At 34.5% G+C, this 72,089-nt stretch overlaps 2 protein-coding genes across 6 annotated transcripts; both read right to left on the bottom strand.

The window, feature by feature from the left end:
• Positions 1–8,474: 8,474 nt before the first annotated feature.
• On the bottom strand, positions 8,475–13,826 carry LOC104094529 (protein NRT1/ PTR FAMILY 6.3-like). Its single transcript, XM_009600485.4, has 5 exons — positions 13,607–13,826; positions 12,864–13,041; positions 12,652–12,691; positions 11,274–11,845; positions 8,475–9,734 (listed from the first exon to the last, which is right to left on the bottom strand). The coding sequence occupies exons 1-5, from the start codon at positions 13,722–13,724 to the stop codon at positions 8,858–8,860; spliced, it is 1,785 nt and encodes a 594-aa protein (XP_009598780.1). The 5' UTR covers positions 13,725–13,826; the 3' UTR covers positions 8,475–8,857.
• Positions 13,827–39,547: 25,721 nt separating this feature from the next.
• On the bottom strand, positions 39,548–65,198 carry LOC104099823 (uncharacterized). 5 transcript variants are annotated; one of them, XR_011412852.1, is made up of 7 exons: positions 64,785–65,198; positions 62,205–62,282; positions 62,028–62,112; positions 60,611–60,699; positions 60,317–60,480; positions 60,046–60,121; positions 39,548–39,777 (listed from the first exon to the last, which is right to left on the bottom strand). XR_011412852.1 is itself a non-coding variant. In XM_070191942.1 (6 exons), exons 1-5 carry the CDS (start codon positions 65,115–65,117, stop codon positions 60,337–60,339), a joined length of 729 nt encoding a protein of 242 aa, XP_070048043.1. In that variant the 5' UTR covers positions 65,118–65,198; the 3' UTR covers positions 59,838–60,121; positions 60,317–60,336. The 5 variants fall into 5 exon arrangements, 3 of the variants coding, with proteins under 3 accessions (XP_070048043.1, XP_009605231.1, XP_009605230.1); XR_011412851.1 differs by having other exon boundaries at positions 60,046–60,118; XM_070191942.1 differs by lacking the exon at positions 39,548–39,777 and having other exon boundaries at positions 59,838–60,121.
• Positions 65,199–72,089: the final 6,891 nt, after the last annotated feature.

Here is a 72,089-nt window from a genome sequence, read left to right as displayed (position 1 = left end):
TCTCTGAAATTGAAAGTCGAAAGTGAAATGCCACAAAGAAAAAATAAAGTTGAAAAGGTTAAGTCCTACGCGGCCAACCATCATGTAAAAGTTTAAAAAGTCAAAGGCTCTCCGGGGCCAGAAATGTAAGTGGTATTCAGGAAACATCTAGTGGGAGGTTGAAATCATTATCAAAAGAATATGGGCACGAAGCCAAGTTTCCAAAGACATCAAGGCCACAAACCGATCACCACTTTTAAAACTCATAATTTTTCTTTGTTTTGAAGCAGGAACAAAGCAGTGCAAAATGGCGATTCTTAAAGGACAAATGTCACTATAGGTAAATTTCGCAAAATCTCCATTTTCTTTTATTTTCAGCATGCATCACTCATAGCATATTTTTATACATAGCTTAACTCAGGTAGAACCATTTTGCCTATGGGGATCCAGCTCATATTTCCAGGTCGAAGTACTCTTCGTTCAGGCTGTTTTTCGTAGCTTAACCCAGGTAGAACCTTTTTGCTTAGGGGTATTCAGCTCATATTTCCGGGTAGAAGTACTCTTCCTCCAAGCTTGCTTTTCGTAGCTTAACCTAGGTAGAACATTTTTGCTTAGGGAGATCCAGCTCATATTTCCGGGTAGAAGTACTCTTCGCCGAGGCTTGATTTTCGTAGCTTAACCCAGGTAGAACCTCTTCGCCTAGGGGTGTTCAAAACCGAACCGAAACCGAAGCTTAATGGCCTATTGGTATCGGGTTAACGATTTAACAGACGGGGAACAGATTGAAATTTTTTTATTAATGGCTTATCGGTTTGGGGGCGGATTATTCAATTTTCTTAACGGATAATCCGTTAACCCGTTAAGAATATATATAATTTTTATTTTTATCCATATATATATATATTAAATAATCAAAAGCCCTTCTTCCACTTCCAGTACCCTATCTCTATTCTCTATTACTAATTTACTATTAGACATTTAGAAAACCTAACGCCTAAATTTCAACCAGTAGCCACCAACACTCTATCTCATCGACTTCCAGTACTCTAGCTAACGCCAAAAATATATATAATAGTTTAGCCACACAAATTGGTTTTAATTAAAATTTGAATCCAAAGTGACTAATTTTGCAATTGTTTCAAGTCCATCCCTTTAGAAGCCCAATTTCCATGACCCGCCTGGGCCAACCGAATCTCCCCTCTCTTTAAAACACTTATTTTCCCAAACCCTAAGAAAAAGACATACGGATCCCCCTTTGAAAACCCTAGCCGCCTGGTCTCCTTCCTCACTCACCCTTTCCCTTTCACGCAAAAGGAAGCCGAGAATTCGCCATCATGCACACACATCTCACCTATGAAAAATGTTAAAACAAAATCCCTGAATTCCCATTTTTCTACATCCGGGTCTGAAGAAGAAAAACGAAAAAAAAGATTAAAAAGGTTTTCTGATTTCTGTTGTGTTACTTGGAGAATTTATGGGTTTCTCATTTGTTTATGGATTGAAGTTGAGGTCGACATTGTTGTTCTTCTGCTGTTTGCTATCAAAATCGTAGCCAAACTTCCTTCATCTCCATTTCTGCCCTTTATCAGCTGTTTCAAGCTCTATTTTGTCAAGTATTTTAGGTACACATTCCTGAATTTGTACTATTTCTCCATAAAAATGGCTGAAATCATGAATGAATTTGTTTCTGATGTTCCATCTCCATTTATGTGACTGTTTTTCTTAATAAATTGCTCATTAGACTTATATATGATTTTGTTAACGAACCAAAGGGATGGCTGCCCATTTCAATTAAGTTTAGACCGTTGGAGTCTTGTTAAATATTAGTTAATTGAGATTAGTTTTTTTTATTTTCCGGAGTTGTTAATGGGCTTTAGGTGTATGCATACTAGTTAACAGTAGTATTTATCACAGTCTCTACTTCGTTGCCTAATGCTGAAATTTGGTGTATGCATATTTTTTACAGGGATCTACTCACTTATGGATTAACCTGTTGTTTGAACTTTGAAGCTGCAGAAATTCAAGCATTATTAGGCGTTAGCTGCATGACAAACATTTTTGTTTAGTCTGCTCACTTATGGATTAATTATTTTGAAGTATGTATTCTAGACTCACTTTGAATATAGACTGGAATTTTATCATTTCAGAATTAATCAGGGAGCATTGACTTGTCCTTTGCAGTTGTGGGCGGAGGAAAAAACATATGTATTCTGGACTCATCTGTAATGTAGTTTGCTTTGGGATGTAATGGACTCATCTATTGTATTCTATAGACTGGAATGTAGTCTGCTGAGCATAAGAATTTTAGTTTGAGTCACAATGGTCAGCAAACAATTAATGCACGCAATGTAGATTGAATTAGGCCAATAAACCGCCCGATAACCGCTCGATAAGAGCTAAACCGATACCAATCCTCCCGATATCTTATCGGGTGGCTAACAGATTAATACATTTCAAAGCCGATAACTGATAAGCCAAACCGTTAAGAGTAAATAACCGCCCAATCCGCCCGATAAGCAGTCCTATTTTTGCCTAGGGGGATTCAGCTCATAGTTCGGGGTAGAAGTACTCTTCGCCCAGGCTGTTTTTTATAGCTTAACCTAGGTAGAACTTTTTCGCCTAGGGGAATCCAGCTCATAGTTCCGTGTAGAAGTACTCTTCGCTCAAGCTGGTTTTCGTAGCTTAACCCAGGTAGAACACTTTCGCCTGGGGGGATCCAGCTCATATTTTCGGTTAGAAGTACTCTTCGCTCAAGCTATTTTTCGTAGCTTGACCCATGTAGAATATTTTCGCCTAGGGGCACCAAACCATGATTACATTTCCTTTTCAGTAATACAGTGCCCCAACCCCTGGTTATATTTCCTTTTTAGTAATACAGGGTACCAACCCCTGGTCACATTTCCTTTTCAGTAATACAGGGCGCCAACCCCTAGTTACATTTTTTTTTCAGTAATGCAGGGCACCAACCTCTGGTTACATCCCTTTTCAGTAATACAGGACGCCAACCCCTAGTTACTTTTCCTTTTTCAGTAATACAGGGCACCAACCTCTGGTTACATCTCTTTTCAATAATACAGGGCATCAACCCCTGGTTACATTTCTTTTTTAGTAATACAGGGCACCAACTCTTAGTTACATCATTTTCAGTAATACAGGGCACCAACCCCTGGTTACATTTCTTTTTCAGTAATACATGACTCCAATCCCTGATTACATTCTTTTTCCGTAATACAGGTACCAACCCCTGGTTGCATTTCCTTACCAACATAGGGTCTACACTCCCTAGTTGATTTTATTTTAGACATAGAGGGTCCACTCCCTAGTCGATTTTCAACATAGGGTCTCCACCCCCTAGTTGCTTTCATTTTAGACATAGGGTCTCCACTCCCTAATCTCTGTTTTCTCATGGTACACCAATCGTGACCTTTTATTGCTTTCAATAATAAAAAAGTATAGAGTTTTGTTACAAATAACTCATGAAATTTTCCTAGTCCAAAATCAGGGCAGAAAAATTCCGTTTGCTTGTTTCGTTTTGGTGTCTGAGCAGGTTTTACCTCGAGGCACAGGGTTCGAGATGACCAAAAAAAGAATTCTCAATCCAGAATAGAAAACAAAAAACAAGAGAAGTGAATCCAAAATGCGAAAGCGGATGAAAAGATATGGATTGCTCAAGACATGACCGAAGTCACGAGCATTGCATGTCCCGTTTTGATCAGAAGAAGCTATAGAACAATGAACTAGCACCTACAACTAGAGAGCATCAAGGTTTAGATCAGAGTCTACATGAAGAACCAATCAAGACTCAAGATCAAGTTTCAGAAGACTCATAGATAGGAATCTTGTAACTCATAGCTCATAGGCTTGTATAGTTTCTTTTTTATTTTGATATAATAGCAGGACCGCAGACCGGAGCCTCGACGTAACCTCACTCGACTCCTCAACTCATCATTCCACCATTCTCCTTAAACTACACGCGACCTGATTCCCCTATAACTCAGGATTTGTAGGCTGTCCAAAACCAGGACTCGGTTGCACCCTATCTTTTATTTATTTTCCTTTTGAATAACGGTTTGGACAAATATTAGTCACTTGGCTCACCTAGTCTTTGCCTGAAAACTCTTCATGTTTCCAAGCAAAGAGGGGCAACTGTGAACACCCAATTTTTTACTATATTTGAATTTTTATCACCTTCTACAATGTAAATATTTTTAGAAATTTAATATATATTTGTTTAGCTTTGTTAGACTTTTTTTATATATAGGGTAAAAAGTTAAAATATTTTAAATAGTCAATTATTACTATTAATATTTTTTTTTTTTTACTTATTTTAAAATAAAATAAATTAAAAACCCGAAAAAAATTAAATATTTTTAAAATTTTCGGAGGAGAATAAAAAATCGAAAAAAGTAAAAGTAGGTGGAAATTATTTTAAAAAAAAGTAAAAGTTAGTGGAAAATTAAAAAATAAAAAGTAAAAGAAGGTGAAAATTTTAAAAATGAAAAGTAAAATAAAGTTGGAATTAAAAATTAACAATAAAGGTAGGTAAAAAATTTTAAAAATAAGTAAAAGAAAGTAAAAAATTTTAAAAAAAAATGTAAAATAAGTGGAAAATAAAAAATAAAAAAAACGTGAAAAAAATGGGAAAGTAAGACTATAAAAGTAAAGAAAAGTGGGGAATTTATTTTAATTTTTAAAAAATAAACAAAAGAAAAATGGGAAATGGAAATAAATTTTACTTAAAAAAATAATAAAATAATTAAAAACAAATCTGAAAAATTTCAAAATATTTGCTATAAATAGAAGTGAAAATGAGAGAAAGGGAGGAGAAAAAAGAGAGGAGGGAATTGAGAGAATTATTTTTTCTTCTTCTACGCTAAGGGAATTTCTACTCGTGTCATTCTTTCTTCCTCTTTCTTTCAAAAAATCCAACAAAAAAGGAGCAGCAAAACCAGATGTGAAATAGCTCGAAAAGAACTTCAAAATCAGTTCTGAAACCATCGTTAAAGTGAGGTGATGTTCGAGTTCGCCGGTTCGAGGTTCTGGCGATATCGCGCCTTCGATCTTGGTTCAGATCTCTAGCAGAAGTATTAAGTCGAATCTCTTTATTGTACTTGAATTTGAGAGCTCCCATTTTAAATAAAAATTGCGGCTGATTGAGGTCCGTTCTTGCCTCTTTCGATTTATATTTTTTGGTCGATAATTTCATTATGTTTGTTCATGAATCTCTGTTTATGTGTTTGCTTGTGGTATTTGTTGAAGAATTTTCATTGGTTCATATCCTGATTTGGCATTAATTTTGTTTTGTTTTGCTAATTAAATTTTAGAGTTTATATTTGGTTAATTAGTTAATAAATTAGGTCATGTGATTTATTTGTAAATGTGTCTTGGGCCGTGAAGATTTGGAAATTAGTTGGGATTGGTTGACATATGATAGTTTAGTTTTGGACTATAATGAAAGAGAAGAATTTGGGCCTCAAAAAGTTAAACTTCATCCGACCAGTATAACAATTCTAGCATTTTTCCTTAAATAATTGAATAAGCTATCCCGCATTTCCTTAAATAATTTACTACATTTTCTATCAACAATTCCATACTTCTTGAACTTTCCCAATAATCTAAAATCGTAGGAAAATAATCAACTCGTGAAACATTCATAGAATACTTAGGCGGGTTTTTAATTTACTATCGTGATTGTGTACACGTTCACGTGACATAATTATAATTCCCAAAATAAATCAAGGTACGCATTCACGCGACTTTGGCCAAACAATCCTTAAGTATAACAAAACGTGATTAATTGTGTACACGTACGCGTGATATGAATTTAGTGCCCCAAATAAAATGGATTCACGCACATGTGATATGTTTCAAAGATAAATCCATAACGCCATAATTTAAAAGCTGTAAAAGAGAAAACACACATAGGTTCTTAAACACATAATTAGCAATTAAGCCAGGTATGATTGAAGCGACTGTGCTAAAATCACGGAATCCGGGAATGCCTAACACCTTCTCCCGAATTAACAGAATTTCTTACCCGATCTTCTGTGTTCGCACACCATAAATAAGAGTCAATTTTCTCGATTTGGAATTTTAAAATAAATTGGTGACTTGGGATACCATAAAAAATATTCCTAGTGGCGACTCTAATCAAATAAAACTCTCATTTCGAATAATGTCACTTAAATTGGAAAAACTCTCTATCCCTCGGGAAAAAGGAGGTGTGACATATATGAAGGGGAGCCTTGGCGTAACTGGTAAAATTGGTGTCATGTGACCTGGAAGTCATGGGTTCAAGCCGTGGAACAACCTCTTGTAGAAATGCAGGGTAAGGCTGCGTATAATAGACCCTTGTGATCTGACCCCTCCCTGAACCCCGCGCATAACGGGAGTTTAGTGCACCTGGCTATAAATTTAAATAGCTACTTCTATAGTTGGTTTGGTTCAGTTTTTTTCGGTTATTTTTTTATTAAAACTAAAACCAAACCAAATTTGATCAGATTTTAAAATTCAAAACCAAAACCAAACCAAACCTAAAAAGTATCGGTTTTTTGATCGATTTGATTCGCTTTTCGATTTGGATCGATTTTTCGGGTTTTCACGAACACTCCTAATTTTAGCATAATCTCTTTATTGACTCGTATTAGTGTTAATACAAATTCGATCGAAGGAACAAAAACACAAACAAAACATGCATAACCCGGTCTTAGACGTGCCCATAGGTTCCATTTCATTTCATACTTCTTTATTTCGTTTTATTTTATTTATTTGAACCAAACCCAATTCTAAACATGCAAACAAAATTCAAATGCTAATGAACTAGGCCTTTCCACTTGTAAAGGCCCAATTCAAGCATAAGAGACATATGCTCAACAATAAACAGGCTGCATCCAAACACACAAAACCGAACAAAACAAACAAATAAAAACAATAATCTAATAAACCAAAATAAAATGGATAAAAGTTGATAAAAACATGATTAGAGCCAAATTAGGTTCAAAATGAACGTGATCTTATTCTATACATATATTTTAATTTTTTGTGCATCCAGTATACATAGGTATATTCGATAGCAATAAGTTCAGTTAAAACCTACAATACTCATCCTAGATTTGTTGGTTTGTTTCCGGTCTACTGTATGCGTGTCTGTAGAAGTTGAAATGGGCAAAATATTCTCTTCCATGTTTATTCTTTTTTCAACTGAATGAAACAACAAAGGGTGGTGTTTATTATAAGAAATCTCAGATGGAAATGAGATCCTTAAACTAGTTATTATCAAATTCATAAAATCAAACCAATCTTTTATTCCAAAGCACCCGTAATATTTGTATGATCATGGAACATAAGAAAAAGAAAAAGAAAATTCAATACTAGGTATATATTTTGATTGACATCATAAAAATTCAATTCTTTGACAGCTACATTGGTCAATTTGAGGGGCACAACTTGATTTTTAACGCACTATCTGGGTTCGATTCAGACTCCAACATTTGCTTGATTTTTTATTGGATAACGATGTCCCACAACTTTCAAATCCTCGATCCGCCTTTGCTTATATCACTTCCATTTTCACACATCAAATATGATAAACGTTGTCAAATGATAACAGGTTTTAAGTTTTCAAATCTATCATTACGAAATCTCTGATGAGGATGTAGCAAAATCGGCTGATCATAAGCTTATATGGACAGCAATAAAGGGGGATTTCTATTGCCATCTGGTAATTCAATTCATCACATTTAATGAGAAAATAAAAGCTGCCCATCTCATTTTTGGCCCATAACAAGGACTTGTCAATCAACCAAATTTATAGTGATTCAAACAACTAAGAGAAGGGATCTCTTTGCTGGATTTTTTGCAAGGATTTGCTAAAAGCTTCAATTAGAATTTAGTGGTGCTTGTTGATGATACAGTTATATAGCCATGCTTCTACATACTACAGAAAATCGCGAAAACGTTTTAACTTTTAGATGAGATGATCACATACTTTAACAAATAAATAACATGTTCCGACGTTATTGCATCTACCTAGTTACAATAATATATTGCATGTGCATGTGCATGTTGGCATATTTATGTAATACCCAGGGGCAAAATTAGCACACCGCTATAAGTTCGGACGAACTCAGTAATTTTTGTTCAAACAGTATATTTGTGTTTAAATATTCATTAAATATGTATAAATATTAAATTTAAAACTCAGTTATTAACACTTAAAATCATCGTTCTAAAATTCAGAACCCATAAAATTAAAATTCTAGCTCCGTCTCTGGTGATACCCTTACCTTAATAACATTCTCTTATAGGAATGATATGACATATTTAAAGCCAATATATAAACATGTAATCGCTCACATCTAGGGTTTTAACAAGTAAAAGAAAATTCAATCGTTTTTTTTCCTATTCTGTTGAATGGATAATCGAAGGATAAAAAAGGTTTGTGGACATGGAACTAATTAAATTTAAGGGGAAAAGAGAAATGAGTCAGATAGATATTAAAGCAAAATAAAAAAGTTTCAGAAGTATGAAACCCTTGTGTTGCATTGCATTGCATTACATTATTTATGATATACAGTAAAATAGAGGAAAGGAAGAATTAAAAGATCTCTAGACCTTTTCATTACCTTAGCTCTTTCCCATTCTTTGTACATATAATTAAAAACAAGGTTATGTTACATAACTCTTCCAATAAAGAGTTTTTACAAGCTCAACCAAAGAAGCCAAAAGTTAAAGCCAAAAATATAGAAAAAAAGAAGAGAAAACTCTTCTTTTTTTTAATTTTTTGTTGATGATGGAGTAACAATAGCATTTCCAGTGTTGTCGAAGATAGACAGACTATTTTCAATAGACTTGTTGATGATGGAGTGGTTTATGTATTTCAATGACAAACCGGTCCATCATCTTCCAATTCAATCCCCATTTCAGCAAGTCTCTTTTCCTTGTACACATATTTTCTTGAAGAATACAAGAAAAACATCAAATTAAACACACTCAATATTGCCAAAAGCCAATAGAAATCATATAACCTCCCTTGGTTCAAGTTATCAGCTAGCCATGGATTTGTTGTCCCAGTCACAACATGCACAATTGTAACCAAAATTGAACTAAAGAAAAATCCAAGTGCAAGTGTACTCAAAAATAGCCCTGTGCTCATTGTCTTCATCCCTTTTGGACATTCCCTTAAGAAAAAATCAAGTTGGCCAATATATGTAAATGCTTCACCTGCGCCCACTAGCAAGAATTGCGGAACTAACCAAAATACAGTCAATGGAATCGTGGCATTTGCATCATTGGTCAACCCATGCAAATGTGCAACTTTTAGCCTCTTAACCTCTGTTAGGGCAGCAGCAATCATGGCCAAAATTGAAAGAACTAGGCCTGTGAAAATTCTTTGTAATGGAGTAAGTCCATGAGGTTTATTCATGAAACGACGACAAATCGGAACTATAATCCTATCGTAGAAAATTACGGTCAAGAGTATACTTCCGACGAAAAATACGGTGAGTGTAGCAGGTGGAATTTCAAAGGTTCCAATGTGACGATCCATTGTTGTAGCTTGTGACACAGAAAATGTGGTCATTTGTGCATAGACAGTCCAGAACATAATAGTTGTGGCCCAAGTTGGCAACATTCTGATTAATAATTTTACTTCTTCAACATCGGTTAAGGTTGCTAATTTCCACTTGTTGATTACAACGTTAGTGCCATTAGATTCAAGGTCATCATCTTCCTTAATGGCTGCCTTGTCCAAGAATCTGCAAAACAATAAGACAAAAGCAGGGTCAAAAACTGTAACCTACATGCAATATATTCCTTCATTGCTATTTTGGTACAAGAAACCTTTTCTAAATTAGTTGTATTTTAGGAATGTGGAAAGTTCATTCTTGCGCACAAAAAGAAAGTCCATATCTTTCTATTTTCCTCTATTTACGACTAGAAAAGAATGCACATGCAAACTTTGATGTCTCACTAGTTTAGATATGACAAGATAATCATCAAAGTTCGGGAATTTAACTGCAATGCCCAAAATATCGATCAAAGTAATGAGTTGCTCTTTTTTCATACTGAGTTGTCGATCGTGTAAAGAATATTTACACATGTTGACGTGTGGTTTGTCTTATTTTCTTGGTAACTAGTTTCATGTAATTATAATACGCAGTTACATATAGTTATCTTTAAATTTGACTCTATGATGAGCTGAAGTAAGATATTAGTTTTCTTTTGTAGGATAAGCTGTAAAAATATTGTACAAATTGAAGAGGGTCTACTCCAATTTTAGGGATCAGGCCCCCCAAACTTAGGCTAGTTATACTAAGTATTAGTAGTATATAACTATACATTCAATAGTGAGTCAAATAACAAGGTATCTTATATAATACTTTATAGGCTGTCCATGTCAAAATGGAAATAAGTTAGGCATCTGATTGAAGGATGTTCTTGAATTGGTTGAGCCATCAAAGATTGGCCAACTATATATGGCCGGGATAAGTTCACAGCTTGGCACCAACTTTTCTTTTGCTTTTTTTAAATAACTATCACCTACTTAGCATAGACACCTACTTTGAATTATTATAAAAAAATTGTAAACAATATAAGTGATCAAGTCAATACTTCAAGCAATATTAGTCGCACGTAGAAAATCCTTTTTCTCATTAGTGGCTTATATTAGTCTCCTGGAAACCTATCAATGCTTTTCCTTCGTCCAAATTTTTCATAATTCAAAAGGGAATCTTCTTTTTGTAAAAAGAAGATAAAAAGAGAGAATCTTTACTGTACAAAGATTCAACTGGGGTAATATCTATTTGTCTAACATCTAGAATTAGGACTCAATTTCATGACTCTAACAAAATACAAAATATAGTAACTAACCTTTTAACAAAAGTTAACTTATATTAATATTACGAAAAAAATTATACTATCAGTTAGTCTTGTATTTTCTTACTCTTAGGTTTCTATTACTGCATGTTATTTTATTTGTTTCGATTTTATTTATTATCTTGTTGTTGTTACTGTTTGTTGTTATTATTGATTCTTTTTATTTTTATTTGAGCCGAGAGTCTATCGGAAACATCTCTACCTTCTCAAGGTATGGATAAGCTTAAGGCTGTGTTCTACCCTCCCCATAACCCCACTTATAGGATTATACTGGGTTTGTTGTTGTTAATGTGCACTATCAATATCTATAATTTAAATTCTTATATATTTAGTGATCTGCTAGTGTAAAAATTAAAATTATTTACGCTTAAAGTCAAACATATATAAGCTAAACTAGAAAAAGTAGATGGAAAACTCACCGGTACTCCTTGCTATGGGGCAACTTTTGTTTGCTTTTTTTATTTCCTTCACCAAAAATATCATCAATTTCAAAGAGAAGTGAAGAATCTGAGGGTAATTCCAAATGCCTTTTCTTCCAAGCAGCCACAATAACTGAAGCAATTTGTGTCAATGGACTCCCCCCAAGTTTCTTGAACCTATATTTCCTTGTCCCAAATAAGAACACAACAAGTGCAATAACAATAGCACATGCACATATTCCATAACCCCACTCTCTTCCCAAATTATCTTGAATATAAACCAATACCGTAACTGCACCGAGCGAGCCAACATTAATAAAGAAAAAGAACCAATCGAAGAATTTTATCATTTGACCCTTTTCTTTCTTGTCAGAATCGTCGAATTGGTCGGTGCCAAAGCCGGAGACGCTCGATTTTAGGCCGCCGGTGCCGAGGGCCGTCATGTATAGGGCAATATATAGGACCATGAGTTGTTTGCTATTTGCGGGGATGCATGATGAGCTACCAACTTGTTCACATTTTGGTGGTCGTAGGCTTGGGATTATAGTTGAGATGGTCAAGATTGTAACACCCTATTCATCATAACAAATGACAATTTTGGTTAGAGTTGCAAAAAAACAAAACAAAAAAATTCTATACTATCTCGCGATAATTATTAATAACTGTTCATAATACGTGAAATCAGTAACTTAGGTTATAAGATAGGTAACCTACGAGCAGAAGCGGAGCACTGAACCTCCTTCGTCCGAAAATTATGATGTATATATATATAAGGTTAATTTTTTTATGTACATATATTAGATATTGAATCCCCTTAACTTCTTCACGTATATACTTTTTATTTTATTTTTTGAATGCCTTAGTGAAATCCTGCTTCACCACTTCCTATGACAAGATGTTAGAATCAATTTTTCTTGATATTAAAGTTAAATCTTTTTAATTAATATTATTATTTCTTGAAACTGAATTATATATGTTGACAATGTAAAGTTTAATTTTTTTTTTATGTGTGAGAACTGCAACTAGTGTAATGAATAAATGTTTCTTCCTCCTCTTTCCTGTTTGTAGAATCATCATTAGTCTTCTTCTTCCTTGTTCGATTTTCCTCTTCGCAACAAATTAATTAGACCAAGTGTCATTAGTTTTAATTTTTTCTCATTTTCCCTTTCTCGAATTTCCTCTTCACAACAATTATAATATGACTGATTTTTGAATGTGATTAGATCAACTTCATCTCCCTCTTGACTCTTACATTTAATTTATGCCAGTCTTTCTTGAATATTTCGAGTCTCCTCATCACAGATTCTTTAAAAAAGTGCATGCATCAATTTCAATCTCACATATATAAGGAAAAAAATTAACAAAAATTGACACTTACCATTGCTTGAACAGTGGCAAAGATACCAATTGTAAGATACCTGCAAAAATTAAGATAAATAGAAAAGATGTTAACAAAAAAAAAACTTTTCAAATGAAGTTCCAACATTTAAAGTATGCATGTACGAACTGTCGGTCAAAATTAACAAATTTGACTCTCGAAATCTGAACTGCATCATATAAATGGAGACGAAGAGAGTATAATACACGAACCTTCCGAGGAAAGTGTCGGCGACAAAACCACCAAGTAAAGTGAGCATGAAAGAAGTTCCAAGAAAATTGGTAACATTGTTGGCTGAAGAAGCATTCCCTAAATGCATAGTTCCAGTCAAATATGTCACTAAGTTTACAGCAATCCCTAGTGTTGTTAGCCTCTCCACAGCTTCAACACCTATAATAAAAAACCAAGAACATTATTGGAAAAACAAGGAAAAAAAGATCAAAGAATAGAAAGTTTAAAAAAGAAGAGAAGGCAAAGTTTTGTGAACAAATAAAAACCCTATACACACTTAGAGCATTTCTTTCAATATATCCATACTAAGACTCGAGTAGGCGGGTCGAGGTCTAACAAAGGTACACATTTAACCGTAAGGTAAAGATGCAAATCAACTCCTTATATAGAATGCGCATCATCACATTCAACGAAGCATCCAGTATGGCAGACAAACTACTTTCTTATTTTCAGGGCATGAAAATCCTCGATCTATTAGCATATCCACATACGGGCAGTTAGACTAGCACTCCCTCCTCAATCAATATAGCAATATTGGGTTGTTCTGATTCGACCATAAACGATATACTTACTCACAACATTATTTCTTCCGGTCTAATCTCACCATTTTTTCTTATTAAAGCCACTTTGAGATGGCGGGGTTTGACATGGACCCCTACCTTGTCTTATGCCATTTAATTTGACCGGAAAAAAAGAGAGAAGAGAAGGAAAATTAAAGACGCACCTAAAATCATTGCACCACTAGCCCAACCACCAGAGGAGGATCTAAGGGCTGGTCTGCCTTTGTAATCCCAAGCGTCTGGTAAAGCTTTTGAATCTTGTTGTGTCTCAGGAAGTGCCATTTTAGCAACTTTTCTTGCACTTTTGCCCACAAAATTAGACCCAATGAGCAATGAGAAAAAAAAAAGGTTAATATGGAAAAACTAGAAGAAGATTGCAGATTCAATTGATTCCATTACCCTTTTATAGCCATGGCCTAGAGGCAACTCAATTGCATTTTTAGCCATTTTTTAATACACCAAAATATTTTATTCCACATGGTCCACTATCAATGGCAGTAGCAACTCCCCAGGATTGTCTTTCCTTTTTTTCTTTTTTTTGTTGGATGAGAAGTTGTCCACAGCATCAAATGCTACAGAAAATGATTGATTGTAATTTGACTAACTTCTATCCTTATATATGCACATGAACTCTTACTCTATTTACCTTGTAAAAGTGAATTTGGCATACCCTAAGTATAGTTTTACCATTTTAATCACTTTTAATAATCGTTGGAAAGTACCCTCTCTCTTTTTGTATAATATTGGTCCATGAGAGAGACATGATGGGTGTGAATTCATATAGTCCATTAATCAAATTTACTTGGATTGAGGTGCTGATTGTTATTATTGATGCGATATTCTGGCTGATGATAAAAGTTATACCTAAATAAAAATTAATCGTAAACAAAATTCACAAGGGTATCTACTAGGGGTGTCAATGGATATTTAAAAATCGACTAAACCGACCGAACCGTACCGTACCGAACCGAACCGATTTTTAGGTTTCTTTTAATAAAACCGTAGGTTTTTATATAAATCTATAACCGTACCGATAATTAGGATAGGTTTTTTATTCTATGAAAATAAACCTAAAAAATACTGAACCGTATCAAATAAATTTACATGGAATAAATATATTTATATATTAAGTTTTAAAATAATAAAGTATTAAATTTTTTCTTGGGTTTGGAATTATGAAAACGGTTGCAAGCCAATAGGTAATTGAACTCAAAAGCCTAATTCCCAAACCTATTATACTACTTCTATTGAAACTAAATTATTTTCAGCATATTCTCTAGTAAGACACAAGGTATTCTAGCGATTATGAGTAGCAAACCACAATATATGGAATATGTTCCTTTCGTATGATTTAAATTTATATTTTCAAATATTTAATCTTCTATAGACTTTATTCTTATCTTTCCACTCATGTGATTTATATTTACTTTTTCTTTGCTTAGTTTCTTTTGCACTGCTATAGAATAGTTGATGGGTATATACTCTGGCCATCTTTTATATTTTCTTAATTCATCACCCTTTAAATAAAAAAAATATTTAGAGAGTTTTGCTAAGTCCTATAAAAGTACGTATGTTATTGCATTATGCTTCTATTAGTGACTTTTAAATGACACTTAAAAAAATACCGAAAATTAACCGAACCGATACCGAAGAGAAACCGACATGATTGGTACGGTTTTTAAAAGTCTAATTTTGGTTATACATAATAGAATAGCCGAAAAATTGGTACGATATAAATTTTATAAAATAACCGGCCGAACTGAACCATTGACACCCCTAGTATCTAATACATCAACCGAGCTAGTGAAAAAAATATTTATTTTTTTTTTCACTTCAGCACCGATCACATGTTCGTAATCGGTGTCAACTATTTGTTGGCTCATATCTTACTTGCATGTACTTTCACGCATCAACTCGTCGAACATCCACCTGTCGTTTATCAATTTTATCCCATACAGACAGTTCCCCTACTTTCCGGTCACAAAACTTTGGGTTATATACCAGGAAATAGATAAGACCTCCTCTCTTGGCGGGAAAGTTCATGAACGGTTTTCGACGATATTTGTTTTGGAGCATCGACTAATCTGGATTCACGCCAATAAGACGCATTTCATATCAGGAATTTTCTATTCCCGAGCTCGAGCCTAAGGCCTCTAATTAAGATGACTCATTGTTGCATCCATGCATATCACAAGATTTTGTAGACTTATCGGAATCTTGAGAGTAAATGTAGCCATCAAGAATGGGTGATGGGTATCAACATCAGAACATGCAATATAATTTCCATTACATTTGTATACAGAATAGTAACTTTTCTGACCCCAGGAAATTTGCAACTATTTGATCATTTGTTGCTTAGCCATTAAATGGCCTAAAGGCTAAAGTTGTTGCGTAGAATTAATTGCATAGCCAAAAAAATTAAAAAATAAACGTTCTAAGCATGATCTGTGGTGAGATTCAACACAAGTGAAACGGAGATAGAATGAAATCCTCTCTCTAGCTCTCAAATATTAGTTCGTTGTTTCTTATTGGTTTATTTAATGAAATATTAATTAAGTGAGCCATTTAAAAAGAAATAACTAATAGTTTAGATAACTCTTATGATCAAGACTATTAAATAATGTCTTTCCTATAATTTTTCATTCGTCAGAAATGACAATAGTTTGTCATTTTTAAATATTAATTTTTCGACCAAATTTATCGGACATTTTTTCTGATTAGCTGTTTTCCGATGGACAGAAATCCTTCTGGACGGCGTCGAGGATTAGTAAATCGCACTAACAAGAATTATGGTGAAGTGACAAGTACTCATTTATCCTTAACTAGAGGTCTCGGGTTTGAGTCTTGAGTATAGTCGCCTTTATTAGGGAACGCTTTATCCCCTGTATAAGACTTTGCCGCATGATTTCAAATTTAATCGGGTCCTAATGCGAGTATCAGACACCGAATAGAAAACAAAAAAGAGAATCAATAAATGGCGATTTTCTGATAGTGCTAAGGGGTGTGCAAAAATCTTACAACACAGTTAAGAGTAGTACTCTACTTTTTCGTGGAAAGTTCCATTGGTGATTAATCATTCATACTATGTAATACAGCCATGTATAGAGAATGAGAGTAGCTTCAGAGTAGCTTCAACTGGTGAAATTCATATCTCTAGCTACTTTTTCATAGAAAGTAATCATTTAAACTAAATTTAATCTAATACACTGAACCTTGTTTTTCTTAATTTCTGTAGAATTTTCAAACTCCCAACAAATCCAACTTTTCCTCTTTTTTCCCAACAAATGGCGCTTCGACATTTATAAAGGGCTAAATTAACCTACCACAGGAATAATTAGCACGTTATACATGCTGCATTCTTTTCGGTATTTACAAATTTCATGAATTTTTGAAGTATTAGATTATCTTATCAGAAATTTAAGTTGTTCGAGATAACTTATTTTTAATTACTTAATTAATTATGTCTTTAATATATGTGCGAGCATGATTTCGTTCTTGCATGAGCTAAGCAGTTGAAGTTTTTTTTAATAATGGATGATGGCAAGACTCGAATCTAAGACCTTTACCTGAATGCTCTAATACAGTGTTAAAATGTGTGTCTATCTAATCTGAAAGTTTAAGCGATTAAAAAAAATATATTTTTAATTACTTTATTATATTATTAAGCGTTTTTTACTAGAAATACTATCATTTTTAACCACTAATTATTTGCACTATGTGGAGGGGAATGAAAGAGTAATATACTTAATTGTCTTCTTTATCTCCTTTTCTTTCTTCATGTCTGCCTGCAGTTGACAGCAGAAAAAAAACCTGAGGTTACATTTCTTCTACGTATCATTATTGTTGCTTTAACTTATTCAAGGTTTTAACAATATTCTGCCAAAAAGCTTCTTAATTTGCATTTATTGTTATGTGAACAGACCTCAGATTCAAGAAGCAGCCAAGAATATTATTTTTATCTGGATTTGTCTTCTAATTTATTTGCTTGTTTTCGTTGGCTAAACCAGTCCAAAGATATCTTAATATACCGTGATATTATTTATTTTGGGCAAAGTCCGTATAGTTTTCTCCAAAAGGAATCATACCGTTAAGAGATCCATATACCTTACATGTACGCTACCACTCTTAATTTTCAACTACCAATGCAGGACTTTATTCGTATACCCAACAATCTAGCTCCCCCTTGAACTAAGTTACGTTTCATGTGGTCCATCACCACGATCCACGGATCTCCCCCTTGCACCAAATTCTATGTGGCTAATTATCACGATCCACGAGTTAATTTTCGAGACTCATCGTGTACCGCCCACATTATCAGAATATTTATGGTAACCGAAGCTCGTAGCTAGCTTCTTCCTGTGTGCATATATCCAAGCTTGTAAGGGTAAGCAAATCGAGCCATGCACCAACACTAAGCTATCAATATACTCGCCTCGTTGAACCTGGGCTCTAATACTAGTTGTTGGGCTCAACCAGCACAAAGATACCCTTAACATGATGTGATATTATTCGTTTTGGACCAAGTCCGCATGATCTTCCCTAAAAGACCTCTCAATCTGTTCAACTACCATTATAAGACTTTGTTCGCACTCCTAACAATTTATTTATTTTCTCCCTTCAATTTTATTCAATTGTAATTGCTGTTTTCTTAATGACTAAGGTTTGATCAAGAACATCACGGACCCTAGCTTGAAAAATAAGGGTACACTTTTATTTACTAAAATTATATCTTTTAACATATTTGATTTTTTTCAAGAGTCAAGCACGTAAAATTCTTTTTAAATAATGTGTATTTGAAAGTTGAAACCATTTTTTTTTCTTCGATAAAAGTTTTAGCTTTTCTATTCGTACAACCATTACTTCCCTTGATTATCTGTACTGCAGAAGAGCACATGTTGAAATAACTCGTATGTTCATTTTGAACTATATTTGCACTAAAGCATACATAAACAAAATGCAGGTAGTAAGTAAAAGCATCTTTCAATCCATCAATTCTTTTAATTAAAACAACCCCACAATTAACGGGGGCGGAACTAGAGCTTCGGGCGCATGTTCGACCGACTCTGTAACTTTGGTCCAATTTCTATATTTGTCTTTAAAAATTCATTGAATATATATAAATTATTCAACACTACGGGAAAAACAGACACTTCTATATTAAACCTATGGCGAAAACAACATTATAGACTCAAAATCAAAATATATAACATAACTAGAATTTGTCAAAATTATTGTTGGATTGGAGGTTTTTATTAAATTCTTTTTACCAAGGGGACAAGGGAAGAAGAACTGTTTGAAAAACAATTGCTGCATTATTGGAAATTGTTTTAATTATATTAAGGTGCAACAGCAAAATTGTCTCCGTGTGGCTTATAAGTTACGGGTTCGAGCCGTGGAATTAACTATTGATGCTTGCATTAGAATAGATTGCCTACATTGCACCCACTTGGGGTGCGGCCCTTCCCCGAATCCTGTGTAAACGCGAAATATTTTGTGCATTGACCAATTTTTTTTTATATTAAGGAAGATAACGAGAAAGGTCATTTAACCATGAATCTATTATAACCATATCTAATTTATTATAAAAATCTGGCAATAAGAGAACCAGAAATATAGTGTAAAGTACAAGGGGTCATGTTTTTTAATAATGGGTGGCGCTGATCTAAATAAGAAGGGAGAAAAATTGTCCAAAAAAGAAAGGAGAAAAACAAAGACAAAAATGCCAATGCAGCCAATGATGACAAAATTGTCAAAATTTGATTTTGGAACCAAAGAAAATATAAGTATTTTACACATTTGTTGTACGAATAAATTTTGGACCACATCATTTGTGGCTCTTAATGAATAAATTAATCTTAGGTTTTCACTTACCAACCTACGGAAAAAATTAAGAGGAAAATAATAATACAGACAAAAAAATTTAGGGATTTCGTGACAAATTTTCTTGCGATCTAATTTTAGTACATGATTATTCTACATTCTAGTCCCAAATATTAGTTGATTTGGCAACCTATATGTAATCAAAATATTTGAAAGTTTTTTTTTAAAAGCTGAAATTTATTTCACTTTTTTTTTTAATTTGGCAAGTGAAATGTTAATTAAGTAAGATGTGTAAGAAGAGATAAAATATAATTTAGACAAATATTTTTATAATTAATATTATTACAAGTAGCTTATTTAACGGCGTAGCGAAAAGCTTGAAAAGACGCTAAAAATCTTTCGTTCTTTTTCAATTAAATTCGAAAATACGGTATCACATCGAAATGTTGATTCGCTTTTCGCCCAACGAGATAGGGAATTTTGTAACCCCTATTTAGATTTTCGGGCCCTTCGTCAAAATGCCCTTCACCTTTTCTTTTAAAAAATAAAAGTACCACCATTTGATAAAGATCGTAATGGTCGGTTCTAATAAAAGTCATAACTCTATAATTATAAATTTGTCTAATCATCACTCTATAATTATACACGTGTCATCACTGTTTGGTTTTGAGCTTTACACAAGTGGCACAGATTGAAGAGGAAGTGAGAACCTATGGTTTGAAATTTAGGGTTCTGCATTTATTATTAAATTCAGAGATTGTTTTAGTTATTGGATTCTTAATTATATATATTTGATAAACCTTTTTTAGCTGCGCACTCACGACAAATTTCTATTTTTATTTTTACAACACACATGTATAAACACATTAGGTATAAACACATTAGGAGATAGTACCATCAGAGGACTTGAGAAAAGAATTAGTAATTTTAATTTTCTTCGCATTCTTTCACAAGCTCCAAGAGCCAGTCACGAAGTAATTAAGAAATGAATTAAAATGATTATATAAGTTGAAAATTATTACTTGATTGAAGTCCACTCCAATAATGTTGGTTTCTTTGATTTTCTTACTAATAGAAAATGATTTATAATTGAAGAGAGAGACGAGAACTAGCCCATGTAGAACAAATTAATTAGCTAGCTGGATAAGGGTTAGCAAAATAACCCATTTTTTCCTTTATGTTTTATACTTTTATTCCATAACTAATACATACTTGGCTATAACTTGATAGCTTATAATTAATAATCCCAATTAGGATGGCGTAAGCTTCAGTTTCATTATCAATCAAGTAAACAGTGTGGAATCATAAATTAATACTTAATTATTTCGTAAAGGGTAGTTATTATTTATATTTTTACTTTTTCGACTTTTAAGGATCTCAATGGACATGTTTGGCCACTTGTCATAAATTGGACCAAGAAAATGTCACCGATATTTAACTTTTAAAATGGCTTATGGCTTAATGGTCAAATTTTATTATATAGATATTAGAATAAACAAGGGTGAGTAAGTTTATATACCTAACATCACAAAGCATAATGCATAGGAAGAGACAAGAATCCTCTTTACATAAATGTATGATATAAGCACAAAGGGATAGTGTCGTTCACCCTTAACTATATGTCTCGAGTGGATTGAGCTCGGGGAATAGAAAAAAATCCTAATAGGAAGCAACATTTTTCTTTAGTGAGTCACCCGCGATACAAATTCGGAGTAGTCAGAGGCTCCAATACAGGTTTCCGACACCAGATGAAAAATCACAATATATATATATGAAATAAGAAATTAAATTAATCTACTAGAAAATGTCATATTTTCTTGATATTCTCTATCTTTTGTTCTTTCTTTCTAAGTTAGGTCATTAACGATATTAGAGCATTCACTATCTAAATTAAGTTGGTTACTCGTTTATCATGTTTAATTTAATGCTGCTACATATGATACTGTAAAAAATACATACACATTTCTTTTCATCTCGTTAATATGTCATCAAAAAAGGGGTATATCAATTTACAAAACCAAAACGCATGAATATTTTCTAGAGAAAAATGAGTTAATCAAAGGTAAAAATGAATGTGTACCAAAACGGAAAGGTAAAATGAATAAAAACCAATATGGGTTGCGATAGAGTGGTGGGTATTGATTATTTTAACCAGAGATTTCAGGTTCGAGCTCAGAGTATAAAATTATTTTTGTTAGAGAGCGTCTTACCCCTCAATATAAGATCGCAAATTCAGAACTAAAAATATTAAATATCGAATAATTTGTTGCCTTACGTAGCAAGAACTTGAGACTCGGAAAATTGTTTATGACCTTTATCCATTTGATAAGCTGAAGAGGCACCAACAATATTATTCTATAATGTTTATATATTTTAAGACATTAATGTTTGCAGTTCTTTTGACATAGTACTCTATATTATGGGAAGCTTTCTCTTAGGGGTACGTTTCTTTTAATAATAACCCCTTGATTCTTGTCTGTCACCACGTCATACAAATTGCAACCCCTTTGAGGTTTTAGAATTAATGTCTGTTGCTATTTAATTTGGGACTTGATGTTGATTTAATATTTTAATTCGGTAAGGAGCACAGTTGAACTTACTATTCTCAAAGTTCATTTATTTTATTTTTATAGATTATATATACACCTATTGTAAAAAAAGATTGTATAGTTAGACTTTATTTGATTTAGATCCATTAAGAGAGGATTATATCTTAAATTGTAAGATATATTAGTCCAAATAAATATTATAACCTATATAATTCAATTAATAAATTAAGTTCAATATAAATAAATTTAACTAAATAAAAGAGTAATTTCATTAGGCTGATTCGTCTAGTTGGGCTGCAAATGACGAGCCAACTTTATTAGCTCAAGGTTCTTTAAAAGTCGTCTTATCTTAAAGACTTAATTTGTGCCAGGCCTTAACTGACGCTCAAGGCTTTTGAATTCGGATTATTCTTATCAAGAGATCGTAGTAGTTAGAGCTTGTTAAATATTTAACTAAGATTAAAAGTGCTCACTTTCAACAAATATAGAGGATCAAAACTGCTAAGAAATATATTTAAGAGACCACCTTAAACCTATGTCAAAATATAAGGGACCATTTTTGTTATTTTCTCTTTCTTTTTGAAATAACGGAAAAGTTATCTCCGTGTGACCTATATATCACGAGTTCGAGCTGTGAAAATAGTTATCTCGGGAAAGTCATTAATGCTTGCATTAGGGTAAGTTTTCTACGTCAAACCCTTTTGAGTGCGACTCTTCTTGAACGCGAGATGCCTTGTGCACCAACTATTTCTTTTCTTTTCTTTCTTTTTCACAATCATAGGGAAAGCAAATCTTTTCCATCATCTAGAATGAAAATATGTTAATCTAATTGAACCATGTTCGTGTCTCCTCTTCTCATTTTCAATTTCTTCAACAATTTAATGCATTGTCTCATTCAAATATTAATTAGTTTTCCTTTTCTAGTCATTCATATTCGAATTTCCTCTTCGCAAATCGTATTTTTAATTTTCCCTATAACCATATTCGAGTTTCCTCTTCTCAATTTCAATTTCATCAACAAGTTAACTTATTGTCTCATTCAAATGTTAATTAGTTTCCTTTTCTAGTCATTCATATTCGAATTTCCTCTTCGCAAATCGTAGTTTAATTTCTTTGTCTATAACCATGTTCGAGTTTTCTCTTCTCAATTTCATTTTCTTCAACAATTTAATGCATTATCTTATTCAAATATTAGTTTCCTTTTCTACAGTCATTCATGTTCGAATTTCCTCTTCACAAATGACAGTTTCTTTATATACATACGAACGCCAAAGTCCATTTTCCACTTCTCAAATGTCAAAATTTCCTTTTTCTTTGTGATTTGTGATCCATTTTCCCCTTCTCAAAAGGCAATTCTCCTTTATAGCCACAACAAACGATAATTTAAATGAAGGTAAAGTGCATGTTTTAAATACACAACTTATAAGTTACAACTTTTATGTGCATTATATATTGGCATGCAATTCCTAGCTCCTACGATATGCACAATATTCTTGAAATGTTAAATTTTTTTCTTTTTAGGTTAATCAAATATTTTTATGGTTAACTAGATACTTAACATGTACAAAAATATTTACAAGCTAATGGGAGCATTCGAGCTTGTTAGGATCGGGAACCCGGGTAGTACGGAATATAGCCAAACAACGGTATAATGACAATAACAAAGACAATTGAAATTGATAACAACGACAATTAAAGTAGATAAAGAAAACACAAATTTAACGTGGTTCGGTCAAAGTGACCTACGTCCACAAGCGGAGAGCAGCAATTTACTATAAGAATAAGAGTACAAAAGAGAGTACAAAATTAGAGTAAACACTCTAATTAATCCCAAATACCCTAAGAAAATAACCTCACAAGATCACTCCAAAGAAAGGGTTCACACAAGTGCTTCCCAATACTTAACTCTCATACAAAATACTCTTAATAAAGGAAGAAAGGAAGAAACAAGAATTGAAGACAAGTCTTCTTGGTGTGTCTAAAATGAACTAATGGCCTTCCCTTTTATAAGCAAAAAAGTCTTGACCTCTTAGGTGTAAAAGAAGAGATACAACTTGTGCAAATGATGTCCAACACACAATGCAATATTTTTGGGTCCCAAAGAATATTGCCAACAAAGTCTACACTTTGCAAAGATGCTTATGCTTATGTGAGATGGACTCCATTTGACAAAATAATTGCCATATTACAAATCTCCATCTTGGCCTAATTTTGGATGATATAGTAAATTTGATCCACCTTCTCCGCAAAAGCCCCAATGGGCATATGTCAAAATTTAATGCCATCAAAATCAGACAAGTTGTCTGATACCGAAACTGTAGTAGGGCCTATAACAGTGGAGCCCAATAAAGTATACAATGAACCAGATCTGTGTGCTTTCATGATCACACGAGCACCTTGAAAAATTTTCAGAACTCCACCTTCACCAGTGAATTTGCACCCAAGGGATTCTAAAGTGCCCAAAGATATGAGATTTTTCTTCAACTCATGAACATATCTAACATCGGTGAGAGTTCTCACCACATCATCATGCATTCTGACCTGAATTGTACCTTTGCCAATAACGTTACAAGTAACATTGTTACCCAATTGGACAACTCCACCTGCAACTGAATCATATGTAGAAAACAACTCCCTTCTAGGACACATATGATATGAACAACCGGAATCTAAAATTCACTCATTGTCTAATCTGAAACTAGTTTCAGTTGCTAAAAATATAGTTCCCTCAATCTCCTCAATTGCTACACTAGCTTCGGCGGTGTCAGTATTTTTGTGCTTATTTTTTCTTTCCTTATGCTTTTCTTTATTTTCAGTTTATAGCATTCAGAGATAATGTGACATTTCTTATGACAATAGCGATACTGTAAATTATTGTATCTGGATATGGAGTCGGAGTTGCCCCTAACAAACAAACCAACTTCCGCTTGAGTTCCACTAGCTTCCTCAGTAATATCACTATCTATCTGTTCCTTTGATTTTAAGATAGATTTAATATCCTTATAAGAGATATTATCCTTTGCATAAAGCATAGTATCTCTTATATGCTTAAAAGATGGGGGTAGAGAACAAAGCAGTAACACGGCTTGATCCTCATCTTTAATTTCAGCATCTATATTACTCAAATCCATAAGAATGGAATCAAATGTGTCAAGATGAGAGAGAATAGAGGTACCTTCATCCATACGAATTGTATAAAGCTTCTGCTTCAGGTAAAGTCTATTTTTCACCGTCCTCTTCATATATAAGGTTTTCAATTTTTTCCACATGCCTTTAGCTGTGGTTTCTACAGAAACTTCACGTAAAACCTCATTTGAGAGATTTAAAATAATACCTGCTTTTGCCTTTTTGTCTATAATGGCAAACTCCTCGTCCGTCATTTTATCCGGCTTCTTCTCCTTTCCTTGCAACGCCAAGTCTAAGTCATCCTGAATTAGGATAGCTTCCATCTTTAATTGCCACATTCCGAAGTTTGCACTTCGGTCAAATTTCTCAACATAGGTCTTTGTTAGAGTCATTTTGGCTATTGAAACTAACCCGGTTAGATCCGGCTCTGATACTAATTTGTTAGGATCGGGAACCCGGGTAGTGCGGAATATAGCCAAACAACGGTATAATGACAATAACAAAGACAATTGAAGTTGATAACAACGACAATTAAAGTAGATAAAGAAGACACAAATTTAACGTGGTTCGATCAAAGTGACCTACGTCCACAAGCGGAGAGCAGCAATTTACTATAAGAATAAGAGTACAAAAGAGAGTACAAAATTAGAGTAAACACTCTAACTAATCCCAAATACCCTAAGAGAATAACCTCACAAGATCACTCCAAAGAAAGGGTTCACACAAGTACTTTCCAACACTTAACTCTCATACAAAACACTCTTAATAAAGGAAGAAAGGAAGAAACAAGAATTGAAGACAAGTCTTGTTGGTGTGTCTAAAATGAACTAATGGCCTTCCCTTTTATAGGCAAAAAAGTCTTGACCTCTTAGGTGTAAAAGAAGAGATACAACTTGTGCAAATGATGTTCAACACACAATGCAATATTTTTGGGTCCCAAAGAATATTGCCAACAAAGTCGGTATTTTGCAAAGATGCTTATGCTTATGTGAGATGGACTCCATTTGACAAAATAATAGCCATATTACAGAGCTTCGTGCTATTTCAGAAGTTTCCTCTACTAAATTACTATCACATCTTATGCAATATTTGCGTTCAAACGAAGTTCCTAAAATGTCTGTCTATACTGCTTCATTGGCAAATACACGAAGTACTTCCAAAATCCTAACGAAATGTTTGTTAGTTCAAAGAACTCTTTTAATTGAAACAGAGTTACAACATGGAAACATCCATGTTCTCTAAATCTAGTTTCATAATTATATACAAGTATGCATGAAGATATTTTAATAACAATAAAATAGGAGTGAACAATATGCCCTTATTAAACAACAACAACAACAAACTCTATATAATCACATAAGTAGATTCTGAGGTCGGGGTAGATAGTACACAGACCTAATTACCCTTGCAATGAAGGTAGAGAAATTGTTATTGAAAACATGAAAAGAATTAATGCGGTTCATGACTTCCTTTTGTAAACCTCAATAATATTGAAAGCTAATATGCCCAGCTGCCCAGAATAGGGCAAGAGAAATGGGGAATTCATGCTTAAACTCTTTTTCTTCTCTTTATTTGAGTGCCCGGTGTGACATGGGCGGGTTGTGCTCGATTTTAGCAGTTTAAAGTTGGGCTGAATTTATATATGCACGTTTTATTAACGTACCCAAAAGTTACATCAATTGAAATGAATTGAGTCAAGATAAGCTAATTAATGGGTTATAACCCAGTACGTTCAACTCTAATGAATTTTTTTTTTTTTACAATTTATTTAATTACTAAATAAACCAATTAAACTTTCTTTATTATGGCTATATCTAACAAATCAAATATAAAACTATTTTTTAAAATATTTTAAGAAGTGTTCTTATACGTCAATTTGGGCGACATATTTAGCCCTAATCAATATAACTGTTAGACATATTTAGCTCTGATTAAATGTATGAGTCTTTTTCCAATGTTTTTTCTTTTCTCGTCACATGCATGTATGCATTTAACTCACTGTGGGTCACTATTTCTGCGTCATTTCATTTTCCTCAATTACTACCCATATGTATAAAAGCGTATAGAATTAATAAAGAAAATCTATCAACTTCAAACTGGCCCTCTTACCCTTTGCTTGAATTAATGAGAGTAACATAATTGGATTCAAATATATATAATGTCATCATCAGTGCATTAAAATTGTAATTAAAATTTCATGATAATCTTTTATATGCCAATTTGCAGCTAAACAATTAGTGGGTATATGTTAATTTCACCCATTACTCTTTTATGACAAAGCAGGAGTAAGCGAGGGACATAGTGATACAGTGTTCATATACTCGTGTCCAGATCTCCTCTTGCACGAGTTGATATCAACTAGTGCTTCACAAATAATTTAACTTCTATATCAGAAAAAATAGATTGTGTGTAAGGATCTTTTATATTTTATAAGCGCAATTTAACTAGTTTTAGCTTTCGTTTTTGGCCGAGGGTCTACAGAAACAACTTCTCTACCTTACACAAGGTATGAGTACGGTTTGCGTACACCCCACGTTCCCCAGACCCCACTTGTAAGAACACGTTAAGTATGTTGTTGTAGTAGTAGTCGACCAATCAAAGCTTATAAAGAGTTACCTATAATTGATTTTTAAGTTTCTGAGTGTGTAAATTGTTTTTGAACTATCTGGGAGTGGAAATTAATTTAACTCAGAGACAATAGGAGGCATGTGGAATTTGAATTTGGAAATAGAGGTTGAGATTTAATTGCTTTCCTTTCTTATTTAGTCATGGGCCTAGTATTTTCACGTAAGCTGGATTCACAAGGGGAAGTGCACAGTTAGCCAATAATAAGACATATATTTATTTTTAAGCCACTGTTTAAAATGACTTTAGTCTTTAGCCACTGCTTTGATAAACTTTTACTCGGCCGGACGAAAATACCCTTCTGCTCATAAAGTTCAGGACCAAGTATCATTAACTTATGAGCTTGTTACTATAAGTTCAGGACTAGTTGTCCTTAATTTATAAGTCTAAGTTTAGTACTACTTGTCCTTAACTTTTGAACTTGGAACTCTAAGTTAAGGACTATCTGTCCTTAATTTCTTTGCTTGTAACTCTAAGTTAAGGAACAAGTGGCCTTAATTTTTGAACTTCCAACTCTAAGTTCAGGACCAAGTGTCCTTAACTTATGAGCTTGTTACTGTAAGTTCAGGACTCGCTGTCCTTAATTTATAAGTCTAAGTTTAGGACTACATATCCTTAACTTTTGAACTTGTAACTTTAAGTTCAGGACTACATGTCCTTAATTTTTATGCTTGTAACTCTAAGTTAAGGACTACATGTCCTTAATTTCTGTGCTTGTAACTCTAAGTTAAAGACCAAGTGTCCTTAATTTTTGAACTTCCAACTCTAAGTTCAGGACCAAGTGTCCTTAACTTATGAGCTTGTTAGTGTAAGTTCAGGACTAACTTTCCTTAATTTATGAGCTTGTAAGTCTAAGTTAAGGACTACCTATCCTTAACTATTCCGATAACCAAGGACACAGTTTCTTTCATTTATTTATTTTCTCATCCTGAAAAATGAATCTTATAGAAGTACTTGCCCCAAATGAAAGCGAATGTTAATAAACATTTGTGCCAAGCTCAAGAAAAAGATAAAAGAATCATATTGAGTATAGACTAGTCTGGAACATGAATCATTTTAACATTAGAACTTCCAACTGGATCCACTTGAGAATGAGAAGAAACGCAGTCGTCGGTATAAACACTGCATTTCCGTTTGGGAAGGAAAAGAGATAGAAGAAAGGGTAACACCGTCTTTTCATATTAATTTTGATAGACTAGTGGCTACTTTTGCTCAGCATTAAAAATGCTGGATAAAAAGTAAATATCACTTTAAAAAGTGGCCACCCCACGCAATTTTTACGATTCATAATAACCCTCTGGTTCTAAGCCCAAGATTTTGAAAGGGATCTTTACACAAATAGCCTGTGGAATTCATTATTTACTTTTTTTAGCCGGTATATATAGATTGTATATTAATTATACACGATTATACACATATATATCCGCTTGTTATTTTAAGTTTAAGCACTTGAGTAGAAATGAAAGCACAAGTACTAATGAACGGCTTAGTTACCACTATAAATAGAATTAAAGAAAAGAAAATATCTTAGCTAATACTCCACCTTTTATCTTTTATATGACATTATTAATTATTAATATCTGAAGAATCAGATATCTTTCTTTCACTAGAGTATCTTACAAACACATATCCTATATATTTCGACTATAAGGAATTATGATTAACATTGTTTTAACTAAAAAGAATTAATGGTCTATTTTAAAGTTTAAACAAATATTAGTTGTTTTGACTTTCGTATTTCGAGTCTTTTCATTCCAAAATTTGATAGTATAAATAAGTAAAAAGCAATATTTCATAGGCTTAAATTTTTTGTCGGGCAACTACCAAGAATTGTAGCGAGATGGATAAGATTCCTTTGCCCTTAACATTTTTCCCAACTTTCTTAGCACAAATCAGAATTAATTAGGGTTCCAATACAGGTTCCGAAGACTGTAGGAAATCCAAAAAAAATTATTTTAACGAATAATAATTAAATACAAACAACGTAGTGCAGTACTGTATAATTCAGCTGAAACGATTCAATTCACATGTGGTATTAGACAGAGGGAGAAAAAATGGATTATGTAAAGTGTAAAGTGTAAATTGCATTTGAGGAGATGTGCACCTCGTATTTTTTGTAATGCGAGGTATAAATTCGGCTATATTTTAAATAGGGCTGTCCTCAAAGTGGCCATCTGCACACATAAGAGTAATAAAACTGGACGTAAAACCCAAAAGGAAATGGGCTCTCTACCTAGATATACTATAATAGAAACCTATTTACCACCTTTATTTAGGTTTCTTATTAATTACTTTATATATATTATCACGACCCAAAATCCCAATTTGTCATGATGGCGCCTATCTCGATACTGTTGGAACCTCAGTTGCGGGAACGACCCCATACAACTATATACCTTGTTGGTATAGCTATATACTATATTGGTATCATACCTTTTTGGCTGTATTAACTTCCTTTAATTGGTACGTTATCTGATTTTTCTTTAATAATAATAGTATAGTACAATATCTTAAAATATTTTATTATATTAATATGTGGTACACTATTTTTTATTTTTCTCTTTATGCATGTGTGTTATGTAATAGTAGAATAGTCATATATAGTTGTAGGGAATTAACCAATAGAACTGTATAACATATTAGTATAATTATATGCCATATTGGTATCATATGGTAGTTGTAATAATTTTGGTTGTTTTAGCTGCGTTTTTAAGTGAATTCTATTTCTGAAATTATTAATATGATCATGTTTTGCATTTTTGAGATTCTCTTGTGCCTATGGACATAGAGTATGTGTGTTATGTAATAGTTTTTATAGTTATAGGCGGTTGTTGGAACAACCTCGTACAACTATATACTGCTATACTATATTGGTATATTGGTATCATATGCTTTTGGATCTCTTTTTGGCTGTATTGGTTGCATTTAATTGGTACACTATTTGTTTTTCCTTTAATAATAGTAGTATCGTATAATATCTTGAAAATACTTTATAACTGCATACCTTTTTTATTTTTCTCTTTATGCATGTCTGTTATGTAATAGTAGTATAGTCATTTATAGTTGCCGAAAATTAGCAGTAGAACTGTATACCCTGTTGGTATAATTATATGCCATGTTGGTATCATATGGTAGCTGTAACATTTTTGGCTGTTTTAGTTATATTTTTAAGTGAATTCTATTTCTGAAATTATTTATATGAACATGTTTTGCAGTGTTGGGATTTCCTTGTGCCTATGGACATAGATTATAAACAAAAGGTAAATTGGGATACCACCTACAATGTCATTCGTCTGTTGAAAGAGAATTTAACAAAGAAGCAACTTTGAATGTTTAAGAAAACATGCTTTGGATATTGTTTGGATTCGCCACCAGTTATTGTGCAGATTCGAGTTATGCATCATTTACTTATTAGAGAAGTACATCATGAGGTGAAAAATGAGATACAGTTTGTAGTGAGTGATTCTAGGTTGCGCTTTGATTTGGGTGAATAAGCACTCATTACTGGGCTAAAATGCAAGGGTCATGCAAGTATAGAGAGTGTACCAGAGAATAGGTTGATTTCAAAATATTTTGGGATTGCATTTGTGACATTGGCCCAACTAGTAGACTGTTTTACGAAGAAGAAATATGAGACACATGATGATGCATTGAAGATAGCAGTTCTTTATTTTGTGAACAACTTCTTACTTTCTCTACTCAAACCAAAGGTTGTTTCACAGTCTTACATTGAATTGATTGAGTATGGTGATTTTAATATTTATCCCTGGGGTATAGATGTTTATAACGCTACAATCGACTCGTGTTCCAATAAGTTTTAAGATAAGCCTTATTTTTATAGACTCAGTGGCTTTCCGTTGGCTTTACAGATTTGGTTGTATGAATGATGCCCAAGTTTGGATGGTCACTTTGATGATCATATTGGAAATAAACTTCCACGAATTCTGAATTGGGTAGTCAAAGGTCAAATTCAGAATGAGCGAGTGTCTTTGCGAATGTTTAGCTTGCAACGCGATCAGGTAATTTTCTCATACTTTTATTACATCTTTTAATGTTTTGGTACAGTAGTTTAGTCACAGGTAATTGTAGAAATATCCCAGAGCAATTATATACTCTGTTGGTATACATGCATACCATATTGGTATCATATGGTAATAGAGATCTTTTCTACTATTTATAATTTTATTTTTACTTATACTTTTAATTTTCTCATACTTTTATTGCATCTTTTAATGTTTTGGTATAGTAGTTTAGTCACAGGTAGTTGTAGCAATATCCCAAAATAATGATATACTATGTTGGTATACATGTATACCATGTTGGTATCATATGGTAATAAGGATCTTTTATCTTTTCATATTTTGTTATCATTTCTATTTATAACTAGTGTCATTAATAATTATAGCTAAAGAACATCACCTCAACTGATGCTGAGAAACAACTATTTAGTGTGCGTGGTCTAAACTTTGAAATTGAAGTTTATTATACTGACAATCAACCTGATAGCTTTCAGGTTTTTGGCGCTCAATTACCAAAGATACAAAGTATGCATCAAAGTACTGGACGTGATTCCGACCCTACCATTGCTGAGGTAATGAAGGAGTTACAAGGTTTGAAGCTTTTTGTAGAGAACAAGTTTGAGGAGATGCTTGCAGCTATTGTTCAAATATGCAATATATGCTTATAGGATACTATTCCATTCTTTACTTTTAGTGCACATAGTATTCTTGTAATATACATAATAATAAAATTATTATTTTCTCAGTTTCAGCATAAGCAACATGATAATGATCCTTACTTTGGTGAGATGCATAAAGATTATGACCAGTTTGAAAGGGGCGACAATAGGAATGATCTTGTAGTTATTGGAGATACCACGCCCAAAACGCCTTCTAGTATGCAAAATCACATATTTGATTTTTTTTTTGTTGTTGTTTTTTAAAATAGTACTCCTCATTATACTTTTATATGTTTAGTGTTTGATTTTGGTAAGATCGCTAGAAAGGGTGGTGCCAGTGGTCTGAATGTGAAGTACGTCACAGCAAGGCATGACGTAGTTAATGATGATTTGTATTCTGGTAAAATGTTATATATGTAATTTTTTTATTCTTTTTTTATTTATTTAACTTTATGTATTTGTGCGTCCACTAACCTTTTAAAACTTTTTTCATCCCCCTTTGTAAATGAGAATGATCTTGGCTTGGATTCTAACTGTGAATTGCCTGCATCTACAATTGATCAAATCACCGCCATTATACAACATGCAAAATATAAGCAGCCATCTCATGATGTTAAAAAGTCTGGACCTGCTCCGTTGCCATCAGGAATCCCTGGACAGACATGACCAGATGTTGTTATTGATTCTAAAGCTCTTCCTTTACTACAAAATACTGCTTCACATGGTATGATCGTTGATGTTACTAATTTTGAAGTTGGTATGTAAATGATAGATTTTTGATAGTTTTTTTTTATTTAAATAGCGGATGTTGGTGGCAGTAATGTAAATTTGCCTTCTGGTAACGTCTTCTATATATAACTTAAATTTTTTAACTTTATATATTTGTTCATTCACTAACATTTTGTAATTTAAGCTCCCTGTCGACACGAGGGTAATCTTGGCTTGGATTCTATTTTTATATATACTGAGTCTCAACTTGATCTAATTTTTACCATTACATAAGGAAGGAGACGTAATGTAAATAAATCTGGAAATAAACTGACAACTCGTAATGTAAATAAGTCTAAACCTGATAAGTCGGTATCAAGAACTGTTGTCCAGACACAAACAAATGTTGAAATAACTCCTGCAGTTTTCACACGGAGAAGGTGCCCTGCAGTTATAAAACAGTCACCATATAGGAATGACTGGCAATATGGTGTTAGTGCAGTTGGGGGATCCTCGAAGGTTATCAAAGGAAGATTTTCGTCTGTAAATGACATTTCAGTAGTTGTTGATTATAAGCTTACGAAGGCATTCTCTAATTTTGTCGAAGCAGACATGCAATTGGGAGAGTGTGTATTCGTTTCCATGTACTTCTGTTTTCATATTTTCTTAATTTTTGTTGATGTATTTCTTCTCCATATCTTCTTTTATACGAAATAGGAAAGTCTATTTACCTAGTGATCGGAAGCTGGACTCTTGTTTTGACTTTGAAGTTGAACAGATTGATGATAAGACATTTTTTCACACATTAAACTATTCTGGCAGGCCGCTATCTAGTTTGGTATGTGTACTACTTTTTATTTTTATTTTTTGTATTAGTTCATGCATTTTGTTAGTGTTAGTCATGTTTTCTTCCTCTCTTTTTTTCAGCACTTGAATATTATATTCTACTATCTTAGGAAGAAGGTGAAATATGGAATTAATATGCCAAGCAAAGTCACAACTATAAATACTCTTTTTAATAATATCATTCAAAGGGTTTACACAGAATTTGTAAAAGGTGAGAAACAATAACATTTGATTGATAGATCAGACGATATCATGGAGTACATGAAAGAATTTAGGATGCATTACAACACTCCATGGAACCAGGTTGATCACGTCCTCTTTCCAATTAATTTGGAAGAAAAGTGGCATCGGATATTGGGGTGTCTATCATTCTATAAGAGATATTTTTATGTATATGACTCGTTACGTAGTCGAAAACACAAAACAACTATTCAAAAGGTAGCTGAGGCATATGCTGTATTGATCCCCCTGTTTCTAGTTAGCATTGAATTTTATAACCAAAGAAGTGACATTGTAGTAGAAAATGGTCTGCACATAGGAAATGACTTGACTGATCCATTTGAGATTGAACTGATTACAAATCTGCCAACACAGCAAAATTCGTAAGAATAGTTACTTTTTTTACTTTGTTTTCCTCAGTCATATTAACATTTTTCACGACTAAATAATTTTTATATTCTATTCATTTGTTTTATTTCAGATATTGTGGAGTGTATGTTGCATGCTTTGCTGAGTACATTATTGAAGGTCTTTCAATCCATGTTTTCAATTTTGATGTGGATGGTCTTCGAGCAAGGTTTGGCATACTACTGTGGCACTTTGGGAGGAATAAGCAGTTGCATAGTGAATTAAGTGAATCTGAGGCTCCAGTAGTAACAAAAAAGACTCGTGGAAAGAAGCGCAAGAAATAGTATAAGTCTCTTTTTGCTTTTAGTTAATCGTAGCATGAAAACATTACAGGATTTTAATAGTTTTTTGGTGAAGTATGGTATTTTGTATTATTAGATTGTAAAAATGCTAGCTTTTAAAAGTGTGTTCTAGGAATACAATTGTAATAATATAATATGTTGCTATAACCATTTTAATATTGAAATCTATCTTCAGTTTATTTCATTTTGAAAAACTGTAGGAGTTTTAATTACAAGAATTAGGCATGATAAAGCTGCATCTTTTTTCCTCTCGAGGATTCGGATTAGCTGCTGAAGGAGAGGAAGAGTCAGAAAATAAATCCTTCATATTTGGCAGATTTCGTTCTTCCATAATGGGCAATTTTTATTTTTCTTTGAACTTGCGCGGTTGCACTGTGTTCCTTTCTTGCTGTTGGTATGATTCCTGGAGCCTCGACTATCAACGAGGACGAATATTTCAATAAATAATTCTCCATAGAAGGGGGTGAAGTTATTCTCCCACTACCTTTCTTAGGCTTCTTCAATAAAGTTGTTGGTTTATTAGCAGTGCCATTCAGAGAAAACATTTTCTCACGACTTGAAGTCAAGCCATTAGGATCAATGTTCCCTCTTTTGGTGGCTGGTTGTCTAGGCGATTTCATTTTAGGAGAGACCAGTGAAGTTGTTACTGAAATCTTGACTTTAGTACTGCCATTTGTAGTAGGAGGGGCATTGTTAGTTCGTTGTAATACAACAACATGAGTTGTTTTTAGAAGTGTCTTTTTAAGAGAGTTACGACGTTCAAAAAGAGAAACTATGTTGCTATTTGGTTGAAGAACAGGGTGGCCATTGATTTGAATGAGAAGAAATATTTTTAGAAAGCGAATTGGTTTTAGATTTGTATTGAGAGCAGTTCTTAGTTGTAGTTGAATCTAAGAAATTTTATGCAGATTTTGCATTGATGCACCAGTTGTATTCTGCAAAGATTTTGATTCAGGTATATTAGTGCAGTAGAACTATATACTAATCAGGCATACATATATACCATTTGGGTATCACGTTGTAAATGAGTACCTTTTTTCCTGCAACAACTAGATGTAAATACTGACATGAGTTGCAATGTGTGTCAATTTTGTTGAGGAAGTATGTACAAATGTTGTATTTTTTTGGTACACCACTTGTATTTCTGCACATATTTTGGTTTAACCATATTAGTACAATACAAATATATACCAATAAGGTATATAAATATATCATTCGGGTATCACATTGTATTTGAGTACCCTTTTTTCCTGCAGTAATTATATGTAAATGGCTTCCAATTTGTTATACTTCAATACTGACATGAGTTGCAAAGTGTCCCCATTTTGTTGAGAAAGTATGTACATATGTTGTATTTTTTGGCGGACCACTTGTATTTTTGCACATATTTTGGTTTAACCATATTAGTGCAATACAACTATATACCAATAAGGTATACAAATATACCATTTGGGTATCATATTGTATTTGAGTACATTTTTCTTATACTTCAATATTGACATGAGTTGCAAAGTGTGCCTATTTTATTAAGGAAGTATGTACATATGTTGCATTTTTTTGGTGCGCCACTTGTATTTCTACACATATTTTGGATTAACTATATTAGTACAATACAACTATATACCAATAAGGTATACAAATATATCATTTGGGTATCATATTCTATTTAAGTACCGTTTTCCCTGCAGTAACTGCATGTAAATGGCTTCCAATTTGTTATAGTTCAATGCTGACATGAGATGCAAAGCGTGCCCATTTTGTTAATGATGTATGTACAGATGTTGCATTTGGAGCACCACTTCTATTTCTGCACATATTTTGATACCAATAAGGTATACATATATATCATTTGGGTATCACATTATATTTGAGCGTCTTTTTTCCTATAGAAACTAGATGTACATGCATCCCACTTTTATATATACTAAATTAGCAAATAAACAAATTCTTATTGAAAACACAAGTAGCCATATAAATTTTTTGCCAAAAAGTAATTAGGCAAAGAATTACCATACCAAATATATGTCTAGTACAAGACATGCATTTTATTTATTTGCAATTCAAATGATATGATTCTACGATATATGAGTTCTATAAAAATATTGAAGCATTATATCAATCTCTCTTTGAAATATTTCGTCACGTTCTCCGATTGTGTCCTTTTTTCCCGCATAGTGCACATGTAATTATATTTCCTTCCCAACCTACTATGCCTCTCTTCTTTTTAGGTCTTCCTGGTTTGATTTTTCCTTTAGCTGGCAGTACCACCTGTGAAGAGACATGTTCTGGAATTTGCCACGTTGTTTCATCCTGCAAAGGGTTTACTGGTATCTCATATGTTTTTAGCAAGTAGTATATGCTATAGTAATCCGAGCAATACTTGTATGAATCCATATGGAATTTTTGTATAACTGCCATTGCATGTCGACATGGAATATTGTCTAGCTGAAACCTTTCACAAGTGCAGTTTTTTCATGTAAGCGCATCACATTTCTTGTTTGGCCATCAATTACTAAATGTAAGAATTGAGTTGATGAAAATACCTAATATAATTATAATTAACAAAAGTCATTAGCTGTATGAAGTAATAGTATTTTTTTAATAACAATATGCAGTTATTAAGTGAAATCTCTAAGGTGCAGAAGTAAAACTACAATACATGCAGTGTTTTTATGATTCTGAAAATGTATAACGTAATCGTTTGTGATAAGATAGTATTATCTGCCAATATTTCTTTATACTTTACACCGATCTTCATAAGTAATTCCACGACATCCTTCTAATTGGTGTAATTCCATTTCTGAATCAATGTCGTCATAAAGTCAAGCAAATTCACAACTGGGAGTTCTCTTGCGTGCTTGTTTGCTGCATTTATTGATTTTACAATATTCGATGTCATGGTCATGGTTCTATTTGCCTTGGAATGTGCCCGAGACCATTTATCATATCCAATATCCATCAGGTATGTTTTCACTCTACTATCAATAACTTCTAACTTTGTCATATGCCTTTTGAATTCTTCAACAGTGTATGCTCTTGCTAACGCAAATATTACTTCTTTGATTTATTTGGCTCTTCCTGAAGTTCGTCTTTATGTTGTTCTACATGTGGAACATACATGCACAATGAGGAATTTTTGGATAAACAATTGAAGTTGCTCTCCATATACCATCATACATGTCTGATACAATGCACATTCTCTCTCTTTGTCCATATGTTTCTCTTATCTGCACGAAGAACCACTCCCACAATGCATCATTTTCTGAATCAACAATTGCATATGCAAGGGGTAGAATTTGTCATGTAAAACCAAAGGAAAAAATATTAGTTACAACACACAATATTAATATATCATTTCATATAGTAGTATAGTCATAGGTAGGTGCATGTATATAGCAAAATAATTATATACTCTATTGGTATACTTGTATACCATATTCGTATCATATGATATTTGAATATCGTTTTTGCTGCTTTAACTGAATGTAATTGGATTGCATTTTTAAAATAGTAAAGCACACCAATTATTCAATACTGATTCTGAGATAACTTTTTTTCTTACCCTCTGCGTCTTGCGTGAAAGTTGTGAGTATGGTTCCTCTATATGTTGACTTTAAAAAACTTCCATCAACTACAACTGTTGGCCTACAATAGATCTAACCTCTAATTAATGCATATATAGCAATGAATGTATACAAGAAGCTCCCGTCTACTTCAGTGTGTAGTTGTGTCACTGATCCTGGGTTAGCGTACTCTAACATGTAAAGATATTCTTGTATGACTCACTTGGTGTTCCTCTTAACAATTGCATTGCTTTTTCTTTTGATCTCCATGCTTGCATGTAGCTTAAGTCCATACCATATGCTTTTTGGATGTCTCTCTGGATATCTGTTGGTGTATATATAGTTTTCGGGTCAATAGGTTTATGTTGTACCACAGCTGCAACAAAAGCTGAGACAGCTTGCTTTTTTGAACAAAATCTCTTATCATTTAAACAACTGTGGACATAATTGAAATCCGTCACTTTGAAAAGATTTGATGCTCGTATGCTTGATGCTTTAAGTCTCCAAGTGCATCTTTCATCCACGCAATCAAGGGTATACCTGTTTATAATACAAATACAATTATGTACCATTTTTTACTAATAAAACACATACACAAACCAGTATAATTCTATACTCTCATAGTATACTCATATAGCATACTTATATACGATATCAGTATCATCTTTTACTAATAAAAAATACAGGCAAACCAGTATAATTCTATACTCACATAGTATACTGATTTAGCATACTTATATAGTATATCAATATCATCTTTTACTGATAAAAAATACAGGCAAACCAGTACAATTCTATATTCACGTAGTATACTGATTTAGCATACATATGTACTATATCGGTATCATGTTTTACTGATTAAAGAACACACACAAAAATAAGTATAATTCTATACTCACATAGTATACTCATATAACATACTTATATACTATATGAGTATTATCTTTTACTGATAAAAAATACAGACAAACCAGTACAATTCTATACTCACATAGTATATTGATTTAGCATACTTATATACTATATTCGTATCATCTTTTACTGATAAAAATACACACACACAAACCATTACAATTTATACTTACACATTATACTGATATAGCATAGTGATATACTATATCGGTATCATGTTTTACTGATAAAAAAATACACACACAAATATCATAACCCAAAAATCGCTAGCGGTGATGGCACCTAACTCGACCTGCTAGGTAAGCCAACTAACAGACAATACAAGCCAGAAGAAATTATAGGAAGATAATGAAGAAATATCTGAACTTTTACAAATTACCCAAGAACTGGTAGTACAAATTTTGAGCTTCGAAGACTTAAAATTTATAAGTTGATACAAATAATTACACGATCTGTTGAAAACTACATAACCGATTAATAAAATTTAAAGCCACCAAGGACAAGTAGTAGCTATATCCGGAATACACGAACATCTTTAGGGTCAGTTCCCAACATCACCAGCAGCTCCGCTCCAAAAGTCTGCACACAAGGTGCAGAAGTATAGTATGAGTACAACCGACCCCATGTACCCAGTAAGTATTTTGTCTAACCCCGTCGAAATAGTGACGAAGCTTTTTAGTTAAAAGATGCTCCCTAATAAAATTTGTAATGTAACTAACAATAGAACTATACTACAGTATAACAGAATAGGGCACACGAGCGAATGTATAAAGCAATAACAGAGTACTAGAAGATAACACAATCCAACAGTTTCAAATATCTTGACCAATCCTTTCCTTAGGGCGAAACCCAATGAACCACAATAATCACCTCAAAACTTTCATAGTGTGAGAGAAACACTCAAGACATAAAGTTCAACGGCATGACAACACCCTTCGAGCATTTATCTCATCCTCACCAAATATGCGTAAAACATAACCAACCGAAGGGCAAAAATACCGATAACAGAAATGACAAAGTAGGAAATACGCAAGTAGTAATAATGAACGAGAATGTACATAAGGACATCAGTAATAGACTAGGCGGAAAGCATAAAGGTAATGACAACAATTAGGAAAAAGGAATGTAACTTCACCTGACTAGCATGGTAGAGGCATGAAGATAGATATAGCAAATAAGAAAGGGGACACATGATCTTTATAAGTTAACAAGTAGAGACATGAATAACTAACATTGAAGAAGACATGTACCTAAATGCAACAAAACAGATATGTCATGGATGCAATTATAACAGCAGGAAATAGGCATAATATTTACAAGTTAAGCAAGTAGAAGGCATGAGTGTCACAATGACTAATAAGATAAAGAACAAGGACATGGCTTTAACGACAAGTCACATAAGAACCGTGAGTACGATAGTGATAATTCAAGGTAAGGACATGAAGATATCTGCAAGAAAAAGGATATCACAAAATAATGCATGTCCCTCGTTCTCACTAGCACGGAAATACCCTTCGTGCCATGAACTCGCAATAACACAAAAACATGATAATAGAAATGCAATGGCACGGCATCACCCTTCGTGCTTTTACTTACAAATGATATGGTACAGTATCACCCTTCGTGCTTTTACTCTCAATAATATGGCACGACATCACCCATCGTGCTTTTACTCTAAATAATATGGCACGACATCACCCTTCGTGCTTTACACTCTCCCTCACATGATAATGTATAAACAAAGACACGACATCACTCTTCGTGCTTTACACTCTTCCTTACAAGCATATGTATATCAATGACAAACAAGGCAGAAAACATAGATAACGTCAAGGAGAGTGTTTAAACGAATATTCCAAATGAATCTCAATCACAACTTTCCAAGCCAACAATAGTTCAATAAACCCGCAAGAACCTTATTATTCAAATATTCCAACAAATCTCACAAATGATCTATAACACAAGTATAGAATCTAGTATCTCAAGAATATCGGTCGTAGAATTTATTAATGATTATGCATATTGATGACCGAATTAAACACACCAATGTATTCTCAAAATTTCATCGAATTTGATCAAGTTATAATAAGCTAAGTCTTAGTTTCTAACATTTAGTACTATATTTTTAGTATCTAGGAGCCAAGTAAGACATGAAGCAAGAAGGTCACGTGATTCTACAAGACACAATTTATAACATAATTTACCCCCGAGCATAGTTAACCCTGGCACATGCATATATGCTAGTCACCTCATATATGTATCATCCCCGCATGTAGCAAATAATGTCAAATAGCAGGAAAACTTCCCTCAACAAAGTTAGAAAAGACACTTACCTTGCTCCAAAAGTCCACTCAAAGCTAAATCACAACTTTGCCTCTCAAACAAGCCTCCGAACCAATAGAATCTAGCAAATTGCCAATCAAGCGATTCAAATTGAGCCTTAGGAGCTACCCATGATTGCAAAAGATTCAATTTAGGTCATTATTGAAAAAGTCAACAAAAGTCAACTCCCGAGCCCGCTTGGTCCAAACCCGAAATTCGAACAAAAACCCGAGTACCCGCTCACCCCCGAGCCCGATTATGTAATTTGTTTTGAAGTCCGACCTCAATTTGAGGTCTAAATCTCAATTTTACAAAAATTCCTAATTCTACCCAAACCCCCAATTTTCATCATGAAAATCCTAGATTTTAGGTTGAAAACTCATGAAATGTAATGGGTAATTGAAAGAAAGTGTGTTAGAACCACTTACCAACAAATTGGGGAAGGAAATCTTTTAGGAAAATCGCCTCTATGTCTTCTAGTTTTGAAATTTTGAAGGAATGGCAAAAATCCCGTAATTTGGACTGTTTTAACACTGGGAGTAAGTGTTCATCACGTTCGCATGAACACTGACGCGTTCGCGAAAGTTTAGCCCCCTGACCTCTGCGTTCGCGAGACAAGACCAGCGTTCACGTAGTGTAACCTTAAGTCTCTTGCCCAGCCTAGCTAATGCTACGCGTTCGCGTGTAACGAGTCGCGTTCGCATAGAGCAACCCCCCATTGTTCCGCATTCGCGACCATAGTCTCGCGTTCGCGTAGTGTAAAATCCTCCCCCACTCCCAAACCAGATCAGCTTCGCGATCGCGAAGCACAACACACCAGAAAACCAGCTGCAGCAAAAACATCAGATTTTTCCAAGTCCAATTCAGCCTGTAGCCTATCCGAAACCCACCCGAGCCCTCGGGGCTCCAAACCAAACATGCACACAATTCAAAAAACATCATAGGAACTTGATCGCACGATCAAATCGCCGAAATAACACCTAGAATAACGAATTGAACACCAAATCAAATAAAATTTTCAAGAAAACTTAGAAACTTCTATTTTCACAATCGGACGTCCGAATCACGCCAAACCAACTCAGGTTTTCACCAAATTTTACAGACAAGTCATAAATATGGTATTAGACTTATTTCGGGTTCCGAAACCAAAATACGGACCTGATATCCAAAAGTCAACTATGGGTCAAACATTTCAAATTCATTAAGCCTTTAAACTTTCAAATTTCAACAAAATGCGATAACTCGAGCTAGAGACTTCCGAATTCGATTCCGGGCATGCGCCCAAGTCCCAAATTACGATACGGACCCATTGGGACCGTCAAAATACGGATTTGAGTCTGTTTTCTCAAAACGTTGACCAAAGTCAACTCAAATGGCTTTTAAGGTAGAAATTTCATATTTTTATCAATTTCTAACATAAAAACTTTCCGAAAAAATACCTAGACTACGCACGCAAACCGATGAGAGCTAAAATGAGGTATTTGAGGCTTCAAAGCACAAAATTAAGTTCCAAGACATAAGATGACATATCGGGTCATCACAATAAACCAGTACAATTCTGTATTATACTGATTTAGCATCCTGATATACTATATAGGTATCATATAGTATACTGATTTATCATCTTGAAAGTAATATATTTATTACATAGTTTTTTACTTCAAAAAATGCAGACGAACCTTCTTGGGCATGATTTATTAACTCGATATTGACATTTTTCTCTAACGGCATACTGTTTCATAACGAGAGCCAGTAGGTTCTTGTCTTAGTAAATTTGTCCTTTTTTAATTTTTTGATGAAATTGATGAGTAATGATGTGTGCATCATCAAGTTCTATACCGGTGTCATCTCCTTGCACATCAAAAGTACTAATCATATCATTGCTTTCAAATTGTGCAATTTCTGATGAAATTGTAGTAACATCGAAACTGGAGGTGCTTGCAGCTATAGTATTTTTAGCAAACGACACACATAGTGGGAATGTTGTCATCTCTGCACTTGACTTTTTCAATTCCATGTAAACACTAACACTCATATCATTGCAAATTATAATTGGCGGATATCCTTGAGCAATAACATACTGAATAACTATTGTGTTACTATCCTTTTGCAGTTGCTTTGCAATCTCTCTGAGAAGTTGTTCAAATTTTCAACAGGTCTTTATTAGAATTGCATCAACATGAAAGTTCATGAAATTATGGTTATCATCCCATTCTCCACTATGCTGCAGCAGGATTGGTATATTTTCCATGATTGTACAGATTCTGAAGTTATAACTACTTTTATGTCCAAAATTGAATCTCGATAGTGCAAATTTCAACAGTGTTGATGTGAAATACTAAATTTCAGCAGAAGATTTTTCTAACTCAAGTCTACTATTATGATTCAAACCTCCAGATCTCCAAACTAAGAACAGAAATTTCAGTTAAAAATTCATAAGTTTGAGCGCTAACTTCTGTAATCTGCGAAATCAGTTTGAGTGCTAAACTTCTGTAATCTGCGAAATCAAAATCGGAACAATACGATGCGAATTTGAGAATCAAAAGTTTCAGCATCTTCGAAAATCAAATCAGTTGCAATGATTTGAATAGATTGATACTTCTACAAAAGTTTAGGAGAAAAAGTCAAAATTTAAAGAGAAATCAGCATCTTCGTGTGATGACCCAAAAGGTCATCTTTAAATTTAATAATTAATTGTGTTCTAAGACCTCGAAAAGCAGTATTTATCATTCCTCGACTTGTGTGCGCAGTCCGTATAATTTTTCGGAAAGTATTTATATGAAAAATTGATTAAAATGTGAAATAGAGCTTTAAAACTCAACTGAATTGATTTCGGTCAACATTTTGAGCAAACGAACCTGGATCAGTATATTGACATTTTTGGTAGGTCCGTATCGTGATTTGGGACTTGAGCGTATGCCCTAAATTTAATTAGGAGGTCCCTAGCTCAAGTTATGGCCATTTAACGGAAACTAGAAATTTAAAGGCTAAAGATTTCCAAAGTTAGACCACGAATTTGACTTTTTGATATCGGGGTCGAATTCTGATTTCGAAAATTGGAATAGCTCTGTTATGTCATTTATGACTTGTGTGCAAAATGTGAATTCATTCCGGATTAATTTGATGTGTATCAGCACTAGATATAGAATTTGAAAGTTCAAAGTTCATAGATTTTGATTTGAGGTACGATTCGTCGTTTTGATGTTGTTTGATGTGATTTGAGGCCTCGAGTAGGTTCGTGTTATGTTATGAAACTTGTTGGTATATTTCAACGGGGTCCCGAGTGGCTCGGTGAGTTTCAGGGTGAGTTTTGAGCGATGTCCGGGCATTTCGGCACTCTAATATTGTTCTGAAACTTTTGGAAAGGTGCGGACCACACAATTTTGAATGCGGCCGCACTTCATAGGAAAAGTGAGGACCGCAGAGGACAAGTGCGGACCGCACAATTTTGTGTGCTTCCGCACTCCACCTAGTGCGGACCGCACAATTTTGTGTGCGGCCGCACTTCAGGGGTTCAACAGGTTCGATGGTCCGATTTCTGAGGCTTATATCTTTTAATCCACAACGAATTTGGAGATGTATCAAAAACAAAAGTTGTAGCCCTTGGAATCTAGTTTCCAGAAAGGTTTAGCACGAATTATTTTGACATTTGTATAGAAAATTATGGGCATTTAACTGAAGCCTGGTAGTGGAGAAGCTGTGAAGTGCGGCCGCACAATTTTTGTGCGACCGCAAAAGCTAGGATGTGTGACCGCACTTGGAATTTTGGGGACCGCACATTGTGAGGTCAGATTGGGTACAATATAACCGAGGGTTTGGGTATTATTTCACATTTTGGACTTTGGGAGCTCGGTTTGTAACGATTTTTCGTGGGTTTTCAAGAACTTCATTGGGGGTAAGTGTTTCTTATCCTATATTGATTATATTCCATGATTTCATACTCATTTACATCATGAATCCATGAATTTATGGAGGAAAAATCAAATTTTTATAAAATCTTCCAAAAATGTAAAATTAACATTTGAAGGTAAATCCGATGACGGGATTCGATAATTTTTGTATGGTTGAACTCATATCGGAACGGGTGTTCAGATTTTGTGAGTTTTTTCGGGATTCGAGACGTGGGTCCCACTGTTGATGTTTTTAAATATATTTCGGATTTTAATCCGAAAAATTAGTAAATTCATATGGAATTAATTCCTACAATTTGTATTGAGTATATTGAATTGTTTATGACTAGATTTGAGGATTTCGGACACGAATTCGCGAGGCACGGGTTTATTGGATTCTTGAAATTTGGTAGCAAAGCGAGGTAAGTATCGTGGTTAACCTTGACTTGAGGGAATATAACCCTTAAATTATTTGTTATGTGAAATGCATGCGAAAGACGTATAGGCGAGGTGACGAGTGTCTATACGTCATCAAATTAATTGTTTACATAATTACTTGAAAAATCATAAATCGTTTTAAATCATGACTTAATTATTATATTAATTGTTTCTCTTGTGTTCTTTGCTCAATATCATGCCTTGAATCCATGCTATAACTGCTACATGCTTATTTGATTTATGTGACTTAATTGCCACTTGACGTTTAGCATATTAATTATTAAAATGCCTATTACATCCTTAATTTCCACAATTAATTGCTACTTGTCATCACTTATTTCTAATAAATTATAATTATTGTATGCTTGTTGTCTTATAATGTCATATTAATTGTTGCATTTATTGGAGTAATTTCTTTTATAAGAATTGGTAAATGAATATAATGGAGGAGCAAGTTGCACGCCGTAACAGAAATGAAAGTGAATATATTGGAGGAACGGGTTGCACGCCGCAACAGAACTGAGTGAAATGAATATATTGGAGGAGTGGGTTTCACTCCGCAACAGAATTGATTGAAATGAATATATTGGAGGAATGGGTTTCACGCCGCAACATAATTGATTGAAATGAATATATTGTAGGAACGGGATGCACGTCGCAACAGAATTGATTGAAATGAATATATAAGAGGAGCGAGTTGCACGCCGCAACAGAAATGATTGAAAGGATATATTGGGATCGGGTTGCACGCCGCAACAGAATTGAATATGAATATATTGTGGGATCGGGTTGCACGCCGCAACGGAAACTGATTGAAATAATAATTGGTTATGACTGCCGAGTTGGCTTCAACTGTTGAAAAAAGATACTTGTTTTATTTCTATTATTGTTGTTATTATTGTTATTGCGTACATGTTAATGTATGTGACCTGCCTTAGCCTCGTCACTACTTCATCGAGGTTAGGCTCGGCACTTACCAGTACATGGGGTCGGTTGTACTGATACTACACTCTGTACTTCTTGTGCAGATTTCGAAGTTGGTCCCAACGGCGTACTGTAGATTTTTTCGGATACAGCTACCAGTGGAGACTTGAGGTATAACTGCACATCGTTCGCAGTTCTGAAGTCCCTTTCTATCTTGTCTCAGTTGTGTATTATATTTCAAACAACTTGAACTTTATTGAGGCCTTTATTTGTATTATTCTAGAAACTCGTGCACTTGTGACTCCAATTCTGGGATGGTATTTAGATATTGCGTTTATTATGGATTATTCACTTTATTTCAGACTTGATTTCCGCATTTCTTTCTTTGTTATTAATTAATTTAAAATTATGTTAAAATGGCTAATTATATTCTAACGCTGGCTTGCCTAGCAAGTAAAATGTTAGGCGTCACCACGGTCCCGAAGGTGGGAATTTCGGATCGTGACAGTTGGTATCAGAGCACTAGGTTACATAGATCTCACGAGTCATGAGCAAGCTTAGTAGAGTCTGAAGGATCGGTACGGAGACGTCTGTACTTTTCTTCTAGAAGCTACAAAGTTTAGGAATAATTCCACTTCTTTCATTCCTTATCGTGCGGCATTGGTTTAGCTTGAAACATATATCACATATTACTTTGTATGCACTCGTGTATGATATTGCGCACTCGATATCAGTTGTGCGTCGACGGTTCGTGATGCCGCAGATGGATTACGAGGGAGCCAGAGATGCTCAAACATTGCCTCAACGTGTGGTTCCGACTGAAGATGCAGACGTATTGAGAGATCACCTAGTAAATCGTGTGGGGGTGCAACGGACCTTGGCATCTAGTTGGTTTATACGAGCTATGAAGGTTAATATTGTGGATCATCGTACGTGGTGAACTATGACTTCGCGCCGAGCGGGGGAGTCCACTATCAATGGATGGATTGCGGGGTTATGTGTTATATATATTTTCGCCTGAAGTGTATATATGTGGTACTGAAAGGTTCCTCAAAAATTTACACATGTTTAAGGTCTGAGATTTTGTAAAGGATATAGTTGGGACTTACGGTATGTCTGCCTCCTTAATAATCCTATACTTCAGTACCAAAGGAGTTAGAAAAACAACTTTAAATTTATAGAAGATCTACTCAGCGTGGACATCACAGTTGCATATTTTGGGATGCTTCGGAGGAAGTACAGTGGTTGACGAGGTTCTGGACTATGTGGTTCGTGCCAAGATTTGTCTGTATAGAGATCTACTTATGTGTTCGTTGTGTATAAATAGTGGTAAGGGTTACCCCAAAGAAGAATCGAAGAGTATGTTAAGAAATGAGTCAGCTCAACAGTTTTGAGTCAGCATAACAAAAAAATAAATTGGCCTTGGGAGAGATAATTTTCCATCGGTGTTCGTGGCAAGCCTATGAAGAGGGCAGACCAGCCAATGCAACACTGCCCACTTGGCTCAGTTCTCAGAAACGCTTTTGAAAGAGTTTGTTTCCCGCACTCTCCGTAATGCGTGACGTATAAGGTTTGAACGGTTGCGTCAGGTCACCATGACAGTGTCAGAATATGCCATCAGGTTCAATAAGTTAGCCCATCATACTCCTACTTTGGTTCCTACAGCCATAGAACGAGTCCACAGACTCATTAAAGGACTCAATTATGATCGTAAAGTTTTGTACGACCCGGGAGCTACAGGTTGATATTTCATTTCCGCTAGTGGTAGAAATTGCTAAGATATTAGAACGTGTTCGGGGTGAGGAAATAGGAAGCTAAGAAGACCAAGAGGTCTCTAGGTTCTAAAGGATTTAGTGGATTCTACTCTGCAAGTATAAATCGTTATGGCGGGGGCTCGGGTAGTCGGGCAGCCCAGTCCGCACATCGGATTACTCGGGGTGCTTCAATAAGTTCTTTTAATGCACCACCGACATGAGTTTCCTACAATGGTTATTCCAGTTATCTGGCACAGACTCAGTATGAGCAGCCAAACCAGCAAAGGGGTTGTTATGAATGGGTGATACTAGGAACATCATGAGAAAATTGTCCCAGACTTGGGAGAGACATATTTCATCAAAGCACTCAGGCTACGTGCCCTATTGCAGTTACTACACCACCTACACGACCAGTTAGGGGTAGAGGGCATCCTATAGGTGGAGGCCAACCGTTAATATATATATATATATATATATATATATATATATATATATATATATATATATATATATATTGGTATAGTTGAGGTCGCTACATCAGATGGTGTCGTTATAGGTACGACCTCGATTTAATATAAAGGAATAATTTCCTTAACTTGATTCGGTTCTCAGTATCGAGACGAGTTATCTTATTGTGCTCCACTTATGAGTGAGCTTCGTAATTCTATAATCTACTAATGTGTTTACTCCTGTTGGGAGATTCTATGGAGATAACTACGCCTATCATTCCGTGCTGGTCACTAATAAGAGTTGTGAGGCTAAAGGTGGCTTTATGGTACTCATTTCGGTAAGTTTTGATGTAATTTTCGGATAATTAATTACAAATTGTGAATTATATTTCCTGTCGGTGTGGGGTTCATTATGTGTTGTGATTTTGTGTAACCGAAATTATTTAAAAGGAAAAAATGGAAATTTTCGATTGGCACGATATGCATATTACTTGTGATTCAGAACTGACGAGATGCTCGCATTTTAATATAAATTGATATGTTTAAAGCGGACTACGAGCTGCGGTGGAATTTATATAAGGATGAGATCCTTGTGAGGAAAACTCTTGTGTTTAAGTTCTCCCTCGTGAAATTAATTTTGCACTATAGGAATAATAGGGAGTCATGCCTGTTAGGCTTATTTGAAAATTCTTGTATGAAATTCTCTGTGCATACTTGCCAAATTCGTGCTGTAATTATTGAGTTTTAGCCTACGAGGTAGGTGCCTGCCCAGGTGGCATTAAATGTGACTCACTAATTTGAGTAAATAATTATGAGGTTTTCATGCCTCGCATCTCGTTATCAGTATTGTGAACGTTTGAAACGACATTTTTTGTTAACATGAAGTTAATTGACGATTATGTAATTGATTATGAATAACTATTAGGACCACATTGACCCAAAAGGGTGCCCCATTTAGATGGTCAGACGAGTGTGAGTTGAGCTTTCAGAAGCTTAAGACCGCTTTGACTACAGCGTCAATGTTGATATTACCCACAGGTTCAAGATCTTATACGGTGTATTGTGATGCATCTCGCTTTGGGCTTGGTGCAATATTGATGCAAGATGGCAGGGTGATTGCATATGCGTCGCGGCAATTGAAAGTTCACGAGAAGAATTATCATGTTCATGACTTAGAATTGGCAGCCATTGTTCATGCGCTGAAAATTTGGAGGCATTACCTTTACGGTGTCTCGTGTGAGGTATTTACTGATCATCGTAGCCTAAAGTATATGTTCAAACAAAAATATCTCAATTTGAGGCAGAGAAGATGGTTGGAGTTTTTGAAAGACTATGATATCACCATTTTGTATCACCCCGTAAAGGCCAATGTGGTGATCGATGCTTTGAGTAGAAAGGTTGTGAGTATGGGCAGCCTTGCGTATATTCCGGTTGGTGAGAGGCCATTAGCTGCAGATGTTCAGACTTTGGCCAATCAGTTCGTAAGGTTAGATGTTTCAGAATCCAGTCGGGCTCTAGCCTGCACAGTCGCTCGGTCTTCTTTATATGAGCGCATCAGAGAGCGACAGTATGATGATCCTCATTTGCTTGTCCTTAAGGACACGGTGCGGCACGGTGGTGACAAGCAGGTTGATGTGGGAGATGATGGAGTTTTGCAGATGCAGGGTCGTATTTGTGTTCCTAATGTGGATGGGCTTCGTGAATTAATTTTTGAAGAGGCCCACAGTTCCTGGCATTCTATTCATCCGGGTGTCTCCAAAATGTATCAATATTTGCAGCAACATTATTGGTAGAGGAGAATGCAAAAGGATATAGTTGCATATGTAGCTCGGTGTCTGAGTTGTCAGTAAGTTAAGTACGAGCATCAGAAACCTGGTGGTTTGCTTCAGAAGTTAGAAATTCTGGAGTGGAAGTGGGAGCGTATCACTATGGATTTTGTTGTTGGGCTTCCACGGACTCAGAGAAAATTTGACGTAGTTTGGGTCATTATGGACAGGTTGACCAAGTCAACACATTTCATTCCAGTGGCAGTTACCTATTCTTCAGAGCGGTTAGCTGAAATTTACATTCGTGAGATTGCCCGCCTTCACGGTGCGCCCGTGTCTATTATTTCAAATCGAGGTACACAGTTTACCTCACACTTCTGGAGGACTGTATAACGTGAGTTAGGCACGCAGGTTGAGTTGAGTACAACATTTCATCCACAAACAGACGGACAACAAGAGCACATTATTCAGATATTGGAAGATATGCTTTGTGTTTGTGTTATAGACTTTGGAGGTTCTTGAGATCAGTTCTTGCCACTTGCGGAGTTTGCTTATAATAATAGCTACCAGTGGAGAATTCAGATGGCTCCATATGAAGCATTGTACGGAAGGCGATGTCAATCGCCAGTTGGCTGGTTTGAACCGGGAGAGGCTCGGTTGTTGGGTACCGATTTGGTACAGGATGCCTTGGATAAGGTCAAAATTATTCAGGATCGACTTCGCACAACTCAGTCTAGGCAAAAGAGTTATGCCGACCATAAAGTTCGAGATATTGCATTCATGGTTGGAGAAAGAGTATTGCTTCGGGTTTCACCTATGAAATGTGTAATGAGATTCGGAAAGAAGGGCAAGTTGAGCCCTAGGTATATAGGACCCTTCGAAATTCTTGAAAGGTTGGGGGAAGTAGCCTACATGCTTGAATTACCACCTAGTTTATCAGCGGTTCATCCGGTGTTCCATGTGTCTATGCTCCAAAAATATCATGGTGATTCGTCCCATGTGTTAGATTTCAGCTCAGTCCAATTGGACAAGGATTTGACCTATGAGGAGGAGCTGGTAGCTATTCTAGCCCGGTAGTTCTGACAGCTGAGGTCTAAGAGTTATCCTTCAGTTCGGGTGCAATGGAGAGGTCAGCCAGTAGAGGCGTCTACCTAGGAGTCCGAGTCGTACATGCGGAGTAAATATCCACACCTTTTCACCATCTCAGGTACTTTTTCTAACTCCGTTCGAGGACGAACGTTTGTTTTAGAGGTGAAGAATGTGAAGACCCAAAAGGTCATCTTTAAATTTAATAATTAATTCTGTGTTCTAAGACCTCAAAAAGTACTATTTATTATTCCTCGACTTGTGTGCGCAGCCCGTATAATTTTCAGAAATTGTTTATATGAAAAATTAATTAAAATATGAAATAGAGCTTTAAAACTCAACTGAATTGATTTCGGTCAACCTTTTGAGCAAACGAACCCGGATCAGTATTTTGACAGTTCTGGTAGGTCCATATCGTAATTTGGGACTTGGGCGTATGCCCGGAATTTAATTTGGAGGTCCCTAGCTCAAGTTATGGCCATTTAACGGAAACTAGAAATTTAAAGGCTAAAGATTTCCAAAGTTTCCCACGGATGTGACTTTTTGATATCGGGGTCGGATTCCAATTACGAAAATTGGAATAGCTCTGTTATGTCATTTATGACTTGTGTGCAAAATTTGAAGTCATTCCAGATTGATTTGATGTGTTTCGGCACAAGATATAGAATTTAAAAGTTCAAAGTTCATAGATTTTGATTTGAGGTGTGATTCGTCATTTTGATGTGATTTGAGGCCTCGAGTAGGTCCGTGTTATGTTATGGAACATGTTGGTATATGTCAACGGGATCCCGAGTGGCTCGGTGAGTTTCGGGGTGAGTTTTGAGCGATGTCCGGGCATTTCGGCACTCTAATGTTGTTCTGGAACTTTTGGAAAGGTGCGGACCGCAGAGGAAAAGTTCAGACCGCACAATTTTGAGTGCGGCCAAACTTCAGAGGAAAAGTGAGGACCGCAGAGGACAAGTGCGGACCGCACAATTTTGTGTGCGGCCGCATTTTAGGGGTTCTGCAGGTTCGATGGTCCGACTTCGGAGGCTTATATCTTATAATCCACAACGAATTTGGAGATGATTCAAAATCAAAAGTTGTAGCCCTTTGAATCTAGTTTTCAGAAAGGTTTAGCACGAATCATTTGGACATTTGTACAGAAAGTTATGGGCATTTTAGTAAATCCTGGTAGTGGAAAAGCTGTGAAGTGCGGCCGCACAATTTTTGTGTGACCGCAAAAGCTAGGATGTGCGACCACACTTGGAATTGTGCGGACCGCACATTGTGAGGTCAGATTGGGTACTATATAACCGAGAGTTTAGGTATTATTTCACATTTTGGACTTTGGGAGCTCGGTTTGTAACGATATTTCGTGGGTTTTCAAGAAATTCATTGGGAGTAAGTGTTTCTTATCCTATATTGATTATATTTCATGATTCCATACTCATTTACATCATGAATCCGTGAATTTATGGAAGAAAAATCAGATTTTTATAAAATCTTCCAAAAATATAAAATTAGCATTTGAAGGTCAATCCGATGTCGGAATTCGATAATTTTTATATGGTTGAACTCGTATCAGAACGGGTGTTCGAATTTTGTGAGTTTTTTCGGGATTTGAGACGTGGGTCCCACTGTTGATTTTTTTAAATATATTTCAAATTTTAATCCGAAAAATTAGTAAATTCATATGGAATTAATTCATACGATTTGTATTGAGTATATTGAATTGTTTATGACTAGATTTGAGAATTTCGGACACGAATTCGCGAGGCAAAGGTTTATTGGATTCTTGAAATTTGGTAGCAAAGCAAGGTAAGTGTCGTGGTTAACCTTGACTTGAGGGAATATAACCTTTAAATTATTTGTTATGTAAAATACATACGAAAGACGTATAGGCGAGGTGACGAGTGTCTATACGTCGTCAAATTAATTGTTTACATAATTACTTGAAAAATCATAAATCGTTTTAAATCATGACTTAATTATTATATTAATTGTTTCTCTCATATTCTTTGCTCAATATCATGCCTTGAATCCATGCTATAATTGCTACATGCTTATTTGATTTATATGACTTAATTGCCACTTGAAGTTTAGCATATTAATTATTAAAATGCCTATTACATCCTTAATTTTCACAATTAATTGCTACTTGTCATCACTTATTTCTAATAAATTATAATTATTGTATGATTGTTGTCTTATAATTTTATATTAATTGTTATATTTATTGGAGTAATTTCTTTTATAAGAATTGGTAAATGAATATAATGGAGGAGCAAGTTGCATCCCGCAATGGAAATGAAAGTGAATATATTGGAGGAACGGGTTGCACGCCGCAACAGAACTGATTGAAATGAATATATTGGAGGAGCGGGTTTTACTCCGCAACAGAATTGATTGAAATGAATATATTGGAGGAATGGGTTTCACGCCGCAACATAATTAATTGAAATGAATATATTGTAGGAACGGGTTGCACGCCGCAACAGAATTGATTGAAATGAATATATAAGAGGAGCGAGTTGCACGCCGCAACAGAAATGATTGAAAAGATATATTGGGATCGGGTTGCACGCCGCAACAGAATTGAATATGAATATATTGTGGGATCGGGTTGCACGCCGCAACGGAAACTGTTTGAAATAATAATTGGTTATGACTGTCGAGTTGGCTTCAACTGTTGAAAAGAGATACTTGTTTTATTTCTATTATTGTTGTTATTATTGTTATTGCGTACATGTTAATGTATGTGACCTGCCTTAGCCTCGTCACTACTTCATCGAGGTTAGACTCGGCACTTACCAGTACATGGGGTCGGTTGTACTGATACTACACTCTGCATTTCTTGTGCAGATTTCGGAGTTGGTCCCAACGGCGTACTGTAGATTTTTCCGGATACAGCTACCAGTGGAGACTTGAGGTATAACTGCACATCGTTCGCAGTTCTGAAGTCCCTTTCTATCTTATCTCAGTTGTGTATTATATTTCAAACAACTTGAACTTTATTCAGGCTTTTATTTGTATTATTCTAGAAACTCGTGCACTTGTGACTCCAGTTCTGGGATGGTATTTAGATATCGCATTTATTATGAATTATTCACTTTATTTCAGACTTTATTTCCGCATTTGTTTCTTTGTTATTAATTAATTTAAAATTGTGTTAAAATGACTAATTATATTCTAACGTTGGCTTGCCTAGCAAGTGAAATGTTAGGCGCCATCACGGTTCCGAAGGTGAAAAATTCGGGTTGTGACACTTCGCTCTGTTATTTCAGCCTGATTTGAACAGATTGATACTTATACAGAATTTTAGGAGAAAAAGTCAAAATTTAAAGAGAAATCAGCATCTTCGCTCTGTTTTTCAGGCTTGCGATCTTCAAATCTGGCTGGCGATTTTCAAATCTTCAACAACGATTATGTGATACCGGTGAAAATCTTAATTTTTGTGCGCTAATTTTTGTGAAATTCTGCCAAATTTGAACAGCTTTTTCGTTTTTATAGGTAGGGCATTAGCGAGCGTGGGTAGTTATTTTGAGATACTCGTTTGTTTATTAAATGGGTAAGGGATTGTAATTATTTAATGGGTAGAATTCTTTTATGGGTAGAGGAGTATAAATATTTTAACTTTTATAGGTACTCTTGTCTTTTCCCCAACAAATTATCTAACAAATGAGTAGATTTTAGATTAACTCTTTGCTTATATATATATATATATATATATATATATATATATATATATTATATTATAAAAGCACGAATGTTGATACGCTAAATATTGAACGACAAAAATATCCCTGAAATATTGACCGATTTTTATACCCTTCAAAATTGAATTATTTCTTCAAAAAAATCTATAAGAGTTTGAAACCAACTAATACCAGAAAATTTTAGAACCATAAAATAACATGAATCAAGTTATAGTACCTAAAATATAGGAGTTTGTTACCAACTAATAATAAAACTTCTTAAAGCCACCTGTCATTGGAAAGAAAAGAAGAAAAATTTGACCATAACATAACGTAATATTTCAATACCATTCTAACTTCTTGTTTAAACGCATGAAAGAATACCTAGAAGAAACAAAAAATTAGAGTAAGTTTAAACGTGTAGAACATATAATTAGCAACATGTCTTGTTTCGACTTCGAAATCAGAGGTAGTCTTTAATTAGAATTTTATTTTCTATTGTTTATACCAAAATAGTCTATAAATTTATGTAGGATTAAAAAAGTATGGGTAAATTATTATTAGTTCCTTTTTTCCCAAAGACGTGTCCTTTCAATTCAAATATTGACCGACTTTTATACCCTTCAAAATTGAATTATTTCTTCAAAAAAATATAATATGGGATATAACTTTTGATTGGGCAGGTATGATGATCTTTTAATATATACGCTAATTTGCAACTCAGAAATACTAAATCTCAATTGATTACTACTCATAATAAATTATTTTCAAAAATAGATATACTAAATTACATCTCAAAGTTCTCCCTGAAGATTGATTTGGACATACTAAACAATTAAAAAATTTAGACATAAAAATGTGTAATAATTGAAATAGAATAACGTCCAACTGAAAAAAGTTACATGAAACACAGTAATGACTAAATGACTTTTAACTTTGTTTTCTCCATTGTCAGTCAATATATCTTTATGTTGAGACATATAATAGACTTCATATACCGTAAGGCTTAACTAAAGTTAACCATAACTTCACATAAAATAGTAAATAACAGTGCATTCTTTAAGTTATTTTACAACTTTAAACACATAACTTTGCGATTCCAGAATATTTTGTTTCAATTTGTCATCCCATATTATGTCAAAACATTATTCATGACTTGGGTTTGTATAATATAATATATTGTATTTTTTTATTTATTTTAAGGAACTAATTTCGTATTGTGTACAAATTTAATAGTATATGCAATTGAAAATTTATTATTGTCAGTATGCATTTCTCGTGCAACGCACAAATATAGAGACTAGCAGTATATATTCAAGTGACATGGTTATGTTAACATATACACTATCAATACATAGAAATTGAACAAAGAAAGTGTTTCTAGATTCTTTCACTGTATTAATGCTTTTATGCAACAAATATAGCCACTTTTTGTGATAGAATGGAATGTGATGTTAATGGTTGAAAATTCGACTTCTTCCTATACTTTTTTTGCTCGCATTTCACCGTCTAATTATTTATTGCCATACATAATTGGCATCATTATACCGAAGGGGACATATAAAAAAAATGTAATCATACAATTCTTGCTAAATTCATTATTGTTTAGCACACTTCTTTTCCCATTCCTAGCTATACAAAGAAGTCCGACAAAAAAAATACCAATATGGCACTTCATATTAACAACATTTTTTGTGTTTAACCCTCCAATATATGAAGTTCATTCGTTCGACTACATCGAATTCGCATTAGGCTATTAAGGGATAAAGCTTTTCCTACCGAGAAGTTCTTCATTACTAAAGTTTAAACTCGAAAACTTTGGTTAAGTGCAGGGGCGGATTTAGGGGGCGAAAGGGTGTTCATCCGAACCCCCTTCGTCGGAAAATTGTACTGTTTATATAGGGTTAATTTTCGTATTTATGTATATATATAATATCTTGAACATGTGGTCAAGGGGGTTCAGATTTTGTACAAGTCGTGGGTTCCATTCCTGTTAAATGCAATTTTACCCTTTTCACGTCGTTTTCCCTTTTAATTATATTTTCCCCCAAAAACGTTACCAGCTAGGATTTGAGTTAAAAATCCCTAACTCTCTCTCTCTTCGTTGCCTCACTCATTTGCTACTCTCTCTCTCTCTTCGCCACTGATCACGCTGCCTCAAGCCCCCAACCACTATTCTTCTCTTTGTTACCTCGACGGTCGCCAGTGTTAGCCCCAGGTAAGTTCCTTTCTCTTTTTAACGCCTTTTTCAGAATTTTATTAGTGTTTTATTAATGAATATTATTTTTAAATTTAGGTTAATGACTCTTGTTTGTTGTTTGTTGATTTTTGATTCTGTAGAATTTAGTAGAATTTAGTATTGTAGTCCGTAGATTATTGAGTTTTCTAATGCATTTACTTTGATAAACTTATGAAAAATAATTGTTGATTTTCTTTTTTTGGAATTGAGATTCTTTTTTGTGTTTAATATTCAGAATGTGGGTATATTCAATTGCTTTTTAAGCACCAATAAGTAGGTTGTTCAACACTTCAGGAATAAAGTCATTGTTTTAGCTCCAAAACAAATCTTAATTTATCTTTAGGTTCTTAATTAACTCAATATATATTGACTTAAACTCAATCTTAATAGTACTGTAGCAGAGGCGGATTTAGGGAGGCGAAAAGGGGTTCGTCGGAAAATTGCATTAAAATTTTTGAACCCCCTTCGCAAATGTTCTAGCTCCGCCACTGTTAAGTGGTGGAGGAATTCCAACTATCTTGCCAGGCCTCTTGGCGGTAATCAGATACCATTATATTCACTCCGGCACCAATGGCTGAAACTTAACATAAGTATATATTTTATATGCATAGTTGAATGCAAATTAAGCCAATGAATGCGAGTACATATGCTATACAGAAAGATCTAGTTTTTGTGCAATGAGTTCAAATGAATCCAGTTTTTTCTATATAGAGCATAGAACATATATGTAAAATAAAATATTAATTCAGAATGCATAACTTCAAAAAATATAATTATTCAGTAATAAAGACCTTAAATGTTGAATCTATCAAATTTAAATTCTAAATCCGCTTTTATTTGCCTTATTCCTACTCATTTGTTCCATTTGGTTTGTGGGTTGATCTTCTTTTTTTTCAATCCAATTATTTTGTTGGATAGCACAAGAAAATCGTTGTAGTATTGGTTGCATCTCCTTGTTATAAATCGCATCTATAAATGGAGAAAGAATAGTATAAAGCAAAGTTTCTTTTTGTTTTCCTTTGTTTAGAAAAAGGGAAAGAATGATAGGATAAAAAGAGACAAAGTTAAAAGAACCAAAGGGAAGTTCAAATACCAAGTCATCAACCAAAACTTGACACTTTTTTCTTGGCGTGAAATATGTGGGAAAACTAATGAAAGAAATGAGACATGTGACAATTAGTATTACTAATATAGCATCCGCGTGGATACGCGAAAAATATAAATCATGTTGTATAATTTAATTTATTTGATCATATTATATTATATTGCTTGAATTAAACTTTAATTTCCTTTTTTAAGTAAAACATACCTAATAAGAAAATCTTATAAAATTAGAAAAAGATTCATATGATGATCAAATAACTTTTCAGTTCCTCACTTTTTTTTTATTACATAATCTACTATATTCAGTATTATTTCATTTGCTATTATGGCACTTTATTAGCTTATTATTTGACTTAATATTTTTGTTAATTCTCTCCTTTTAATATATATATATATATATATATATATATATATATATATTATTTTATTTATTTTATTTTATTTTTTTCTTCTTACTACTGAAACTTTTTCTTAACAACACAATAGGCAACTTTTTCTTAACAACACAATAGGCCACTTGGCTTAATGTAGAGGCTTTTTCCTATCTTTTTAATAATAATAGGAGTACTATTTTTTTCCAATTGTTATTTTTTTTCAATACAAGTAACATTAGTATTATTCTTGTATATTCTTATTCTTAGAATTCTTTCATTCCATGTTGTTTCTTGTGCTTTAGTTATCATATTGCTTCGTTGTGATCATGCTTTCCATGAGACCCGGTCTATCAGAAACATTCTCTATAAACTTTACAAGAGGTACCAGGTAACTCTATCCACCAAGACTTGGATAGATGGGAAGAAATCACCTAGTATTTGCCTCCGCTGGGATTTGAACCTGAGACATCATGGTTCTCACCCACTTCATTGACCACTAGGTCACACCCTTGAATGCTATATCATTCTTTTTTTAATGGACTAATAAAGAAAGTGTGTCATATAAATTGAAGCGGAGGGAGTATATGTTTTAAAATTATGTTACTAATCAAAATGACCAGTAGAATTAGCATTTTTATTGATATTGGTATGTTAATTACTCAAATTAACAAAGTGCCAGTACAAATGCCAAAAGAATGGGACCCCTTTGGCAATTCCAAAACCCAAGTTCTCGTAATTTTAATTTAAATGTTCATCTCAGACTTTTACTTTCTTATTTTGTTAAAGAACTTGAGTAATTCAAGCCAAGGAAAAGTACTACTAACCAGTGCAGATTCTCTCCCTTGAACATGTATGCTTCAGAGTAACCCTCCTTTTGCTTGAATAGAACTTCATAATCTACTTTATCCAGCAGGAAATGGTATATTGTCCATTGCATGACAAATTTAAAGAGGTTAACCAATAGAGATTATTGATACAAGTTTAAAATTCAAATTCAATGAGACCTATCTATCAAGAAACTACAATCATGTGATGAAACTTAAGAAATCAAATTTAACCAGCAAAAAATTTAAGGAATTTCCTACTGGCACTAACTTTGTGAGAACGGGGTCAGTTTAAGCATTGCTACAGTTGACAATAAATGGTTGGACAAACTTGATGAATTCTGATGTCCTCATCCCCAGTTTAAGATCAATCTCACCACCTCCTAACCAGAAGAAGTCAGGGTTGAGCTTTGTAATTGCTTCATCCAAAATCACCTGGTAAAATTAGTACGAGTTACAATGCAAGTAGTACCACAATGAACATGATAGTAGCACTGTCTAGGAAAAAAAATATCTAGGCAGCCTTGCGAGAAAAATTTCTAAAAGCAGCAGCAAGAGTGAATACCTGTATATCTGTTTTCATGCCAACACACGTAACTCCATTGTGTTCGTAACCAGTCAGCTTCACTGATATCTCCTCAGGAGCAAGCCTCACTGCAAAAAGCAACCAATAGATAATACTACTATTATTCTACATGAAGCGGACAACTTAATGTGACACCAGATATGGGCAGAACTCATAAACTTGGAGCATATGTCTGGACATCAACAACCAAAAGATAAGAGTAATAATAAGCAGCAAGGCACATAAATCATGTCTCTCAACCTCATAAGTCATAACTTCAGTTCTTTGCTGGATGTTCTCTGAGCGGATAATTTGTTCCAGTTTTCTTAGTCTTGTATCCGGTGGCTGAATCATTTCATTGTGATTATAAATAATCTACTTTACAGTTGCTGAGAGAGCATTACTGGGATGAGATAACAGAATTTCATGCTAGTTTATCTAGCTGGTTAAAGTAAAATGATCATATAAAGAAGCGCACCAGAACTTTCCATTAAGAGATCTTTTAAGCATATCATCCAAACATTAGAATTACAATTTATTCCTGAATTTCATGCTTCCACGAAAGAATCAGTCAACAAGCTGTAATTTGAGAGAGACAATTATGCTGCCCGGCAATTCCTACTTCCATCACTTGGGCTACCCAATATGCTGAAGTCCATAGTAAAACCGCATAACAAGACAACATATATGACAAAAATATTGCTAAAGTCATCACTCACGAAACAAGCACACGAAGTCTGACACACGTACACTTGGCAGTGGCCAACTCTCTTTTCATTTTTTACCATTAAATACACAGAAGTCGACATTCAAATAAAGGATCTCAATTCTGGAAATATTTCTCAATCTTTTCTCTTAAGCTGTAAGGTTAAAGTGGAGTTGCAAAAGCTTCTAAAGTATGTGACTGGTCCGAGGAAGACAAAAAGATTGCTTCTTTATACTCAATAAGACATAAACATATACTTTAATCAACAAATTTATGCAATATAAACATGCACATTCATTTATGGCTATTGATTGCTTCTTTATACTCAATAAGACATAAACATATACTGTAATCAACAAACTTATGCAATATATGCAGATTCATTTGTGGTTTTTGATTTTGTTTATATATACATCAAAAGCTGACTAACTAGAGGAGAATGGATATAGTGGATTCCTATAGCCGACCCCAATTAATTTGGGCTTGAGGCAGAGTTGACTCACTGGTTGATACATCAAAAGCTTGCACAGCTAATATCCACCTTTCAGCGAAGTTTTTTCTCACTATAATAAAATTAATTACTTCGAATTCGACATTTTCAGACATGGTGAAGATTCTCAAAGCTGCATATTTCTCTATTTAATTCTCATGCTGATCACTTTAACTGCTAGACCTGATGAAAGTATTGAGTAACTTAGAGATGGTACTTACTGTTGAATTTCTTTTTGGCTATCTTGCCATCGTTGAGAGTGTACAGAAAATTCTTCACAGTCTCAGCATTGAATCGAGCAGTATACTGCAATCAAGAATATATAAGAAGCACATTATGTTAGTGGTAGATACTGTTTCTAGCACCCCAAAACCCAAATCAAGTGGTATAATAGTTACCTGTACGACAACAACGTAGTACTTTGAATTGTTACGATCACTACAATCAGTAATATTAGATGGGGCTTGAGTATTTACCTGCATTTGAGCAGACAGGATTTGACTAAGATAGAAAAGAACCTCATGCATAGAGACACTGAGATGATTCAAAGTTAAGGAGCATCCATTATCTACTTATCCCCACATCCCACCCCCACACATATACACACCAATTCACAAAAGGAAAAACGGAAAAAAATGAGCACCCGATATCATAAGCATTTTCAACACCACAATTTCATGCATAGATCTGCAAAGGTACAATGAGGTTTTGTTTGAGATCTTTGTGGCTGTTTCTCACAAGTTCACAAGGAAATAGAAATACAAGAGGACCCTCACCAATATACCCCAAAATGATCACATTTTGAAAAGGGGATAATGACTTTTCTGATCTTTGGCCATTCAGTTCAAACTTAATTCAAATTTTACATATATTGATAATAATTGTGGCCAAGTATAAGCTTCCTAATCATAGGCTCATTGTTATGACTTGAAAAGTTACACAGTTCTTTGGAATTAAACTGAAAGAGGAAAAGGATAAAAAGATCAAATTCAACTCAACAAGGCCATAATCCTAGGAACAACTCCAAGAAAATTATCTAAAAATACTTACTACAGAATTATCCAATCTCTTTTAGTGATAATGTCATGAATAATAACTTTTACACTCACTGCACAAATATCTGAAGCACGTCACCCCATGCTGAAGCAAAGTTGGATTTTTCATAGCCACATGAAGCCGTATAAGGTTTTTCTTTATCTGTTTGTTCATACCTGCAATCTCATGGTCATGTTTTTATTCTTGCTCTTAGGGGTGGTAACATTATAAGGCCTTTTTGGTCCTCAATCAGTATTTCCTACTGTCGTTTATGTTTCTCATAGAAGTGAGAGGAAATATTCGCATATGTTGCTTCATCAGAAGTACATTAACTTTACATATCAAAAAACATAAATCAAATATCATACTTCTCTAAATTTAGTCACTTACGTTCTCAAGTACCATTGTTATACATCGTGAGAGGTTTCATAAGTACGTTTGTCAACAGATTTCACTCCATTGTGTATTAACACCTTTTTAAAAAATTCCCTCATCCAACATCACATCATCTAGAACAAGGTTAACCTAAACTAAGATACCATGTCAACAAAACCAGAGAATTGAAGCCTCATGCTTTTGCTATTCAACTTATAGAAAAGTTGTTTAGACTAAGTATATTAAAAGTAATCTCTCTGCTTCAATTTATATGACATTGTTTTCATTTTGGGACGTTATAAATATTTGACAACATTTCTTTCTCTCCAACTTTCACAACTTTAAAGATTCAAATCCATTAAGTTGCTCAAATAATAAATTTTGATGTAATTTTTTCTTGACAAGCTAACTTTTCAACTATTATATACTATCAAAAAGAGCCACCAAAATACATAATCCCTCCTCTCCTTTCCAGTTTATATGACACTATTTCCATATTAGTGAATTCCAAAAAGAATGACACGTTTTTATATTTGGAAACAATTAACTTCACACTTCCCATTTGACCCTTAACAAGAAGCTTTTATAGCAACAAAAATCGCGAATTGTATGCCATGTTTAATACCAACAACAACAACAACAACCCAGTGAAATCCCACTAGTGGGGTCTGGGGCGGGTAGTGTGAGGTAGAGAGGCTGTTTCCGAAAGACCCTCGGCTCAAGAGGACAAAAAGACGAAAGGAGACAATATCAATATCACCACATAAATCATAGGAAAAATAGGAACAACATGAAATCCAGAAGAAAGATGCATGTTTAATACCATGCATTTCAAAAAATTTATATCCACACAACTGTTAAGACATGTCTAAGAACACAAATTTCTAAAGTCACTATGTCACATAAATTGAATAGGGGGAATAAGTTAAAATGAATTTCTTAAACTACGTGCTCACTCAAAGACCTTATATAAAGTTTAAATCAGTGTTATCAAAAGCACCAAAAAGCGCTAAGGTCCATAGGAGCTTTAAGTACAAAACGAAAATAAACCGCTTTAATAAAGAAAGGCGCAAATGGAAAAAGAAATACAAATATATATGTGTAGTCCAAGACTAATATTTATAAGCATAACTAACAAATACTATATGGACAAAGAAATTGGAAAAAAATATGATAAAGTGAAATATAAGTTGTTTAGTGTAGCCTCTTCTGGATTACGCTCATTTGCAGGGAAAAGTATGCCTTAGGGAATTAATGACGACATTGAACCGCCCGTTAAGCAAGGCGAACCGCTCAACATGTTTTGTGCCTCGGTTCAGGGCTGAAGTGCGCTTTAAGCGCGCCTTTGAACACAATGGTTTAAATTCCATGCACTAACAATCTAAAAAGTATTTACAGGGCATTTGAGAGGAATTATAGGTGACTATTTCTAAGTAACATGATATAATAGGTTAAATTACACTTGACAGTATAAACAATTTCATTACTCTGTTAGTGCATATATAACTAAAGTCCTAATTACAATTGCAAAATTAATCATCTAAAAAATATAAAAGCAAAAGTGGTACCAGAACGATGCTTTTGCAGAGATGATGAATGGATGCAGCACCGAGAACATCACGACGAGCTTCGAGAGGCCAATCATAGTAATCAGAGGGAACGCGCTTGAAGCTGAACTCTCTAACGCCATTGACGACGAGAATGCTTGAAAGGTGGTCTTCGGTGGCGGAAGCGGTGGTGCCGGAGGCGGAGAGAAAAGGATCGGCGGCGGTGGAGGACTTGTTGGAAGTTTCTAGAGAGAGATTTGGAGAGGAATTGGAAGGAATAAGAGAGTGCTCCAGGATTTTTATCCGTTCGAGGATTCGGGTCTGGATTTTTTCCAGCTCCACCAATGCTTCCATTGCTATAATTTTTTCAGTCCTTTTCTATTTTCAGTTCTGTACAATGGCGTCTGGATTAGATAATTTTTCATTTTATTCCTTTTAGTTACAGAGATTTGACTTATTTAACTGCTTTTATAACTTGTTGAAAAAAGAAAAAAAAATGCTTTTTATAACTTGAAAATAATTTTTCCGACTGCTCCACATGTTCTGTCCCTTTTTACATGGCATAATATTATTATTTTTGTTTGTCTCAAAAAAAAAATATTTTTTATATTTAAAATAAAATTAATTCTAATTTTAAATTTTTTATTTTATTTTTAATGAGATGGTTTATACTTGCATAACTGTCTATCATTGATTTTAACTTATAAGTTCTTAAAGTCTTTTATTTTTTTTTAACAGCTTGTTTGGATAGTTGTTACTTATTGTAGTGTATCGTATTGTTATTTTAAATACAATGTTTGTTTTGGTTGTTACTTGAATTTTATTGTATCGTATTGTTAAATTCGTCGTTACGTAACGACAAAATGTGTCACTTTATGCAACAACCGATTTGGTATGGTTGCGTCGTTATCTTCTCTTTTTCTCTCATCTCACCCTTTATTATTATTAAATAATTTTATTTTATCATTTACCCTACATTTTTATATAATAAATTTACCCCGTATCACAATTTTTCTTTATAATATCGCAAGTCTATTTTTCATATTGCTGGTGCGTGATATCATGAAACAACAGCAAACGATACAATCTATCCAAAGTTCCAAACATTATATTCATCAAACAATACAGTACAATACAATACGATACATTATGAAACGATATGTAACTATTATCCAAACAAGTTATAAACCTCGCATAATCAAACATTACCACATAAATCATGTTCAAATTTCACAAGAGTATTTATTTTATTCTTCTCCTGTAACGACCCAACCAGTCGTGTTGACTTTTAGAACCTCGTTCCCTTAAATAAAACTTTTCGTATGTACTTTAATGATTTATGACTTGTGGGGATAGTTGGTTCGGGATTTGGAAGTGTTTGGGTTGAAATCGGAACACTTGGTTCCTTAAGTTGGCTTTAAAAGGCCAAGTTTGACTTTGGTCAATATTTTAGGCAAACGGACTCAAATCAGTATTTTGACAGTTTCGATAGGTCCGTATCGTGATTTGGGACTTGGGCATATGCCCGAAATCAAATTCCGAGGTCCCTAACCCGAGATATGGAATTTTGATGAAACAATTAAAAAAACTTTAAGTTCAAATAGTGACCGGATGTCGAATTATGTGCAAACGACCCCGGAATAGAATTTTGATGATTCCAACAGCTCTGTATGGTGATTTTAGACTTAGAAGCGTGATCGAAATTTTATTTGGAAGTTCGTAGTGAAATTAGGCTTGAAATGGCTAAAACAAGAATTTAAGTTTGGAAGTTTGACCGGGGAGTTGACTTTTTGATACCGGAGTCGGAATACAGTTCCGAAATTTTTTATAGCTCTGTTATATCATTTATGACTTGTGTGCAAAATTTGAGGTCAATCGGAGTTGATTTGATAGGTTTCGACATCAAATGTAGAAGTTGAAAATTTTAAGTTTCATTAATCTTGAATTGGAGCATAATTCGTGGCTTTAGCATCGTTTTATGAGATTTGAGGTTTCAAATAAGTTCGTATGATATTGTAGAACTTGTTGGTATATTTGGTTGAGGTCCCGAGGGCCTCGAGTGGATTCCGGGTGGTTAACGGATCGAAGTTGGAATTTGAAGAAGAGTTGAGGCAGCTGATATCTGGTGTTTCTTGGCAGCAGTTGCAGGTCTCGCAAATGCGAGAAATTATTCGCAAATGCGAACCTCGCATTTGCGAGAAGGGCTTCGCAATTGCGAAGAAGCCCGACCTAGGCAGTGTTCCCATTTGCGACACATTTGATGCATTTGCGATCCCAGCAGAGTTCGCATTTGCGACTCTTTGGTCGCATTTGCGACCCCAGCAGCTGAAGGCCAAGCTTCGCATTTGCGAGAGTTGTGTCGCATTTGTGACCATCGCATTTGCAAACCTGGTGTCGCAAATGCGACATCAGAGGCCTGTGCCCAGCTCATTTAATGCGCGACTTAGGACATATATCTCACTTTTCTTTCATCTCTTGGGCGATTCTTGGAGCTTTTGGAAGAGGGTTTTCACCTAGCACTTTGAGGTAAGTAATTCCTACATAACATGAGTTACATACATAGATTATTGGTATATTATAACATGTAAATTAGTGAAAACCATGGATTTAGGTGATAACCTAGATGTTTGACAAAAATGAGATTTAACCACGAAATTTGTTATGGAACTTAGTAAAAATCATATATTTATGTTCCAAAGATTACGGGTAACGTTTTCATCTAAATATTTTTAGAATTCGAGCACGTGGGCCCTGGGTGAATTTTAGGAATTTTACTATTTTGGATAAGGTAATTTATTTAATAGATAAATTTCGAATAATTTAGCATATATTAATTATTGTGTATAATATTTGGATAGTTTCGGATATTTCGGCGTCGAATCAAGAATTCAACGCGACGTGGTAATCGAAAAGTGGACTTTGAGACGAGGTAGGTCTCTTGTCTAATCTTGTGAGAGGGAAATGACCCCATAGGGATTAAATTGAATAATTATTGCTAATTGCAGGGGCTACGTACACACGATGTGACGAGAGTCCGTGCGTAGCTACTATAAATGCTAAAGTCCGTGTAGTTTAGGACTCAAAGCATGAATTACTGTGTAAATCGTATTCCTTGATTAATTAATATTAATTGATATATATGAATATATTGTGAATTGTTAGATAAAGATATTAAAGGATGGAAATCTCATATGCTTGATTTTCTGTTTAAATTAATTAATTGTTAAAAGAAATTATTCTCCTCCCGAATTTATCTTATAATAAATATACTCTCCTTGCGGAGGTACATAAGAAAATGTCTTCCTTTTTTGTGGAGCGGGCCGAACGCCTCGGCAGGATAGATGCATCTATGGATCGCGTCGCACGTCCCTCGGCAGTGTACACGACACTCTGGATCGGGTCGTACGTCCTCGGCGGAAATCGTGCTTAATAATAATAATCACACGATACCTTAATAGTTTATTGCAGCTTGTGAAGCTAATTGATAAATTAAAAATCTTTGGAATTTAATGAATTATTATTCCTGCTTGTTAAGGAATTATTGTTATTCATGCAAATGAGACTAATTGATAAATTTGGAAATTTATTGGAATTGAAGGAATTTAATTAATATATTGAGAATTATTGCATTTGAAGGAATTTAATTATTTCTACTGGTCAATAAAATTACTGTTAACTCTGTGAATCACGTTGATATAAATATTTCTATTTCATGATTATTTAATATTATTGACCCATAGTGAGTGTCAAAGTCGGCCATCTCGTCTCTACCTCTTCGAGATTAGGCTTGATACTTACTGGGTACATATTGTTTCCGTACTCATACTGCACTTGCTGCACATTTTATTATGCATGTACATATATGTCTAGTGGCCTTGTGGGCGCAGAGGTGTAGTTAATAATTGTGGGGATATATGTGAGTTGCATTCTGTATTACGATCCGCAGCCAACAGAGTCTCCTTCAGGGTTATTATATTTTTTCTGTCTAATTTGTATTCTAGACAGATGCTGTATTTTATTTTTAATTCCCTAGTAAATGCTCATGCACTTGTGACACCGGATTTTGGGAATGGTTGTGAATTGTTTAAAAATTTAGTTGCTAAAAATATTTATTATTTACTCTATGAGTTTTATATTTATTAATTCATTGAAGAAATTTTGATTTCAAAAATACTAAAATGGGTAATTAAGTGAAGTTTGTATTGTTGGCTTGCTTGGCAGCGGTTTCCGATGCCATCACGACCTTAATGAATTTTGGGGCGTGACAACATGGTATCCGAACACTAGGTTCACTTAGGTCTCACGAGTCATGAGCAAGTCTAGCAGAGTCTTGCGGATCGGTACGGAGACGTCTGTACTTATCTTCGAGAGGTAACAATGCTGTTAGGAATACTTCCCTTTTTTTTTTTATTTCTCATCGTGCAATTTGATTCCTTTGAGGCTTATGCCTTCATTTCCTTCCTACTCAATCTTATGCGACATGAAGCGCTTGTTATAAATTGGGGATCGAGGAAATATTTAATGGTACTACTAATGTAGTACATGATGCTTCTCCCTGTGTAATTAATTGGGTTATTGTCGTCGCCTTGCGAAAGGCCGCTCTATCATTTCAGTTCAGTATCAATACTACCTAAGGTTTTGAGATTTGGCATTGATTATTATGACGATTCATACGTTGTTATTGCATAGTATTTATGTAATGGTAGAATGCCTGTCTATGTGTCAGGGCAGTAAACGACTTGAAAGAAGGTTTTTTTTTTCTCAGTACATGATTCATAGGTTCCATGTTTTAATTCCAGCGGAGAAAAGGCAATCGGACTATGAATGTTCAGGTTTGGGGTTGGTGGAGTAACAAAGCTTGATATTTTCGAGTGTGGTAGAATTCTCAATTTTGATGTGGTGTCATCGCCTTCTACAATGCATTAAGGTTCGCCGGTGTTATGGTTTTCTTCAACACGCCTTCACGAAGGGGTGTTAGGGATTGGTATAGGAGAATCAGTCGTTAAAGATCGCGGTGTGCAGTAGTATTGATGTCTCGAGAAGGATGATCATCAGAAAGGTTTAACGGTGGTAATGAGCTATTGGTTCAAGTGCTACAGAGACAGATTTTTAGTAAGGCAACAACTAGGCAGCAAGGATAAGAAAGGACATGTGGAAGGTGTCTTGTGGTGGTTAAGTTCGTATGAGGCCAAGTGTGAGAAACAAAAGTCGAGTAGTTGCTTAAAGAAGAGTGGCAAGGTAGCATATGAGTTACGTGGTAGGATAACTACACGGCTTGAGGAAAGTTTGAAGTGATTTGGGATTTAGGATGGACAGTGACTAGGTCTACGAACTTAAGTTGTAATATTAGTTGCTATATTGAGGAAGATTGGATACAACAGGAGGAATTGCTTGATAAGTGGGAGAGCCCCACCATCTATGATTGGATTGCGTAGTGTCAACTTGTGCGGTTTCTAGTTATCGGTGTATTGGTGGGTCACTGCAACTAAGTAAAGAAAACATCAGTGGTAATTTAAGCAAAGTATTTGGGGAATGTGTTCCATATTTGGTCTTATCAATTCATATTCAGGTTTTTGGAAGACTCAACGTTTATGCTTCGTGTAGATGTAATGCACAGAAAAGTGAAATAATCGGATGTTTCCTTGATAAAGTGTCTATGTGCTAGCAGGGACTCAGAATTGATCATGGTTGGGAACAAGTCAGAGCAAGTGACTCTCAATAACGGTCCTAGTAGATTCAAAAATTTAAAGTGTAGTGTCTAAGGATCTTGAGTCTATAGTATGGTTGAGTATCGAGCTTTTGCAGCAGATTATGAAATGGGGCTTGGAATACTCTGCGTTATCTTCAGGTCGTGTTATAACATTAGAGAAACTGAAGAAAATAACTTCGGATTCATAAAAGAAGTATCAGAATGGGTGTACCGGTTGAAGATGTAAAAAGTGCGCACAATAAGGGATATGAGATAATTAATGGGTTTTGAAATAGCGTGGTCTCGTGAAATAAGGTCACTTGGGATGAGTGAGGATTTGAGTTCGTGATGTAATGAATGGAGCTATTATTATTTCTAAGGCAAGTTGAGAGTAAATTGAGAAAAGACGGATCGGCTAACAATAGTTGAATCGGCACAATGGTGGCAATGATCAGTTCCTTCGCCGCATTGAATTATGCATGTGATTTGTGGCGGTACATGCGAGGCTTGACGGCCGCCGTAATTGATTTTATTTGGAGAAATTCAAGTATTATGACATGTTATGTGTAGAGGGATCCCAGAAGAGTTATGGTGGTTTAGACCACTACTTGAGGCCGGTATTTTTTTTTATGGATATGGGAATTGAGTCACGTGTTGCAATGGTTCTCTTAAAATGAGTTAAGAAGAAGGTTTCTATATGATGAAGTGTTTACCCTATTAGTGGTTCGGAAGTTATGATGGAATTCTTGTACTCCTGCGCATTGGCATGGTTAAGTGCACTAAGTAGCATGAGATTCGAAAGTTGAGGATTTAAGATTTCGGTTCGATATTGACAAGGATGTCATGAGCTCGGATGAGCAGGAAAGAGATTTAGATGTTTAAAGTAATATGGTATTGTTTTTGGCATCATCTAAGGTCGATGCCAGGTGTAAGAGACCTTGTGTATTGATTTGTGGATTCTTGATATGCTTTACAGCATTAGTGTAACCGGTAGCATGGATGTGCAGACTTGTTACTTGGTGCGGAAGGTCGTGGGAGCGTGTCTCACGAAAATATTGTGTAAGAGTGACATGTAGTCACTTGATTGAGTGAAGATTGAAACCAAGTATGAAGATTGTGGTAATATCGCTGATTCGAGAATTTATGCCTGGAGGGCGCTCGGTTCATTTGGTTGTGGACTATGGAAGTTTGTTCCGATTATGATGGCTATTCTTGTGTGTTATGGGAAAAAGGGTTATTATGGATCCTTGAAAGGTTATTAGCCAAGTACGGTGCAATCAGAATCGGCTTGAGGTTTGTGGATGGATTTAAATATGAATACGGGCTCTATATCAGGCCAGATGTGTTCATTTCAGCATAAAAGCTCTCTATGGAGGAGTATTCGGACGTTGGATGTCGTTTCGTCGTCGGTTATTTCATGTAATACTATATTGTGCCATGTGAGTTATGAAACGGCTTGATAAAATTCTTATGTGTTGAGGTTCCGCGTAGCGATGGTGTTGTGTGAGCAGGATGGCTCTCGAGATTCAAATCATATATCTCACCTTAGTTGTGCTTGAGTTTTGTAGCGTATGGCGTTGTCGATCCTTCCAAGGATGATATTATGCACTTAGCGTGCTTGTGTCCGATGTTCGAAT

This window comes from Nicotiana tomentosiformis, chromosome 12, assembly GCF_000390325.3.
Source record: "Nicotiana tomentosiformis chromosome 12, ASM39032v3, whole genome shotgun sequence".
Classification (NCBI taxonomy): Eukaryota; Viridiplantae; Streptophyta; class Magnoliopsida; order Solanales; family Solanaceae; genus Nicotiana; species Nicotiana tomentosiformis.
This window is presented reverse-complemented; position numbering and strand designations above follow the sequence as displayed.

Coding starts and splice junctions, on each gene's coding strand:
- LOC104094529 (XM_009600485.4), bottom strand. CDS start 13,724: ATGGCACTTCCTGAGACACAACAAGATTCAAAAGCTTTACCAGACGCT. Junction 13,042..13,606: donor TAGTGGTGCAATGATTTTAG/GTGCGTCTTTAA, acceptor TTTTTATTATAG/GTGTTGAAGCTGTGGAGAGG. Junction 9,735..11,273: donor CCCCATAGCAAGGAGTACCG/GTGAGTTTTCCA, acceptor ATTGTTTTGCAG/ATTCTTGGACAAGGCAGCCA.
- LOC104099823 (XM_070191942.1), bottom strand. CDS start 65,117: ATGGAAGCATTGGTGGAGCTGGAAAAAATCCAGACCCGAATCCTCGAA. Junction 62,283..64,784: donor TCTGCAAAAGCATCGTTCTG/GTACCACTTTTG, acceptor GCTCAAATGCAG/GTAAATACTCAAGCCCCATC. Junction 60,700..62,027: donor AGCCAAAAAGAAATTCAACA/GTAAGTACCATC, acceptor TGCTTTTTGCAG/TGAGGCTTGCTCCTGAGGAG.